The sequence below is a fragment of the Triticum urartu genome, chromosome 7A (assembly GCF_056163025.1).
Source record: "Triticum urartu cultivar PI428250 chromosome 7A, HENAU_Tu73, whole genome shotgun sequence".
NCBI lineage: Eukaryota > Viridiplantae > Streptophyta > Magnoliopsida > Poales > Poaceae > Triticum > Triticum urartu.
The window spans coordinates 9,110,665-9,182,753 of NC_141879.1; the positions used below are offsets into that span (position 1 = coordinate 9,110,665).

The 72,089-nt window shown below is 44.7% G+C and overlaps 1 protein-coding gene and 2 long non-coding RNA genes across 3 annotated transcripts; 2 read left to right on the forward strand and 1 right to left on the reverse strand.

The window, feature by feature from the left end:
* Positions 1 to 12,824: 12,824 nt before the first annotated feature.
* LOC147956832 (uncharacterized) lies at positions 12,825 to 13,348 on the reverse strand. The gene is made up of 3 exons (XR_015610621.1): positions 13,271 to 13,348; positions 12,978 to 13,160; positions 12,825 to 12,864 (listed from the first exon to the last, which is right to left on the reverse strand). It is a non-coding gene; the product is annotated as an uncharacterized LOC147956832 (long non-coding RNA).
* A 26,460-nt stretch (positions 13,349 to 39,808) lies between these two features.
* LOC147956833 (protein neprosin-like) lies at positions 39,809 to 41,100 on the forward strand. The gene is made up of 4 exons (XM_087531470.1): positions 39,809 to 39,938; positions 40,172 to 40,227; positions 40,328 to 40,459; positions 40,735 to 41,100. Exons 1-4 carry the CDS (start codon positions 39,824 to 39,826, stop codon positions 41,098 to 41,100), a joined length of 669 nt encoding a protein of 222 aa, XP_087387596.1. The 5' UTR covers positions 39,809 to 39,823.
* Positions 41,101 to 54,187: 13,087 nt separating this feature from the next.
* LOC147956834 (uncharacterized) lies at positions 54,188 to 56,678 on the forward strand. The gene is made up of 4 exons (XR_015612139.1): positions 54,188 to 54,461; positions 55,266 to 55,491; positions 55,576 to 55,675; positions 55,851 to 56,678. It is a non-coding gene; the product is annotated as an uncharacterized LOC147956834 (long non-coding RNA).
* The last annotated feature ends 15,411 nt before the right edge of the window (positions 56,679 to 72,089 follow it).

Genomic DNA, 72,089 nt, shown 5'->3' on the forward strand with positions numbered 1-72,089 from the left:
AGCCTGCGTGGGATTCCTGGCATGTCTGAGGGGTGCCAGGCAAATATGTCCCAATTCTCGCGCAGGAACTCTCGTAGTGCGGCGTCCACGGCGGGGTTTAACTGTGCCCCGATGGAGGCTGTTTTTGTAGGGTCCGTTGGGTGGACTTGGAATTTGACTATTTCATCCGCTGGTTTAAAAGAGGTGGACTTGGATCTCTTGTCAAGTATCACGTCGTCCCTATCCACTTTGGAGCGTAGTGCAGTTAATTCCTCGGCCGGAAGGGCTTTGGATAATGCCTCGAGCGCCAGTGCGGCTGTTTTGTTTTTGGCGCGGAGTGTTGTGTCCGGATCACTAGCGAGAGTGATGATTCCATTGGGCCTGGGCATTTTGAGCTTCATGTACCCATAATGGGGTATGGCTTGGAAGATCGTGAACGCCTCCCGTCCTAAAAGGGCGTGGTATCCACTACTGAACGGGGCCACTTGGAATGTAATTTCTTCGGACCTATAGTTCTCCGGCGTGCCGAATACCACATCTAGTGTGATTTTCCCAGCACAGCGTGCTTCCCGACTGGGGATGATTCCTATGAAGGTTGTGCTGCTTTGCTCAATGCGGTTCCAGTCTATTTCCATTTTCTGAAGAATTCCCTCATAGATGAGGTTTAATCCACTTCCGCCATCCATGAGTACTTTGGTGAGTCGAAAGCCGTCCACAATTGGACTGAGGACCGGTGCAGCTGGTGGTTGGGCTGTTCGGAATTTAGGTTCGTCACTGGCATTGAAGGTAATAGCCGTGTCACTCCATGGATTCATTGCTGCCACATGGCAGATTTCGGTGAGGCTGCGGAGTGTTCGCTTGCGCATATTATTTGATGTGAAGGTTTCAAAGACTGTTAACACCGTATTGTTATCCACGGGATGGTGCTCTGTGGCATTTGGGATGAGAAGATCCTCACCACTTTTCGTCACCTGCCGGAGTATCCAACATGCTCTAAGGCTGTGTGTTGGTATGGTATCCGCTGTACTATGGATCTTGCAGGGTCTGTTAAGCCATCCCTCTAATACAGTTCCATGCCCTGTAGAGGGTTTTTGTTTCTTTGTAACTAACTCGGGTGTCTTATGATATTGCACCCTTTTACTTCGGACTGGGTGTATATTCCGAGCCGGATTATCCCAAAATTTCGTTTCGGTTTTCCACGCGCTTTCCATCACACATTACTTTCATACTATGGACGCCAAATCAGCGAAGCGTGATATGTCATGGCGACTTAAGGCGTTAAGGATTCCCTTGGCTGTGCAACTATCGCAGAAAAGTGAGACTGTGTCTTCCTCATGGCAGTCCTTAACCTTGTTCATCACAAGGAGGAATCTGGCCCAATAATGATATACTGTTTCATGGGGCTCTTGCCTGATGTGGGAAAGATCGTTTATGTCTGGGTGGGTGGGTGGATTATAGTCTGAACCCCTACCCAATCTGAGGCCCAGGGGCCGAGGAGTTTCCAATCTTGGAAGTTCGGATTCCGGAGTGTTGTCCGATAAGTCTGGCCCGCTGCCTGATTCTAGGATCAGGGCTTGGGTGATGTCCTCCCGTAAACGGGCATCCGTCTCGGAGAGCTCGGGAATCCGGACATAGTTAGTCCTCAAGATAGAGGAAGAATCGCCGCATTGTTCCTCCACCACCGCAATATGATGGGTGAACGGTGGAGAGTTAATCTCCCTTTGATCGGGTTTAAGCCCAATCCGATCATAGTCTGTAGCGACTCCCAAGGCGGCAATATGATCCAAGAGCTCGTTTAGGGAAGAGAGCTCCATTGGATCCATCTGCTCAGAGAATTCCGAGCCGACGTGGAGGCTGTTTTTGATGACCCGAGAAGTCATCATCGGTGCAACAGCCGAACTGGCGGTCATGATGAAACTGCCAAGCCGGAGAGTTTGGCCGACAGCCAGGGCTCCTCCGGCAGTAATGTTGTTTTTAACAATGAGACGAGGCATCCTTCCTTACGGCGACAACACAGTGGAACTCTCAATGAAAGAACCAATGTCGGTGTCAAAACCGGCGGATCTCGAGTAGGGGGTCCTGAACTGTGCGTCTAAGGCGGATGGTAATAGGAGGCAGGGGACACGATGTTTTACTCAGGTTCGGGCCCTCTTGATGGAGGTCAAACCCTACGTCTTGCTTGATTATTCTTGATAATATGAGTAGTACAAGAGTTGATCTACCACGAGATCGAAGAGGCTAAACCCTAGAAGCTAGCCTATGGTATGATTATATGTTGTCCTACGGGCTAAAACCCTCCGGTTTATAGACACCGGAGGGGGCTAGGGTTACACAAGGTCGGTTACAAAGGAGGAGATATACATATCCGTATTGCCTAGCTTGCCTTCCACGCCAAGTAGAGTCCCATCCAGACACGGGACAAAGTCTTCAATCTTGTTTCTTCATAGTCCAACAGTCCGGCCAAAGGATATAATCCGGCTGTCCGGATACCCCCTAATCCAGGACTCCCTCACCATCCACTTGCCTCCTGCTCCGGACATGCTTGGAGTGGTTTGAGGAGAAAATGCGAACTTGGGTGCTGGAGCTCGAGTGCGCAAGAATGGATGAGCAAGGAGGAAGAAGGCGTGGGTCAAAAAGAGGAATCCTCGTCCCTTTATAAGGGCGGAAGAAACTATGCGCCTTCCCACCTGCCTGGTAAACTCGCTTATACCCCAAGCACCGTAATTGATGGCGCAGTTGGGTTACCCACACCCGTATTGATGAGAATCCCGTGATAAGGGGACACGATCTCTGCTTTGACAAGACGTGCCAAGGAAACCGCCTCGCAATATGTGCAGTAGCTGGTTGAGAAAAACGGTTCGAATAATGACCGGGCCGTGGTGTGATGTCACGCTGCAGAATGTGTCAGTAGATTAGATTTTTGGAAATATTATTATCTCTATGGTAGTATGTGGAATTTGTTTTGCAGAGCCGGACACTATCCTTGTATTCAAAATCTTCTATGGTATATTCGGAGGAGGAACCCGCCTTGCAATGTCGAAGACAATCTGCACGCCAGACTCATCGTCATTAAAGCCTGGTTCAGGGGATACTGAGGGAGTCCTGGATTAGGGGGTCCTCGGACAGCCGGACTATATCCTTTAGCCGGACTGTTGGACTATGAAGATACAAGATTAAAGACTCCGTCCTGTGTCCAGATGGGACTCTCCTTGGCGTGGAAGGCAAGCTTGGCAATACGGATATGCAGATCTCCTCCCTTGTAACCGACTCTGTGTATCCCTAGCCCCCTCCGGTGTCTATATAAACCAGAGGGTTTAGTCCGTAGGACAACAACAATCATACCATAGGCTAGCTTCTAGGGTTTAGCCTCTACGATCTCATGGTAGATCAACTCTTGTAATACTCATATCATCAAGATCAATCAAGCAGGAAGTAGGGTATTACCTCAATCGAGAGGGCCCGAACCTGGGTAAACATCGTGTCCCCCGCCTCTTGTTACCATCCGCCTTAGTCGCACAGTTCGGGACCCCCTACCTGAGATCCGCCAGCTTTGACACCGACACCAGGTTACCCAGAGTCCAATTGTCGCCAAAAGCAGCGAGACCTGGGGCGCTCTTCTTCTAGTGGGACTCATGCAGCTTCGTCGACTCCGGCACTCATTGACCAGGACATTGTGCGGCTCAAGCACATATTGGCTTCCTCCGGCTCTTCATCGACGGGTTCAACTGCCATTGTGACTGCTTCCACCTCTCTATCACCGCTGGCACCTACACAGTCAGGCACATCTTCGTGGGTTCTGGATTTTGGAGCTTCTCTTCATATGTCTTCTGATTCTTCCACATTGTCTTCTCTTCGAGCTCTTGATTCTCCTATTAATGTTCTCACTACCGATGGAACACCCCTTCCTATTGCTAGTCATGGAACTCTTTCTACTACCTCTTTTTTTGTTCCTAGTGTTTCTCATATTCCCTGTCTTATCATGAATCTCTTTTCCGCTGCCCAACTTACTGATTCTGGTTGTCGTGTCATTCTTGATGCTGACTCTTGCTTTGTTCATGGTCGTCGCACCAAGGCTCTGCTTGGTGTTGTCCCTTGGTGTCGTGAGTCCGAGGGCCTTTGGGAGGTAAACTAGCTTCATGTTCCGTCTGCTGCCACCACTTCTGCCAGTTCTCATGCTCTTGATGCCTCCTCTTTTGGGTCCTTCCAGCAGTGGCATCATCGACTTGGTCACATCTGTGGCTCCCGCTTGTCATCGTTAGTGCGTCAGGGCGTCTTAGGGTCTGCCTCTGGAGATGTTTCTTTACACTGTAATGGTTGTAGACTTGACAAACAGACCCAGTTATCTTATCCTACCAGTGTGTCGGTATCTCAACGTCCTTTTGACTTAGTTCATTCTAATGTTTGGGGTCGTGCTCCCTTTTATTCGAAAGGTGGTCATCGCTAGCTACTATGTTCTGTTTATTGATGATTTCTCTCGCTACACTTGGCTATACTTTATGAAATCTCGTACCGAGGTTCCCTCTATATGCAAGCGATTTGCTGCCATGGTTCACACTCAGTTTCCACGCCTATTCATACTTCTTGTGTTGACTCCACTGGAGAGTATATCTCCCAGATGTTGTGCGGTTTTCTTGTGGAACAGGGTACTCTTGCCCAGTTCTCATGTCCTGGTGCCCATGCTCAAAATGGCATTGCGGAACGTAAGCATCGTCATCAGCTTGAAATGGCTCTTGCGGTGATGATCGCCGCCTATCTTCCACCCCACTTTTTGGCTGAGGCCGTTTCCGCAACCACCAATCTTATCAACCTTCAGCCATCGGCTGCCTTGCAGGGTGGTATTCCTATGGAGTGTCTCGCTTGTTGCTACCTCTTGAGCACTGCGTTGGATTTCCTTGAAGAGGAAAGGGTGATGCAACACAGTAGCGTAAGTATTTCCCTCAATTTTTGAGAACCAAGGTATCAATCCAGTAGGAGGCTACGTGCGAGTCCCTCGTACCTGCACAAAACAAATAGTCCTCGCAACCAACGCGATAAGGGGTTGTCAATCCCTTCACGGTCACTTACAAGAGTGAGATCTGATAGATATGATAGGATAGTATTTTTGGTATTTTTGTGATAAAGATGCAAAGTAAAATAAAAAAGCAAAGTAAAAAAGCAAAGGTAATAGAAAAGTGTTGGAAGATTAATATGATGAAGATAGACCCGGGGGCCATAGATTTCACTAGTGGCTTCTCTTAAGAGCATAAGTATTTTACGGTGGGTGAACGAATTACTGTTGAGGAATTGATAGAATTGAGCATAGTTATGAGAATATCTAGGTATGATCGTGTATATAGGCATCACGTCCGAGACAAGTAGACCGACTCCTGCCCGCATCTACTACTATTACTCCATTCATCGACCGCTATCCAGCATGCATCTAGAGTAGTAAGTTCATGAAAACAGAGTAACGCTTTAAGCAAGATGACATGATGTAGAGGGATAAATTCATGCAATATGATAAAAACCCCATCTTGTTATCCTCGATGGAAACAATACAATATGTGCCTTGCTGCCCCTACTGTCATTGGGAAAGGACATCGCAAGATTGAACCCAAAGCTAAGCACTTCTCCCATTGCAAGAAAAACCAATCTAGTAGGCCAAACCAAACTGATAATTCGAAGAGACTTGCAAAGATAACCAATCATACATAAAATAATTCAGAGAAGATTCAAATATTGTTCATAGATAATCTTGATCATAAACCCACAATTCATCGGTCTCAACAAACACACCGCAAAAAGAAGATTACATCAAATAGATCTCCACGAGAGAGGGGGAGAACTTTGTATTGAGATCCAAAAAGAGAGATGAAGCCATCTAGCTACTAACTATGGACCCGAAAGTCTGAGGTAAACTACTCACACTTCCTCGGAGAGGCTATGATGTTGATGTAGAAGCCCTCCGTGGTGGATGCCCTCTCCGGTGGAGCTCCGGAACAGGCCCCAAGATGGGATCTCGCGGGTACAGAAGGTTGCGGCGGTGGAATTAGGTTTTTGGCTCCTGTTCTGATCGTTTGGGGGTACGTAGGTATATATAGGAGGAAGAAGTACGTCGGTGGAGCAACAGGGGGCCGACGAGGGTGGAGGGCGCGCCCTGGGGGGGTGGGCGCGCCCCCTACCTCGTGGCTTCCCTGTTGGTTGCTTGACGTAGGGTCCAAGTCTCCTGGATCTTGTTCGTTCCAAAAATCATGTTCCCGAAGGTTTCATTCCGTTTGGACTCCGTTTGATATTCCTTTTCTGCGAAATTCTGAAATAGGCAAAAAACTGCAATTCTGGGCTGGGCCTCCGGTTAATAGTTTAGTCCCAAAAATAGTATAAAAGTGGATAATAAAGCCCAATATTGTCCAAAACGGTATATAATATAGCATGGAGCAATCAAAAATTATAGATACATTGGAGACGTATCAGGCATCCCCATGCTTAATTCCTGCTCGTCCTCGAGTAGGTAAATGATAAAAACAGAATTTTTGATGCGCAGTGCTACTTGGCATAATTTCAATGTAATTCTTCTTAATTGTGGTATGAATATTCAGATCCGAAACATTGAAGATAAAAGTTCATATTGACATAAAAATAATAATACTTCAAGCATACTAACTAAGCAATTATGTCCTCTCAAAATAACATGGCCAAAGAAAGTTCATCCCTACAAAATCATATAGTTTAGTCATGATCCATTTTCGCCACACAAGAATGCTCTCATCATGCACAACCCCGATGACAAGCCAAGCAATTGTTTCATACTTTAGTAATTTCAAACCTATAAACTTTCACGCAATTATGAGCGCGAGCCATGGACATAACACTATGGGTGGAATAGAATATGATGATGGGGGTTATGTGGAGAACACAAAAAAGGAGAATGTCTCACATCAACGAGGCTAATCAATGGGCTATGGAGATGCCCATCGATACATGTTAATGCAAGGAATAGGGATTGCCATGCAACGGATACACTAGAGCTATAAATGTATGAAAGCTCAACGAAAGAAACTAAGTGGGTGTGCATCCAACTTGCTTGCTCATGAAGACCTAGGGCACTTGAGGAGGCCCATTGTTGGAATACACAAGCCAAGTTCTATAATGAAAAATTCCCACTATTATATGAAAGTGACAAAAGAAGAGACTCTCTATCATGAAGATTATGGTGCTACTTTGAAGCACAAGTGTGGCAAAGGATAGTAGCATTGTCCCTTCTCTCTTTTTCTCTCATTTTTTTGGGCCTTCTCTTTTTTATGGCCTTTCTCTCTTTTTTTTATCCTCACTTGGGACAATGCTCTAGAAAATGATGATCATCACACTTCTATTTATTTACAACTCAATGATTACAACTCGATACTAGAACAAAGTATGACTCTATATGAATGCCTCCGGCAGTGTACCGGGATATGCAATGAACCAAGAGTGACATGTATGAAAGAATTATGAACGGTGGCTTTGCCACAAATACTATGTCAACTACATGATCATGCTAAGCAATATGACAATGATGGATGTGTCATGATAAACTGAATGGTGGAAAGTTGCATGGGAATATATCTCGGAATGACTATGGAAATGCCATAATAGGTAGGTATGGTGGCTGTTTTGAGGAAGATATAAGGAGGTTTATGTGTGAAAGAGTGTATCATATCACGGGGTTTGGATGCACCGGCGAAGTTTGCACCGACTCTCAATGTGAGAAAGAGCAATGCATGGTACCGAAGAGGCTAGCAATGATGGAAGGGTGAGAGTGCGTATAATCCATGGACTCAACATTAGTCATAAAGAACTCACATACTTATTGCAAAAATCTACAAGTCATCAAAAACCAAGCACTACGCGCATGCTCCTAGGGGGATAGATTGGTAGGAAAAGACCATCGCTCGTCCCCGACCGCCACTCATAAGGAGGACAATCAAAGAACACCTCATGTTTCAAATTTGTTACATAACGATTACCATACGTGCATGCTACGAGACTTGCAAACTTCAACACAAGCATTTCTCAAATTCACAACTACTCAACTAGCACGACTTTAATATTATTACCTCCATATCTCAAAACAATCATCAAGCACCAAACTTCTCTTAGTATTCAACACACTCATAAGAAAGTTTTTACTATTTTTAAATACCTAGCATATTAGGATTATTTAAGCAAGTTACCATGCTATTTAAGACTCTCAAAATAATCTAACTGAAGCATGAGAGATCAATAGTTTCTATAAAAAAAAATCCACCACCGTGCTCTAAAAGATATGAGTGAAGTACTAGAGCAAAACTATATAACTCAAAGGGTATAAGTGAAGCACAAAGAGTATTCTAATAATTTCCAAATCATGTATGGCTCTCTCAAAAGGTGTGTACAGCAAGGATGATTGTGGTAAACTAAAAAACAAAGACTCAAATCATACAAGACGCTCCAAGCAAAACACATATCATGTGGTGAATAAAAATATAGCTCTAAGTAAAGTTACCGATGGAAGTAGACGAAAGAGGGGATGCCTTCCGGGGCATCCCCAAGCTTTGGCTTTTTGGTGTCCTTAGATTATCTTGGGGGTGACATGGGCATCCCCAAGCTTAGGCTCTTGCCACTCCTTGTTCCAGGATCCATTAAAATCTTTCACCCAAAACTTGAAAACTTCACAACACAAAACTCAACAGAAATCTCGTGAGCTCCGTTAGCGAAAGAAAACAAAAGACCACTTCAAGGTACTGTAATGAACTCATTATTTATTTAAATTGGTGTTAAACCTACTGTATTCCAACTTCTCTATGGTTTATAAACTATTTTACTAGCCATAGATTCATCAAAATAAGCAAACAACACATGAAAAACAGAATCTGTCAAAAACAAAACAGTCTGTAGTAATCTGTAACTAACGCAAACTTCTGGAACTCCAAAAAATCAGCCAAAATAGGAAGACCTAAGAAATTTGTTTATTTATCAGAAGCAATTGGAATAACTATTTTATCACGTTCTGGTGATTTTTAACAATTGTTTTAGTGAACAGAAAGTTTCTGGAAATTACAGCAAGATCAAATAACTATCGTCCAAGAAGATCCTATAGGTTTAACTTGGCACAAACACTAACTAAAACATAAAAACACATCTAACCAGAGACTAGATCAAAGATTTATTCCTAAAAAGAAGCAAAAAGCAAAAAAACTAAAAATAAAATTGGGTTGCCTCCCAACAAGCGCTACCGTTTAACGCCCCTAGCTAGGCATAAAAGTAAGGATATATCTAGGTATTGCCATCTTTGGTAGGAAATCCATAAGTGGCTCTCATGATAGATTCATATGGTAATTTTATTTTCTTCCTAGGGAAGTGTTCCATGCCCTTCTTTAATGGAAATTGAAATCTAATATTCCCTTCCTTCATATCAATAATCGCACCAATCGTTCTAAGAAAAGGTCTACCAAGAATAATAGGACATGAAGGATTGCAATCTATATCAAGAACGATAAAATCTACGGGCACATAATTCCTATTTGTAACAATAAGAACATCATTAATTCTTCCCATAGGTTTCTTAATAGTGGAATCCGCAAGGTGCAAGTTTAGAGAGCAATCATCAAAATCATGGAAATCTAGCAAATCGCACAAAGTTTTGGGAATAGTGGAAACACTAGCACCCAAATCACATAAAGCATAGAATTCATGATCCTTAATGTTAATTTTAATAGTTGGTTCCCACTCATCATAAAGTTTTCTAGGGATAGAAACTTCCAACTCAAGCTTTTCTGCATAAGATTGCATCAAGGCATCAACGATATGTTTAGTAAACGCTTTATTTTGACTATAAGCGTGAGGAGAATTTAGCACGGATTGCAACAAGGAAATACAATCAATCAAAGAAAAAAATTCATAATTAAATTCCTTGACATCCAAAATAGTGGGTTTAGCAACATCTAGGGTTTTGCTTTCTTCAATCCCACCTTTATCAATTTTAGCATCAAGATCTAAAAACTCCGAATTTTTGGAACGCCTTCTAGGTAAAGGTGGATCATATTCAGTCCCATCATTATAAAGATTCATATTGCAAAACAAAGATTTAATAGGGGACACATCAATAACTTTTAGATCTTCATCTTTATTTTCATAGAAATGTGGTTTAGCGGCCATCTTATTAACTAAGGTAGCCTACTTATCCGATATTTCAGCTATCAAATTTTCAAGACGAGCAATTTGGGATCTCAAAGCATCAAATTCTTAGACATATCATCAAGCTCTTTATTCATATAACTCATAAAGCTTTTTTGTTCCTTAAGCTCGTTTCTGAAGAAATTATTATGCTCAAATTGAAGAACCATAAAACTCCTGATGTTGCTTTCAATCTCTTCTAACCTTTTAAGGTGAAGATCACCAAATCTAGGTAGAGCCATCATGACAAACAAGCAATCCAACACACGAGCAAACAAAAAGCAAGCGAAAAAGAGGCAAACAAAAAAGAGAGGGCGAATAAAACGGCAAGGGTGAAGTGGGGGAGAGGAAAACGAGAGGCAAATGGCAAATAATGTAATGCGGGAGATAAGGGAGATAACGCGATAAGGGGTTGTCAATCCCTTCAGGTCACTTACGAGAGTGAGATCTGATAGATATGATAGGATAATATTTTTGGTATTTTTGTGATAAAGATGCAAAGTAAAATAAAAAGCAAAGTAGAAAAGCAAAGGTAATAGCAAAGTGTTGGAAGATTCATATGATGAAGATAGACCCGGGGACCATAGATTTCACTAGTGGCTTCTCTCAAGAGCATAAGTATTTTACGATGGGTGAACGGATTACTGTTGAGCAATTGACAGAATTGAGCATAGTTATGAGAATATCTAGGTATGATCATGTATATAGGCATCACGTCCGAGACAATTAGACCAACTCCTGCCTGCATCTACTACTATTACTCCACTCATCGACCGCTATCCAGCATGCATCTAGAGTAGTAAGTTCATGAAAACAGAGTAATGCTTTAAGCAAGATGACATGATGTAGAGGGATAAATTCATGCAATATGATAAAAAACCCATCTTATTATCCTCGATGGCAACAATACAATACGTGCCTTGCTGCCCCTACTATCACTGGGAAAGGACACCGCAAGATTGAACCCAAAGCTAAGCACTTCTCCCATTGCAAGAAAAACCAATCTAGTAGGCCAAACCAAACTGATAATTTGAAGAGACTTGCAAAGATAACCAATCATACATAAAAGAATTCAGAGAAGATTCAAATATTGTTCATAGATAATCTTGATCATAAACCCACAATTCATCGGTCTCAACAAACACACCACAAAAAGAAGATTACATCAAATAGATCTCCACGAGAGAGGGGGGAGGACGTTGTATTGAGATCTAAAAAGAGAGATGAAGCCATCTAGCTACTAACTATGGACCCGAAGGTCTAAGGTAAACTACTCACACTTCATCGGAGAGGCTATGATATTGATGTAGAAGCCCTCCATGGTGGATGCCCCCTCCGGCGGAGCTCTGGAACAGGCCCCAAGATGGGATCTCGTGGGTACAGAAGGTTGCGGTGGTGGAATTAGGTTTTTGGCTCCTATTCTGATCGTTTGGGGGTACGTAGGTATATATAGGAGGAAGAAGCACTAGTGCAGAACCGGGCAATAGCACCGGTTCGTAAGGCCCTTTAGTGCCGGTTTTGGAACCGGCACTAACATTTCGGTACTAAAGCCCCCCCCCCTTTAGTACCGGTTCAGCACGAACCGGTGCTAAAGGGCAACCACGTGGCACAAGCCAGCTCCGGGGGCCGGTAGCCCTTTAGTACCGGTTGGTAACACCAACCGGTACTAAAATGTTTGGGGGATTTTTGGTTTTATGATTTCTTTTTCATTTAATTTTGTGTTTCCATTTTAATTCTTTTTCGTTTGCTGGTATTTTACGGTACTACACATTGTACACGTTATGCATATATATATATATATAGAATTTCTAGTAGAACCAATCATATATATATCATCAATGTCTCACAAACCACCATATTAATTTACACATACACACATGTATAGCTATATACAATTTCTCCTACATATGCATGTTGCCTTCGGAGCTAGTGGCATTAGCCTAATTGGTGCCTTCGGAGCACGATGACAATTGGAAGTGGTTCATGACCTGTTCGATGGGGGCGGTAGCGGGTAATAGTATTCTCCCTTCGGATTTATGACCTGGTCGAGCAAAAATCCCGCTATTTCCTCTTGAAGTGCTTCTACGCGCTCCGTTTCTAGGAGCTTGTCCCGCACCTCTTTGAACTGTTAAGAAGGAGATCAATATGCATGTGTATTAGTTGTGTGATTAGATATCGATAATGGTGTAAAAATTGTGAATAGTGTTCTGACAAGCGTACCCATTCCTGTCTTTGAGATCTGCTCCTTTCGGACGCCATCATGCGAATGTTCTCGCAAACGCAGAATGCACACAGATCAGTCCCCTGCGCCTGCTTCAGGGCCTTTATTACGAGAATGGAATTTAATTTGATCAGATAATAATTAATCAAGCATGATAATTAAAGAGATGGCAGCTAGCTAGCTAGCTAGTACTACTTAATTACTTACCTTGGATCGAAACCATTTCAGCTGTGGTTTCCATTCGCCTTCCGTGACGCTGATGAACCTTGCCCAAGCCCTGCCCGCCGACAAAGAAAATGAATAAAGGGGTTATTAAATAGTTCACGTCATGAAATGACGAACTAAATAGGCCGAGATATATAGTTAATAATGATTGAAATTACCTGTTGACTATCCCATACAAGATGTTGTAGTCACTATTTGCTTTGAGTAGCGAGTCCAGTATTTCAACTGTTCCGGCGTCAACTTTAATGATACACAAGATCCAGTGAAATCTGCATGCACACACGTTTGCATGTCTTAATTAAGCGGGCATATGTAAGCAAAAACATGTAGCTAGCTAGTAGGCAAAAACAGAGAATTTGTAGTACAAGAAAGTGTGACTCACTGGAAGTTGTAAGGAAGTAGTATATCTTCATTGTATTTGAGGCGCTTCAAGAACTCTAGCATGCTGTCCTCTACCTGCTTTTCATAATACTTGTTCATTTTCCATGTGTATTCATTAACGGTGTTTGGGTCAATGAACCCAATGCCATAGCGTCCACCTTTTCTCATTTCATACATCTTCATCCTACATAATACCACAGAAAAGAATATAGTGAGGATAATTATAGGTAATGATTGATCAAAAGGATCACTACAGCTAGCTTGAGACTTAAATTATAGAAAGAAATCACTTACAGACAATAGCAACTGACGATAGATTTGTCGAGTGCGTCTTGATTGTATAACTGAAACAGTTCAGAATACTCAACGGCCAAAGCTTTCTCATGGTAGTAATGATCCTTCTTGACATACACCATGAGGGACTCTCGATCGGTTCTCTTGATAATGTCCATGTACCATTGATGCAATTCATACATTCTCGTTGGGAGCTTCTTGACATCTTCTGGCTCGACCAAAGGTTGGCCCCGGATATATTTCCGTTTTATTTCCTCCTCTGTAATCACAGGCATGTCCTCAATCTCGAGGAGTTGTCCAACAGTGATCTTGAGTTCTTCAGCCTGCATTATATGCTCCTGGGTTATTACCACATCGCCCACCTCGGGAACGTAAACTGTTTGGCCACAATAATATTGGGCGCGCGTACTGTCACGTGTTGTTGGCGGCACAACAAGCGGGGGGGTCGATTGCGCCGCCTGTTCTCCCAGCTGGGCAACGGTTTTCCCGCATTTTCCGACAGCTGCTTGTTGTTTGCTCGAGCTCGAGCTCGCCTCCTTCTGTAGACGTTGTCGATGTAACTTCCTGATGTGGCGCTCATAGTCTGTGTCAACAGGCTTAGGAGCTGGTGGTTGAGCCATACGAATGAAGTGGTCAACTACTTCCACAGGCACTTTCTCCCTTGGCGGCGGTGGCGGTTTCGGTCCAAAATGGGCGTCGACTTCTGCCCGCACTATGGCATTGGTTTGCTCCTCGGTCCTGTCGTAAGCCCTCACAGGAAGAGGAGTAGTGAGGTTTGGACCATATTTATATCGCTTGCCTCCGCCTGTACTTCCTGTACTATGACCTCAACTGGTACCGCTACGCACCATAGCTGCAGGGTGTCTCTTCTGCGATTGCTGAGGCGGCGGAGACGGCTGACGGGGCTGAGTTGGACGAGGAGTGGCCTGAAGCTGTGCCGGACTTGGAGGAGGAGTGGCCTGAGGTTGTGCCGGACTTGGAGGAGGAGTGGACGTCTGACGCTGTGTCGGACTTGGAGGAGGAGTGGCTTGACACTTTGCCGGACTTGGAGGAGGAGGAGTGGCCTCACGCATTGGTGGACTTGGAGGAGCGGGAGTCTGCTGACTCGGTGGCGGACTTCGACGAGGAGTCGGGTGACGCGGTGTCGGTGGCCTTCGAAAAATGATGCAATCCTTTCTCCATAGAATGATACGATGTTTGGCATCTCCGACTGTGTGCTCCTCATCACCTCCAGGAATGTCAAGCTCTAGCCCCGAATATTGGTCCACCACCTCATCAACCAAGACACGAGCATAGCCCGCTGGAATCGGGTTGCAATGGAAGGTTGCCTCGGGGGAATTTGAAAAAGCAACGGCGTCCGCCACCTTCATGGATATGTTCTTCATTTTGAAGTGTAGCTCACAGTTAGTGTTCTCCGTGATGTCATCCACGGGGTATCTATCCAGCACTACTGCGTCGCCCGGGGCGGAACCCATGCTGCTTCTCGGCATGGATGGGGCGGTGGTATCCAATGCTGGATCATCCGCTAGCTGCTGCAGCTGCTGAGACCCCCTTTGCTGGCTAAGTGAGTCGATCTGCTCCTGCTGCCGCTGGAATTTAGCTGCCAATTCCGCTTGACTTGCTTCTAGGCCTTGAAGGCGTTCATAGTCGAGATTCCTTTGCTCCTCCTCCATCTTCCTCTTCTTCTCCTCCGCAATCTTCTTTCTCGCACGGGTTCTGTAGTCAGCGTTCCAGTCCGAAAACCCCTCATACCACGGAATAGCGCCCTTGCCTCGTGTTCTTCCCGGGTGTTCAGGATTTCCCAGGGCACGCGTAAGCTCGTCGTTCTCTCTGTTGGGCTGGAACACCCCCGATCGAGCCTCTTCTATTGCAACAAGTAGCGCATCGTCGGCTCCGTTCAGACATGCCTTCGTCGAAACATTGCCTGTCTTCGGGTCCAACTCCCCCCCATGCGCATAGAACCAAGTCCTGCACCTGGGGGGCCAGCTCTTAGTAACCAGAGTGACACCTGCATCCTCCATCTCTTTCTCAGACTTATCCCACTTAGGCATTGCCACCGCGTAGCCACCTGGCCCCAGCTTATGGAACTTATCCTTTTTTTCGGCATTCTTCTTGTTTATTCTCGACCATTCCTTAGCTAATTCTGAATCCTTGAATTTCACGAAATCGTCCCTATGAGCACTTTGATTCTCTAGTATCCCCTCGAATACTGGAGTCTTCCTACCTCCCTTGACGTACTTCTCCCACGTCATTCTCTTGTGGTTCTTGAATGCAACCGCCATCTTCCTAAAAGCAGCGTCCTTGACTTTCCGCACGTCTGCTTCTGTGAAATTATCTGGTAGGGTGAAATGTTCCATAAGAGTATCCCAGAGCAGATTTTTTTTGATTCTCGTCGACAAAAGTAACATCTGGACGTGGATTTGCTGGCTTTCTCCATTCTTGAAGGGAGATCGGGAGTTGGTCCTTCACAAGAACTCTGCACTGACGAACGAACTTGTCCGCAATCTTCTTAGGCGCTAATGGTTCGCCATTAGGTTTGAATGCCTCGATATTGTACTTTACGCCCTCCTTCAACTTTTTGTTCGGGCCTCGTTTCGTCCTTTTGCCTGAAGATTTGCTCGATCCGGATGGCTGAAAGAAGAAAGATCGATTCGTTAATATATCTTCAACTCATTTAAAACATGCGATGATCACCAGATTCCTGCTTATATAAATATATATACCTCGCCGGTGTTTTTTGTTTCAGGATCAACATGTTCTTCGTCGTAGTTCATGACTTCATCTTCTCGGTCGTCGCGATCGAATATCATATCACCCTCTCCGGTGTTGTTTAGAAATTCAGAGCCGTCAAAATCTTCTTCATTCTGATCATCATCTGGCCCGCGTATGATATCGAACATGGTCTATTCTCTCTCTCTCTGTCGGTATTGTCCGCCATAGCTTTTATTTAACTATGCCAAAAGAAATATAAAACAATTTAGTATAATCTCGAATAATAGATATAATCTCGAATACATCATCTCGAATAATAGATATAATATTGAATACATCACTAGCTAGCTAGCTAGCAAGCTAATAAAGATCGAATACTACAGAGTAATCTAGGCCACTCGCGGTTCCTGAGGTGCGGGCGGTGGACACCCAAAGAGAAGGAACCATCACTGGATCATAGCTCGGGTGATCTCCCCAAAGAACCTGCCAGGTATTGGAGAACCTGACGTCCATAGCAGCCATGTAGCGATGGACGTGCTCGTCCTCCGCCCTGACACGGCGACGTACCACCTCCGGCGGGGCCGGCTCCCTCCGCACCGAAAGTGGCCCACGCGAATGCCACCAAAGGAGATGAGGGTTGACGACGGGACCCGGGGCCGGGTTCCTCACCAAGCGTCGCGCCCCTGAAGGTAGCACCTCCCAGTGCCAGCCCGGCGGAGCCCAGTCCCGGACATGGGTCCTCTGAAGCAGGACGTCGTCACGGACGTGTCGACGGCGAGGATGCGGGCCGGGCATCGTCGACAACAAAATACTATATGCCGCAAAAGTAAAGTAACATTTTTTTAAATGATGGATTGTGATGATTTCATATATGCAAATTCTAAATTTTATAACTAAAAATATAAGAAACTAAAAAAACATCGATCATCGTCTAACAATTTGAAATTAATCTAATTCATCTAGCTAGCTAAAACTAACATTTCCAAAATTTCTAACATTTCTATATAACTAACATTTCTATAACATTTGACATTATATATATTATAACTAACATTTCTACATACTATTTGACATTAATCTAATCTAATTAATTAATTCATCTAAAACTTTGTATGAAAAACAGAAAAATAGAAAAAACTAAAAGCTAAAAACAGAAAAATTGTGTGTGTGTGTGCGTCTAGTGTGTGTGTGTGTAGTGTGTGTGTGTGTGCATGTAGTGTGTGTGTGCGCGCGCGCGTGTGTGTGCGCTACGGTCGGCGCCGGCGCCGGCGCCGGTGTGCGCTACGATCGATTGGAGGGAGGAGAGGGGCCGGAGGAGGGGCTCACAGCGCGCGCGGGCAAGGTCGAGGCGACGGCGACGGCGAGGGCGAGGTCGATCCAAAGGCGACGGCGACGGTGAAGCGAGGGGATCGGCGACCGGGACGGCGACGGGGGTGCCGCGGAGTCGACGGGGACGACGCGACGAGGACGGGGGCGTCGCGGAGTCAACGGGGACGGCGCGACGGGGGCGGCGACCGCGCGGGACGGGGCGGCGGCAGAGAGAAGTGGGAGATGAGAAACTGAAAATTTTCGAAGTATTTCTTATATAGGGGACACCTTTAGTACCGGTTGGAGCCACCAACCGGTACTAAAGGCCTATTTTGGCCAGGCCAAGCGGGGGGAAGCACCCCCCTTTAGTACCGGTTCCTGGCTCCAACCGGTACTAAAGGCCCCCCCTTTAGTACCGGTTGGTGCCACGAGCCGGTACTAAAGGGGGTGCGCTGCCAGGCGAGGGGCGCAGAAGTTTAGTCCCACCTCGCTAGCCGAAGGGCGCTCACACCTGCTTATAAGCCCCGCCGCCGCTGCTGTCTCGAGCTCCTCTCTAAAGCAAGCCTTCTAGGCCTACCTCTGCTACTCTGCCCTGTGGGGCCTATTGGGCTTGCGGGCCTGCATCCTGGCCCAACAACAGGTTGGGTTTCTAGTCGTATGCAGGCCGCTGTGGCCCGGTAGGTGGGCTTTTTTCATTTAGTTTTTTCTTTTCGGCTTTATTTATTTTGTTTTATTTATTTTTAGTTGTTTTTTGCTGTATTTAGAGTTTCTTTTTGAATATTTTTGATAGTTTTTAGAAACTTTCAGTTAGTGCCGGTAGTTTTTAAATTTGAATAGTTTAAATTTTGAATTATTTGAAATTTGTGTGAATCACTAGTTTGTGAATAACTTAACTTTAAAAATACATTTTCCAGTGATTCTTTTTTCTTATGTTTAATATTAGTGTGTTTTATCATTATATTCAATTTGGTAATGCTTAAGTTATTTAAAAATGAAATGCCTTTGTAACGGATGAGTTTTCGTCCGAAACCCTGATACTTCGAAACAGATTGTCCATTTTGTACACGAAGTGCATCCAGTTTTTGCGGTAACCCTCTCTACTTTTTTGCACATGCTATGTGGGTGAAATTATGATACCATGCCAACTTTCATCCTTTTCTGAGTTCATTTGAAATGCTTTTCAATTTCAGGGTCATTTAGCTGAAAAAATCAATAAATGCATGAAAGAATTTGCTTGCACATAAAATTTCTTCGCGTTTCAAATGCCAAAACACATAACTAGCTACCCTAACTATTACAGAGATTCCCTCCTGGGTGTGAAACACAGAAGAAAGTGATGATAGTTAAGCCGATCACATCCCAGATCTTTGGGTGTGAAACTTTTTCTTCGCGTGTGTCCCTTTGCGTCGTAGCCATGGAAAATCTTCATCATTTAACGGGATGCTCGGGTCAATATTCACTGGAGCAATTTCATCAAACTTTTCATAATCTTCTGACTTGTCTGTCTTGTCATCCACTCCCACGATGTTTCTCTTCCCAGAAATAACTATGTGCCGCTTTGACTCATCGTACGATGCATTCGCTTCCTTATCTTTTCTTTTTCTTGGCTTGGTAGACATGTCCTTCACATAGAAAACCTGTGCCACATCATTGGCTAGGACGAATGGTTCGTCTGCATACGCAAGATTGTTGAGATCCACTGTTGTCATTCCGTACTGCGGGTCTTCCGTTACCCCGCCTCGTGTCATATTGACCCATTTGCACCGAAACAAAGGGACCTTCAAACCACGTCGATAGTCAAGTTCCCATATGTCCTGTATATAACCATAATATGTTTCCTTTCCCGTCTTGGTTTCTGCATCAAAGAGGACACCACTGTTTTGGTTGGTGCTCTTCTTATCTTGGGCGATCGTGTAAAATGTATTACCATTTATCTCGTACCCTTTGAAAGTCATTATATTCGAAGATGGTAACTGGGACAGCAAGTACAGGTCATCTTCAATAGAGGTGTCATGCATGGTACGTGCTTGCAACCAGCTGGCGAAACTCCTGGTTTGTTCATGTGTAATCCAGTCATCAGACCGCTCCGGGTGTTTGGAGCGTAGCAAATTCTTGTGTTCATCCATATACGGAGCCACCAAGGCGGAATTCTGTAGAACTGTGTAGTGTGCTTCAGTGAGAGAATGTCCATCCATACATATTATTTGTTCCCCTCCTAGCGTGCCTTTTCCATCCAGTCTGCCCTTATGCCGCGATTCAGGAACACCAATCGGCTTAAGGTCAAGAATAAAGTCAATACAAAACTCAATGACCTCCTCATTTTGACGGCCCTTGGAGATGCTTCCTTCTGGCCTAGCACGGTTATGAACATATTTCTTTAAGACCCCCATGAACCTCTCAAAGGGGAACATATTGTGTAGAAATACAGGACCCAAAACGTTAATCTCTTCGCATAGGTGAACTAGGACGTGCGTCATGATGTTGAAGAAGGATGGTGGGAACACCAACTCGAAACTGACAAGACATTGCACCAAATCATTCTGTAACCTTGGTATGATTTCTGGATCGATTACCTTCTGAGAGATTGCATTGAGAAATGCACATAGCTTCACAATGGCTAATCGAACGTTTTCCGGTAGAAGCCCCCTCAATGCAACCGGAAGCAGTTGCGTCATAATCACGTGGCAGTCATGAGACTTTAGGTTCTGGAACTTTTTCTCTGCCATGTTTATTATTCCCTTTATATTCGACGAGAAGCCAGACGGTACCTTAATACTGAGCAGGAATTCAAATAAGATTTCCTTCTCTTCTTTGGTAAGAGCGTAGCTTGCATGACCCTGATGTATGCCGTGTTTTCCGTGCATACGTTGCTGGTCCTCCCGTGCCTCAGGTGTATCTTTTGTCTTCCCATACACGCCCAAGAAGCCAAGCAGGGTCACACAAAGATTCTTCATCACGTGCATCACGTCGATTGCGGAGCGGACCTCGAGGTCTTTCCAATAGGGCAGGTCCCAAAATATAGATTTCTTCTTTCACATGGGTGCGCGTCCGTCAGCGTCATTCGGAACAGGTTGTCCACCAGGACCCTTTCCAAAGACCACCTTCAAATCCTTGACCATATCATGTACATCAGCACCAGTACGGTGGCGAGGCTTCGTCCGGTGATCCGCCTCACCTTTGAAATGCTTGCCTTTCTTTCTTACGGGATGCCTGCTCGGAAGAAATCGACGATGTCCCAGGTACACATTCTTATTAGCCAAATATATACTGTCAGTACCGTCCAAACAGTGCGTGCATGCGCGGTATCCCTTGTTTGTCTGTCCTGAAAGGTTACTGAGAGCAGGCCAATCATTGATGGTCACGAACAGCAACGCCTTTAGGTCAAATTCTTCCCCCATGTGCTCATCCCACGCATGTACACCTGTTCCATTCCACAGTTGTAAGAGTTCTTCAACTAATGGCCTTAGGTACACATCAATGTCGTTGCCGGGTTGCTTAGGGCCTTGGATGAGCACTGGCATCATAATGAACTTCCGCTTCATGCACAACCAAGGAGGAAGGTTATACAAACATAGAGTCACAGGCCAGGTGCTATGGTTGCTGCTCTGCTCCCCAAAAGGATTAATGCCATCTGCGCTTAGACCAAACCATACGCTCCTTGCGTCATCTGCAAACTCCTTCCCGTACTTTCTTTCGATTTTTCTCCACTGTGACCCGTCAGCAGGTACTCTCAACTTTCCGTCTTTCTTACGGTCTTCGCTGTGCCATCGCATCACCTTGGCATGCTCTTTGTTTTGGAACAAACGTTTCAACCGTGGTATTATAGGAGCATACCACATCACCTTGGCAGGAATCTTCTTCCTGGGGCGCCGACCCTCGACATCACCAGGGTCATCGCGGCAGATCTTATAGCGCAATGCACCACATACCGGGCAAGCGTTCAAATCCTCGTACTCACCGTGGTAGAGGATGCAATCATTAGGGCATGCATGTATCTTCTGCACCTCTAACCCTAGAGGGCAGACAACCTTCTTTGCTTCGTACGTACTCTCGGGCAATTCGTTGTCCTTTGGAAGCATATCCTTTATCATTACCAGCAACTTTCCAAATCCCTTGTCAGATACACCATTCTCTGCCTTCCATTGCAGCAATTCCAGTGTGGTGCCCAGCTTTTTCTTGTCACCTACGCAATTCGGGTACAACAATTTTTTGTGATCCTCTAACATGCGCTGCAACTTCTTCTTCTCCAAATCACTTGCGCAGTTTCTCTTTGCATCGGCAATGGCCCGACCTAGATCATCAACGGGCTCATCTGATGCCTCTTCTTCAGCTTCTTCCCGCATTGCCGGCTCAGCTTCTTCCCGCATTACCGGCTCAGCTTCTTCCCCCATTGTTGTATCATTGTATTCAGGGAACCCATGGCCAGGATAGCTGTCGTCGTCCTCTTCTTCTTCATTGTCTTCCATCATAACCCCTCTTTCTCCGTGCTTGGTCCAAACATTATAATGGGGCATGAAACCGGTCTTAAACAGGTGGACGTGAATGGTTCTTGATGTAGAGTAATTGTGACCATTCTTATAGCGAGCACATGGACAAGGCATAAAACCATCCGCCCGCTTGTTTGCCTCAGCCGCAAGCAGAAAAGTACACACGCCCTCAACGAACTGGGGAGAGCATCGGTCATCGTACATCCATTGCCGGCTCATCTTCATTACACAACACCGAATAGACCAAATTAATACAAGTTCATACATAAAGTTCATACAACACTTAAATGCAACAAACAAATAACTCTCTAGCTAAAGCATTTAAATGCAACAACAAATACGATCAAGATCGTAACTAAGGTAACAATGGATCCAACAGCATAATGATACCAAGCCTCACTATCGATGGCATATTTTCTAATCTTTCTAATCTTCAAGCGCATTTTCTCCATCTTGATCTTGTGATCATCGACGACATCGGCAACATGCAACTCCAATTCCATCTTCTCCCCCTCAATTCTTTTCAATTTTTCTTTCAAGTACTCTTTTTCTCTTTCAACTAAATTTAACCTCTCGGCAATAGGGTCAGTTGGAATTTCCGGTTCAGATACCTCCTAGAAAAAATTTCCATGTCAACTTGATGGGCATAATTTGTCATAAACACGAAATGCAACTAGTTTTAAAAGAGAATATACATACCACATCCGAATCATAACAAGGACTAGGGTCGACGGGGACGGATATCAAAACCATGGCACTATATGTATAACAAACAACGTACAGGTAAGATAATTATACGAGTAACTATATATCCAAATCACACAAACATCAATTTTTATATAAAGTTTCATGAACAAGAGGCTCACCACAAGGTGGTGCCGGCGACGGGACGGTGCGGGCGATCGACGGTGGCTACGATGGAGATTTAGAAGGCACTAAGTAAACCACACCTACATATGCAAACTAAGTGTTATTTTTGACCTCAAATTGCATATAAATCAAATACTGGCACATATATATATATATCCTCCCAAATTACTAAACTCACAAATTAATCACTATATAAACCAATGCAAGAGCTAATCTAGCAATGAGAGATGAAAGGACAAAGTTGCTAACCTTTGTGATCATTTGAATGGATGAGGTCCTTCAAATCTTGACAAATTTTGGGCAAATTTTGTGATGAACTCGAGAGGAAGAAGGGAAGAACAGAGGAGAGGGCCGGAGAGGGGAAAGGGGGAAGAACAGAGTGCTGGTGGACGAAGGGTTTATATAGGACGACCTTTAGTACCGGTTCGTGGCACGAACCGGTACTAAAGGTGCTGGAGGGGCCCCACTCTGACAACATCCTGCCACCACTCTCATTAGTACCGGTTCGTAGCACGAACTGGTACTAATGAAAGCGGCCCGGCTATCCGTTGGAACCGGCACTAATGTATACATTAGTGCCGGCTCAAATACAAACCGGCACTAATGTGCTTCACGTTTGACCATTTTTCTACTAGTGAAGTACGTCGGTGGAGCAACAGGGGGCCCACGAGGGTGGAGGGCCCGCCCTGGGGATGAGCCTCCGGTTAATACGTTAGTCTGGGGGCGCGCGCCCCTACCTCGTGGCTTCCCTGTTGGTTGCTTGACGTAGGGTCCATGTCTCCTGGATCTTGTTCGTTCCAAAAATCACGGTCCCGAAGGTTTCATTCCATTTGGACTCCGTTTGATATTCCTTTTCTGCGAAACTCTGAAATAGGCAAAAAACAGCAATTCTGGGCTGGGCCTCCGGTTAATACGTTAGTCTCAAAAACAATATAAAAGTGGATAATAAAGCCCAATATTGTCCAAAACAGTAGATAATATAGCATGGAGCAATCAAAAATTATATATACGTTGGAGACGTATCACTTGTCGTTCTCCTGACTACTCAGATCTTGGTATGTTTGGATGTGTGTGCTATGTTCTTCTTGCCCCGCGAGAACGCACCAAATTGACTGCTCAGTTGATTGAGTGTGTTTTTCTTGGCTACAGCGATGAGCACAAGAGCTATAGATGTTGGGATCCTGTTGGTCATCAGCTGCACATTTCGCGTGGTGTGACTTTCAATGAGTCTCGTTCTTACTACCCGTGTCCTCCATCCTCAAGTTTTTTTATGGATGATATTTCTTTCCTTCTCCTTCCGATACACCCTCATATATGCCTCATGTCTCCCTCGTCCTCGGGCACATCTCACTCTTCCTCATACACCACCGACACCACCTTCCCTTCCATCCTCCTCCCCACCCTCATCATCCACCTCTCCACAGGGGTTGGCCCACTTCAAGTCATGGGTATTCAGTTGAATACCCATTATTTTTGCCAAGAAACTATGTATATATAGTGTATACCATGTGTATGTACGGATGAAAACGAAATAAATACAGGAAAGGTGGCTGGCTAAGGACTTCAGCCCAACAAATAGAGACTAACCGACATGGCCCAGCCCAAATCACTGCAGAGCCTGCACGCACGAGCCGCACATCCATCGATCCCGTTTTGCTCAAAAACAAAAATCCATCGAACCCATGGTGCTTCACTGAAAAAACATATCGCACAAGAACCTGCCGACCTCCCATCCCCAATTCTTTTCGCACTCGTAGGACATGGCGGCAGTGCCAATCGAGCGCGCACCCGATGGAACCGGCAGCGGGCGGCGCGACGTTGGCATCCTTTGGCTCTCGCAGTTATGCTCCATATTCAATCCATCTCTACAGTCGGCAGCAACAGGCATCGCCGCATCGGAGGCTTGCTGCCTTCTTCAGATCCACAAGTTCAATGGTACAAGGTCTAATTTATAATTCGATGCATTCAGGTATATAAAATATGCTCGCTTTCTCGTCCAAATCTTAGCAGGTGTCGACGCTTCATCTTTTTCTTGTGTTGCCCAGCAGGCTTGGCTAGTTGGCTTTCTATTTTAGTATAAATTTAAATTAGGAACTTGTATGTAGTGAATTATGAATTGTTTAGACATGAGAATTTGCATAATAATCTTTAAAGAAAACAAAATTTGAAATTTTCCACACGAATTATGGCGATATGATCGGTTATACGTGGAAAAGACAAAGTTTTACACTAAAAAATAGCATTTGAAATTTTGAATACACAAACTCAAATCCTGGGCCCCTGCCTCTCCAGCATCCTCTCCGGTATGTCGGCCTCTCTCTCCTTTTCCTCTCCACTACACTCACCGCCCTCATGTTGAGGATGATTGTACTAATGTGCCTTCCACTTCCGGAGCGCCTCCTTTCACGTCTCCATCGGTTCATAACCTCTGTGCTCGGCCTCGCCCCCCCACCTGATCGCTATTCTCCTGAGAAGTACGGTCTCTCTACTGTTACTAAGCCCACTTCCTATCAGGCTGTCATGACTCTGCCTGAATGGCAGCTTGAGATGGCCTAGGAGATTGCTGCCCTTGAGTGCACTGGCACGTGGGATCTGGTTTCCCTTCCTTCCGGTGTTTGTCCCATCACGTGCAAGTGGGTCTATAAGATTAAGACTTGCTCTCATGGTTCTCTTGAGTGTGACAAAAGCTCGTCTTGTAGCTCATGGCTTTCAGCAGGAGCAGAACGTATTATGATGAGACGTTAGATCCTATGGCCCGCATGACCACTGTCCGCACTCTCTTTGTTGTGGCTTCTGTTCGTCATTGATCTGTGTCTTAGCTTGACATTCAGAACGCCTTTCTCAATGGTGAGTTGCGTGAGGAGGTTTATATGCAACCACCACCCGGGTACTCTATTCCTGACGGTATGGTCTGCCAACTTCGACGCTCCCTCTATGGTCCTAAATAGGCCCCTCACGCCTGGTTCGAGTGGTTCGCCTCTTCGTGACTGCCGCTGGCTTCTCGCCCAGTGATCATGATCCCGCTTTGTTTGTTCACACATCTCCTCGTGGTCGGTGAGGGAGTCCTGGATTAGGGGGTGTTCGGACAGCCGGACTATATCCTTCGGCCGGACTCCTGGACTATGAAGATACAAGATTGAAGACTCCGTCCCGTGTCCGGAAGGGACTTCCCTTGGCGTGGAAGGCAAGCTTGGCGATACGGATATGAAGATCTCCTACCATTGTAACCGACTTTGTGTAACCCTAACCCTATCCGGTGTCTATATAAACCGGAGGGTTTTAGTCCGTAGGACAACATAGACATCAACAATCATACCATAGGCTAGCTTCTAGGGTTTAGCCTCCTCGATCTCGTGGTAGATCTACTCTTGTACTACCCATATCATCAATATTAATCAAGCAGGACGTAGGGTTTTACCTCCATCGAGAGGGCCCGAACCTGGGTAAAACTTCATGTCCCTCGCCTCCTGTTACCATCCAGCCTAGACGCATAGTTCGGGACCCCCTACCCGAGATCCGCCGGTTTTGACACCGACATTGGTGCTTTCATTGAGAGTTCCTCTGTGTCGTCGCCATCAGGAAGGATGCCTCGCCCCGTCTTTAAAGACGGCACCGTTGCTAAGGGAGATTTGGCTGTCGGCCAAACCCTCCGGCTAGGTGGTTTTCTTATGACCGCCTGTTCGGCTTCTGTGCCGACGATGACCTCTCGAGCCATCGAAAACAATCTTCATGTCAGCTCGGAACTCGCCGAGCAGTTAGAACCAATGGAGATCTCCTCCATAAACGAGCTCTTGGATCGCTTCGCCGCCCTGGGAGTCGCCACGGATTACGACCAGATTGGGTCTAAACCCGATCTGAGAGAGATTAACTCTCCCCAAGTCACCCATCACGTTGTCGTGGTAGAGGGACAGTGCGGCGACCTTTCATCTATCTTAAAGACTCGCTACGTCCGGATTCCCGATCCCTCCAAGCCGGATACCCGCGTAGGGGAGGATATCACTCAAGATCTGAATTTAGAGTCAGGCGACGGGCTGGATTCATTGGACAACATCCAGGAATCCAAATTTTCGAGTTCGGAAATTCCTCGGCCTCTGAGCCTTAGATGGTGCTCGGACAGTGCGGCCTTGCCAGTGATGAACCTAAATTCCGAACAGCCCGAGCACCAGCCGCACTGGTCCTCAGTCCAATAGTGGACGGCTTTCGTCTTACCAAGGTACTCATGAACGGCGGCAGCGGATTGAACCTCATTTATGAGGAAACCCTTCAAAAATGGAAATAGACTGGAACCGCATTGAGCGAAGCAGCACAACCTTTAGAGGAATAATCCCCAGTCGGGAAGCGCGCTATACAGGAAAAATCACACTAGATGTGGTGTTCGGCACGCCGGACAATTACAGGTCCGAAGAGATCACACTCCATGTGGCTCCGTTCAGCAGCGGTTATCACGCTCTGCTAGGGCGGGAAGCGTTTACAATCTTCCAAGCAATACCCCATTACGAGTACATGAAGCTCAAGATGCCCGGGCCTAATGGGATCATCACTCTCGTTAGTGATCCGGACATAGCACTCTGCGCCGAAAACAAGACAGCCGCACTGGCCCTCGAGGTACTATCCGAAGCCCTAGCGGCTGAGGAACTGACTGCGCTGCGCTCTACGGTGAATAGGGACGATGTGGTACTCGACAAAAGATCCAAGTCCACCTCCTTTAAACCGGCGGACGAAATAGTCAAATTCCAAGTCCATCCAACGGACCCCAATAAAACAGCTTCCATTGGGGCACAGTTAAACCCTGATGTAGACGCCGCACTGCGAGAGTTACTACGAGAGAACTGGGACATTTTCGCCTGGCACCCTTCAGACATGCCAGGAATCCCACGCAGGCTGGCCGAGCACAGCTTAAATATCCAAACAGGATTCAAACCTGTCAAACAGGCTCTTCGGCGTTTTTCTGAACCTAAGAGACATGCCATGGGAGAGGAGCTGGCAAAGCTATTGGAGGCCGGATTCATCAGAGATATAAAACATTCGGACTAGCTAGCAGACCTGGTGATGGTACCAAAGAAGGACAAATCCTGGTGCCTGTGTGTTGATTTTAAAGACCTTAACAAGGCTTGCCCAAAGGATCCCTTCCCCCTCCCCCGCATCGATCAAATTATCGACGCTACCGCAGGACACGATTCGTTGTGTTTCCTCGACGCATATTCCGGCTACCATCAAATCAAGATGGCAGAACCAGACCAAGCCGCAACGGCATTTATCACACCATACGGCCCATTCTGCTTCAACACGATGCCCTTCGGGCTCAAAAATGCCGACGCAACATATCAGCGCATGATTCAGACATGTCTGCCAAGCCAGATCGGCAAAACAGTGGAGGCATATGTAGATGATGTGGTCGTCAAAACAAGACATGTCGAATCTCTAGTAGACGACTTGAGGCTCACATTTGATAACCTCCGAACATACGACATCAAGCTCAACCTGGAAAAATGCATTTTCGGCGTTCCAGCTGGAAAGCTCTTGGGCTTCATAGTATCCGGTAGAGGAATTGGAGCAAATCCAGCCAAGATCTGAGCTCTGTCGCAACTGGATATCCCAAAGGACCTCAAACAAATACAAAAGTTAACCGGATGCGTGGCGGCTCTAAGCCGCTTTATCTCCCGCTTGGGAGAAAAGGCCCTACCCCTTTACCGCCTCCTTCGGCGCACCGAACTCTTCAAATGGACGGATGCAGCCACGGCCGGACTCAACGAAATAAAAGCCATATTGGCAACAAACCCAGTCCTGGCCGCACCAAACATTGGCGAACTAATGCTATTATACATTGCAGCAACACATCAGGTTGTAAGCGCAGTACTCGTCGTCAAACGAGAAGCGGACGGACACAAATTCCCCCTTCAAAAGCCGGTCTATTATGTGTCCACTGTCCTCACTCCCTGCAAATCACAGTACCCGCATTATCAAAAGATCGCGTACGCGGTATTCATGGCATTCCGGAAGCTACGACACTACTTTCAAGAGTGTTCAATAATAGTAGCCTCGGAAGTACCACTTAACGATATTATAAACAACCGTGACGCAACGGGCCGGATTGCAAAACGGGCCATTAAGCTCCTCCCGTTCGACATAACTTATAAGCCACGGCGAGCCATCAAGCCGCAAGTCTTGGCCGACTTCGTTGCAGAATGGACGGAGGACGAACTCCCTAAAGAGTACGGCACATATTCAAATTGGATCATGCATTTCGACGGCTCCAAGATGTTGGCCGGACTGGGGGCTGGTGTCGTTTTGACATCCCCCACAGGAGACACAGTTCAATACGTACTCCAGATTATGTACACGGACTCCAATAATGCAGCCGAATATGAGGCCCTTTTACATGGTCTCCGAATGGCAGTATCCATGGGCACTCAACGCCTAGAGGTGCGCGAGGACTCGAACCTCACAATATCCCAAATAAATGGAGACTTCGATGCCAAGGATCCAAAATGGCAGCTTACCGCAACGCCGTCCTAAAAATGCTAGCTCGGTTCGAGGGGCTCGAATTTCACCATATAGCCCGGGAAAATAATCAGGCGGCAGATGTCCTGGCGCGCATCAGCGCAAAACGCGATGTAGTCCCCCCCAACATCTTCTTGGAAAGGCTGTTCAAGCCATCCGTAGTATGGGAAGGGGAGCCGAACAACAACTGCCCAGACCCACCGCACTGCCCGACACCGAACATTCTGACACAATCGGAGGCTCTGCCAATGAAATAACACCTTCAGCCCACGTAATAATGGTCGTCATCGCCCCGTGGACAGAACCATTCCTCGCCTACCTTACTAGGCAGGAACTCCCCGAGGACCAAAATGAGGCACGCTACATAGTGCGGCGATCCAAAGCCACAGAGTCCACGAGGGAGAGCTTTATAAGAAAAGCACTACCGGAGTCCTTCAAAGGTGCATCTCCGAAGGAGGAGGGGCGGAACCTCCTGGCTGAAATTCATGCCGGACTGGGTGGTCATCACGCTGCAGCTCGGTCCCTTGTAAGCAAGGCCTTCCGTACAGGCTTTTATTGGCCGACGGTCCGGGCAGACGCTCAGGACTTAGTCCAACGATGCACCGGTTGCCAGCTCTTTGCAAACCAAAGCCATATGCCACCCACCGCCCTCCAAACTATCCCCATTACTTGGCCCTTCGCGGTCTGGGGGCTTGACATGGTTGGACCCCTTAAAGGCGGAACCCACAAGCAAAAATACTTACTGGTCATGGTCGATAAGTTCACCAAATGGATAGAAGCCAAGCCTGTTAAGATGGCCGAATCCGGACCGGTGATAGACTTTATATCCGGGGTTGTACACCGTTACGGCGTCCCCCACAGCATCATCACTGATAACGGCACGAACTTCACGGCCGACGAGGTAAAACTCTAGTGTAAAAACATGGGCATCAAGCTCGATTATGCTTCCGTCTATCACCCACAAACTAACGGCCAGGTCGAACATGCAAATGGTCTTATCATGAGCGGCATCAAACCCAGATTAGTGCGGTCCCTCAAGGAATCTAACACGCACTGGGTAGAGGAGCTTGACTCCGTACTCTGGGGGCTGCGGACCACACCGAATCGCACCACCGGATACACACCATTCTTTATGGTGTACGGCGCAGAGGCAGTTTTGTCTTGCAATATAATTCATGACTCACCTTGAGTGCGCATGTACGAAGAAAGAGAAGCCGAGATCGATCGGCAGGACAGCTTGGACGCATTGGAGGAGGAGGGTGACGTGGCAAAAGCCCGTTCCGCATTCTATCAACAGCAGGCTCGAAGATACCAAAGCAGAGAAGTATGGGCCAAAAATTACAACGTTGGAGAATTAGTTATACGACTACCGGACAAGAAAAAGAACAAACTCAAGCCCAAGTGGGAAGATCCCTTCATAATTGACCAAGTCCTTACTGGTGGAGCGTACCGCCTGCGGGATGCATCGGATAACCGAATCGAGCCAAACCCATGGAACGCAGCCCGTCTCCGAAGATTCTATGCCTAGCGCCAGACTCCGTGTTCGTCTCCTTCCTCTATCCATTTTTTATATATTTTCTGTCTTACATTTTTCTTCTTCTTCTCTCTCTCTCTTATACCCTCTAAAGGCTCATAAAGTGACGCGCTATCCGCGCTCATTAAACCTGGGGGCTTCTTTAAACAGAAGCTTATTCATACGGTCTTCACGCCCAACACATGTGTCACACTTCCGCATGTACCTTTTATTCACCATTATATGCATCGATATGACTTAAGTTTTGGCCAAGCTGGGTTGCCTGGCTCCTGTTCTTACCCCCTACGTTCCCGATTGTTCGGCTAGGTGGTAAAGGGAGCACCTCTGTGATTGTTACTGCCGGGTCAGCCGGACGTGTACCTCAGACTGGGTGAAGCCGAAAGCTAGCGTTCTTAAGGGAATATTCGGTCGGTGAACTAAAGATGATCTTTTTTATTTTTATCTGTATGCCCCCAGATGTTTTTCCTGCGTTTCTTTTCGCAGCATGGACATGCACCTTAGGGCATGCCTCCCAGGGAAAGGAACCCCTAACGGAACTATTCTCCCTGGAAGATGTTTCTTACTAACCATGTAATATAACATAACTAGTCGAGCACTTGTCTGTTCAAGCCCTAATGACCCCTACGCCTGGTCTCCATGCATTCCCCGATTCCTATATAACCGCATGGGAATTCGGACACACTCCAGACCGTCAGGTCCCGAGGCTAAAGCGAAAAGGTCCGCCATGACAAATGATCTACAATCCAGCTAGAAGGCATTATAAATGTCAATTAAATTACATAGTCATTTTGACTGGTTGTATTCCTCTTCAATACCATCTAACAGGTTGTCCAATTTACAGTCCTGCTGGGAATACTTTGCGGCCAACTCTACTTGGTCGTATACTAAGCTTACAGGGATCTCCTTCCCATCGGGCCCTACAGGTCCGACCTCGGCCATGTGGTTGGGGTCAGCCTTTGCGTACCGCGTCTTCACCATGGCCCAGGCCTCCCGAGCGCCTTGACGGCAGGCTGATATCTTCCACAATCGGAAGCGCCGCCGTGCTCCCTTTAGCTTCTCCGCAAGCTCTCCAAGACCTTCGGGCATGGAGACGGATGGCCACAGGGCCTGGGCGACGCCTTGCATCGCCTGCCGAACTCGATCGAGCAGTTGCGAGAGCTCGGGAAGAAGGTCACCCGTAGAACCGGGCATCTCCTCTGCAGGACGGCCTGTTAGCACACCTACAGACATTGCTCTGTTAGTCGACTTCCCTGTCAAACTTTCTCTCAAAGGTTCGTTCAAGCACTTACTAAATATGTCGCGCCGAAGTCGCTGATTCTCCTTCATGGAGTCTGACAGCTGGGCACGAACATCTTTCAGCTCGACGCCCAGCTTGGTGTTGGCATCTTGGAGCTCGTTCTTCTCCCGCCTCACCTTTTTCAGCACCTTCTCACCAGCCTTTAGCTGGCGTAGGAGGTGTTGCCTTTCCGGATTCAATCCAGCGCCATCTGCAATTTCATTTGTCAGATTCGCACCAAAGCCGTGCTTCGCAAAATACTTATCTTTCGAAGTGTATATTACCAGCGGGGGTCTCCTTGGGCTCCCCTGCCACGGCTAGTGCGGCCTCAAGTTGGGCTTTGCACTCTTGCAGCTCCTTGGACAGTAGGGAATTCTTTTCCGTAAGAACCTGCATCACAAATGATCCTTAACCCAGTTATTCTAACTGTTTCAAGTCTCGGGGGCTACTGGTATATACATATAATTACCAGAATTTTCTTACCCGTATGTCTTTTACATACTGCTCTGTGGCTCTGGCTAGACCATTTTGAGCGGCACGGAGATATGCATCTCCCGAGTTGAAGGCATCTAACGCCCCTTGGGAGAAACAAGCGTCGCGAAGAATTGACCGGCGACGCCTGTGGTTCATGGCATTCTCCACCTCAGAGTTGGTGGCAGACAACCCGTCCACATCCTCCATCGGAGGAGCATCTGGCGCACGCCTTGCGTTCGCCTCCGCCTCCTGACCAAGCTTTGGAGCCTGGCTGGTGGAGGCGCGATTGGCAGCCTCTCCGGATGTAGTCCGGCAAGGTCTCTTTGTCCTGAAAAGAGCGCGAGTGTCAATATACCTCGAAGGTATAACACCTGGGATAAGGGGGCGCGCCATACCTTTGCGTTGACGCCTCGGTTCGGACTGCATTTCTTTTCTGCCCGCGGGGCCCTACGGCCCCTCGTTGGCTTGTCGCCGCAGGTTCGGCCTTCCGCCTTAAATACCCCCCCTGCAAAGTTCGGTTGCAACCATGAAACTGAACACGAGTGGGCGGACACCTATTCGGGGTACTGGGACTTCGATCTCAGGTACCTGGGGAGTCAGGATTAGCCCGGGGTAATCGGTCGTAATGGCCACCAAGGCGTTGTCCTTGCTCAATTGATGGAACACTCCATCAATCAGCTCCACAGATATATTCGGATCCTCTTGGGAGGCTGGGTCGAGGGACCGTCCTGGGTCCTCGGGTTGTGGAGGAGGGCTGCTTATTTCCTTAACAGCCCGGCGCAGTTCCTGCATTGAAGTCGTCAGACTGAATATTTAACAATGGGAATACAAAACGGATGGGCAAGTAAATACGGCCGCTTACCCAGCTTGGGGGATTGTGCATGGAGAATCCGCCCTGAGGGTTGACGCGGAGAAATTCCTCCTCTTGTCCCTTATACAGAGTGGACAAGATCTTTAGTAGAGCGGCAGCCGAATCCGGCCCCTTACGGCCGTAGCGGGTGCCGTCGTCCTCCCCGTTGAAGTCCCACATGGGGTGGCTTCTGTACTGAAGCGGCTGCACCCCCCGCATAATGCATTCGGCCATAACCCCGATCATGGTTAGTCCGGAATGGGCTAACAATCTTATTCGGCCCATCAGGTAAATGATGTCCCTGTCGCCTCCCCTCTGAGGGCTCCGTGGGCGCCAGCTTAGGCGCTTCTTTAAGGGAGCACTGTTGAATTCAGGGAGGCCGATCCAGACAGGATCCGGCAGCGGGACGTCTTCTATATAAAACCACTCCGAGGGCTAGTCTTCAGGCGCCTTCTTTGGGGTTCCGGACAGATATCCGGTCCCGGCGATGCGCCACACTTCGGCTTCGCCCACTTGATACATTGACCCCTTCTTGGAACGGGGCACAAGGCAAAATAGCTCCTTCCACAGTCCAAAATGAGCTTCAACACCCAAGAACAGCTCACAGAGGGCTACAAAGCCCGCGATATGCAATACTGAGGCGGGCGTGAGATGATGTAGCTAGAGGCCGTAGAACTCCAGCAACCCCCGGAGAAATGGATGGATTGGAAATCCGAGCCCCTTATTAAGTAAGGGACGAGGCACACCCGCTCTCCTTTGGAGGGATTAGGGGCATTCTCTGCTTGCTCTCCGTCGTTGTAGACGGCAAGACCGGCTCGAACCGGGACCATATAGGCCGGGGGAGAAATCCCTTGGTCTGGAGTGTCACTAGCTCGCTATGTGGGATGGAACATCTCTCCCAGTATCCAGGCTTAGGGCTGGAAGGGCGAGGGGAGGAGTTGCGATGGCTGGCCATGGTGGAATGTACCTTTGTCGGATGCGTTCTGATGAACACTGGCGGAGGGGAGAAGGTGTGGATTGGATCTAAATCCTCGTCCCCTTAAATAGGGCAGCTCATTTACGCGGCTAGGGGTGTGAATGTAAAAACACTCAGACTTTTCATATTCGTTTGACACGTGGGAAGCGGCCATTATTGGGCGTAGAAGCCAAGGAGCGCAAACATCTACAAGAAACCGGACTTTATTCAAACAGGTACACGGAATTTGGAGGAGAACCCGCCTTGCAATGCCGAAGACAATCTACGCGCCGGACTCATCATCATTGAAGCCTGGTTCGGGGGCTACTGAGGGAGTCCTGGATTAGGGGGTGTCCGGACAGCCGGACTATATCCTTTGGTCGGACTCCTGGACTGTGAAGATACAAGATTGAAGACTCCGTCCCGTGTCCGGAAGGGACTGTCCTTGGCGTGGAAGGCAAGCTTGGCGATACGGATATGAAGATCTCCTACCATTGTAACCGACTTTGTGTAACCCTAACCCTATCCGTGTCTATATAAACCGGAGGGTTTTAGTCCGTAGGACAACATACACATCAACAATCATACCATAGGCTAGCTTCTAGGGTTTAGCCTCCTCGATCTCGTGGTAGATCTACTCTTGTACTACCCATATCATCAATATTAATCAAGCAGGACGTAGGGTTTTACCTCCATCGAGAGGGCCCGAACCTGGGTAAAACTTCATGTCCCTCGCCTCCTGTTACCATCCAGCCTAGACGCACAGTTCGGGACCCCCTACCCGAGATCCGCCGGTTTTGACACCGACAGTCGGACTCTTCTCCTTCTATATGTAGATGACATGATCATCATCGGGGACGACTCTAACTACATTGCCTTTGTTAAGGCCCGCCTTCGCAACCAGTGATGTCTGATCTTGGTCCACTTTGCTATTTTCTTGGGATTGAGGTTTCTTCGACCTTTGATGGCTTCTTCATCTCCCAGAAAAAATATATTCAGGATCTTCTTTCTCGTGCCGCTCTTGGTGATGAGCGCACTATTGTGACTCCTATGTAGCGCAACGTTCAGCTTCGTGCTTCTGACGGTGATCCTCTTCCTGATCCCACTCGCTATCGCCACCTCGTTGGGAGCCTTGTCTATCTAGATGTCACTCGTCCTGACATATCCTATCATGTCCACATTCTCAGTCAGTTCGTTTCAGCCCCCAACTCTTTCCACTATAGCCACCTCCTCCGTGTTCTACGATATCTTTGTGGCACGATCTCTCACCGCCTTTCTTTCCCCGCTCCAGCTCTCTCCTCCAGGCCTACTCTGATGCTACGTGGGCTAGTGATCGTTCTGATTGACGCTCACTGTCTGCTTACTGTGTCTTTCTTGGCGGCTCTCTCATTGCTTGGAAGACAAAGAAACAGACTGTAGTTTCTAGCTCGAGTACAAAGGCTGAGTTGCGAGCGATGGCTATGTTGACGGCTGAGATGATCTGGTTACGATGGTTACTTGAGGACTTTGGTGTGTCCGCTACTACACCGACTCCCTTATTGTCAGACAGTACATGTGCTATCAGTATTGCGCGTGACCCGGTGAAACATGAGCTCAAAAAGCACATCGGTGTGGATGCCTCCTTTGTGTGTGATGTTGTGCAGGATCAGATTCTCGCTCTTCACTATGTGCCCTCTAAGTTACAGTTGGCGGACTTCTTTACGAAGTCACAGACTCGAGCGCAGCATGGGTTCTTTCTCTCCAAACTCGGTGTTGTTGATCCACCATGAGTTTGAGGGTGGGTGTTAGATGTGTATAGTCCCTTTTTTTGTATATCCCCATTGTATAAGGGGCTTCCTGCACTTAACCACACATGTACATGTATTGGCCTTTGCCCCCCTGTGAAAGTTAGTTGCTCATTATCCAGCAGCCACAAGGTTTAGAGCAAGGATCCATAGATGAGGAGGAGATGGTGTGCGCCGCTCCAACTTCCTGATAACCCATTCACCCACGGCCTTCCACCTAGCACACCCACTTCAGGAGAAAGGTGAAGTGCTCCGGTTGTCCTGCTTTCTTTCTTTGCCAATGGTTTAAAGTTTTGTTCTTTCTCCTTGGTGATGTACATAATTGTAGTTGTAGTTCTTTTGTTAGGGAACAACGTGCTGAGATAACTTAATTATCATGGAGCATTATAAGTACTCACCGACAATTTCCAAACTGACTGATAATTGTCTCGAATTATCCACAATGATTGATTTCTGTAAATTCTATAATGGCTGGTAGGGCTAATATCTCTCCTAAGAAATTTAATTTTGGGCGCATTGAGATAATTGTCAAGAATAAAATGACAGTTAACGCCCTGATATCTTATATTACAAAGCAGAAGCATGTTTCGATGTAAAGGGAATAAACACAATTGACTTCTTTTTGCACCAAATTGTCTTATGCATGGTGGTATGAATTGGGCTAATCATTGGTTCATCACGAGTCATTGCTTGGATGGGTCCGTAAAAGGTTTAGAGTTGTGGAATATCACTAAAAAGGAAATTTTGGCTTATGCTTGTGGTGATTGCAGTCTAATAGGAATTCAGTGTTTGTTCATTGATTCCAATTTTTCTTCTTCTGAATTTGTATATTTGTAGGTTGCATCAATTTTGTTCCAATTATGATATGAATAGGTGGGCATATTTTTAACACAGTAACATGATCTCCAGATTGCCTTTATTTAACACTTGGTTCCTCCGATGGTTCAGGGATTGCTGGGAGGTAACTACCTTTTAGAACATGTGTTGAGTTGTTTGATACATAGTAAGCAAATATGTTTCATTCTCAATGTTGTTGTGTCTTCAAACATGTCCTAGGATGTACCGATGTGAGACCTACTTTTTTTACTTTCATTCTATGAAAGAAAAGGTTAATTCCATGTTGATCCCACTCAAATGTTACTACTTACAAGCAATGTGTTATGATTTCTGTGACTGTTGCTTTCTATTTCACCACGTTGTTTTCATCTGTGAGATTGATTTTTTTCCTATGCGGGCCCTTGGCGTTTACTTACTATACTTTTATTTGGCGTATGAGGTCTGAGCTACTCTTTGTGCACACGCCCTATAAATTTATGGCATTAGTTTGTTGGCCATGCTTGTCAGATCAAGAATGGTGAGAACACAAATGCTTAAAGGTTCATATTTGCATGGTATGTTATTCTCCCTCTCTCTCTCTCTATCTATCTATCTATCTATCTCTCATTGGATCATGTGGTATTGATCCGTAATGGAAGTTAGTAGTAGCTGCTAGCTACCCCTATGACTTGAACAGCTTTATGTTTTAGATAAATACACAAACAAGTGCTATGTTGTTTGTTTTGCAACAAGGCCTCTTCAAAACAAAGTAGACACCAAACACCTTATAGTATATGATACTACTACTGTCTTAATTTCCAGATAGCCTACAGATAATTCCATCAAGCCCTAACAATAAACATCATAGAAAGATGGACGCAGCAACGCACTCCATCGATGATTTAGTATACTATTAGTACTATGCCATTTTCCCTTCATGGGGATTCGACATATATCAAACATTATATCAGGTGTATCACCTCAATGACATGTGTGAACCACCGATCTTCCGGTAATGCCCTACATTTATTTGCAACGTTTAGTATTTTACTTGATCCTATCATGTGCATATTTGTAGCACTATCTTCTCAATTATTCTCCAACACGTCTACTAGTACTAAAGAAAGATTTTGCATATTTGATTTCAATGTGTGCATTTATGTTGAAATATCTTGTCATTTAATATCCATTGTGTGTACTGGTATTAAAGAAAGATTTAACATATCTACTTTTTTCATAAAGGACAAGACTGGGCATCCCCTTCTATTATATGCAGTCTATTTAAAGCGGATTCCCAGTGTATAATGTGTCCTTCATCCCCAATCCAAAATGTCAAGACTTGGTCTAGTGTTGCAAGCAAGTTCCCTATGTTTCCTTTTTTTCACACATCAAATTGAAAGCGGCCAATTCTCTTCTCCTACTCAGAGGGTAATGTTGCAATGCTATACATATATCTAGATTCTTGCGAGAATTATGTATAAGGGGAGACATATATTTTATTTGGTTTGATAGAACCTATTATCTAGAGAGTGATTGGCCATTGATTAAACTAGAAGAAGGGTTGGGGTTAAAGCTAGGACTACGCATGCCAGATTTGTGAATCTATACAGTTTTTATATCCTTATAGAGGTGATAATAAAGATTTATGAACCGTAGTTGAGGTTGTAGTTCCAACTAATATTGGGGCTAACTCTTAGATGTCACCGCAAGATTGGCCTCCCAGTTCCAATGAGCTATAAGGTCAAGAATACAAACACTAGCATTGTTTTGATCTCTACTTGTTGATTTGTGTTCTTCATGGTCCATGTTTATTTGGTTTCATAACTCATGACAATGATTTTTCCATTGGAACTATCAATTAAAAAACATCTTCCTCAAACAGTAAATAAACATTGACTAGAAAATTTATGCATTCTAATAGTCATTGTTTGCCAATACACTATGCAAAGGTAACCAATAAATACGTTGCATACTTGTGTTGTAGAAATTCGCATATTGGATAATGTTAGGGGGTTATTTCTTAGCTTGAAAACTAACATCAGCTTAAATTTCATGACTCTATGTTGGAACACTTTATTATTTTGCTATTTACGTTATATTCTCGTTTGTTCTCCTAGGGAAACAATAATGCACTAGGACAATATGAGCTATATGGCTTAGCCAAAAGAAAGATGATAGGCTTGAAGTCAAACACCAATGGAACAAGAATTCCTATAGATAGTTCCAATTCAAGGGACATAACACATGTGAGTAATTATTCTTGATCTTCGTTGGTTAGTTGCACGTAAACTATATTTTCCATGTATTGTGAAAATTAATGAGATAACATAAATTGTCATTTTCAAACAAAACATAGATATTTGTATAAACTATAGTGAATGTTTGAACATAGTTTTTCTTCCTATTTATGTATGATACTTCAAATGGTAAATATTCATGCATTAGTATTGGACATTCCTTGGTTTCATGTTTCTCCATGTTATCTTACCTACCCTAAAGTTTTAGTTCCAATTGTTGTTGGAGTTTCCTTACAAACATACTCCTCATTAAATTAGGATAATTACATGGGAATTTTCATTCATGTCAATAAAGCAGTGCACCTAATGTGGATTTGAAGACTTGCAGTAATCTGGTCATCACACTTAAATGTGAAGCAATTCTTCACTATTTCTGAAGTATGGCAAATAGACATAGTGGTTCAGCCTTATATGAGATACATATTCTATTCGACTCAACTAAAAATAATTTAATTAAAGGCCAAGCAATGGTTAATCCTAACAGAGATATAGCAAACTCATGTCTTGGTAGCAAATTTAAGTGTATAATTGTTGAATAGTTGCACGTCTCGTATTCATACACTATTATGATGTTACAATGCACATTTTTTACTCCATTCATGGGTTTTATGATTAATTTGTATGTCTTCACTATGCAGTATGTAGCACACATGAGTCCATTTGACAAATATTATGGCTTACATGCCACCATGGATGTTTATGATCACAAACTAAAACCTGGACAATTGAGTTCAACCGTACTTTGGGTTAGCCACTATGGAGATGGTGCAGATTCAAGCCTGAATTCGGTCGATGTAGGATGGCATGTAAGTAATATTTATTTTTCAGTCTCCTTGTAATATAGGCCAGGCTTTAGTGAGATGTTTGGCGAACAAACTTTTCCATAGTTCTCAAAATTCCCCATAAGCTTTTTTTCCATATGTTGGAGCATTTTAACACAAATTCTTTACTCTAACCCCCAATCCAATATAAGAATATGCTCATAAATTCTATTTTTTAAGGAGAAGTTTTTTCCTCTAATTTCAGCATTTTTTTGTATATCTTTCCAGAACTCTATGGCGAGTCAGATCCTCACTTCTTTACCTATTGGATGGTATGTGATAATGATGCTTTTAGTAATATCTTACAAGTAGTCATGCTCATATGAGAAATGTATATTTAGTCACACATGAATATATATATATATGCAACAGAGGGATGGATATCATAAAACCGGGTGCTTTAACATGAAGTGTCATGGTTTCATACGAGCTGATGGTGCTACAATAGCACCAGGTGCCAAAATACATCCTGGTTCTAACTCTATCACAGTCAGAGTGTTTAAGGTGAGAGTTGCATGCTTCTTAATTTGCCATTAAAAATATATAAGTGTCATTCTTGTCTCACACAATATTTTTTAATGATTTAAACTTATAATCATGTCAACAATCTTACAACCCTTTTTTTAATCGCGCCAAAAAGTGTTATTTAGTCTTCCTATATAGTCAAAGTGTAATACCGAAAGAAGAGAGGGCTCTGATGTAAAAAAGAGCACAGTGCTTTTTTTCTACAACAAATTTCTTAAATACTTTCAGTTGCACTAAATTTAACTCTATGGCAGGGAAACAAATCTGGAAACTGGTGGGTCTATTGTGGATTCAATAGTATCCCAACAGCGGTGGGATACTATCCTAGATCAATGTTCTCCTATATGGGAGATCATGCAAATCATGTGGAGTTTGGTGGCTTCGTGACCACAAAAAGGGCACTGCAAACACCTCCTATGGGAAGTGGTGCCAACCCAAAGAGTGCTGGCACGGGCCGCCCGGCATCTTTAAGCGACCTTCGATTCATTGATCGGGATGAGAGGAGTAGGCCTATCATGACAGACTTGTCGGTTGGTGTGAGCAATGAGAAATGTTACTCTATTACTCCCATCGATCATGCGAAGTGCTTTTATGGTGGACCAGGCGGTTGCGTGGGATAATAGTCTCTTGAATTGGCCAGGTGCAATAATGTTCATTTGCACGTGGTCTACAGTATTTCTGTTTCTGATCTAATAAGGCCGTATGAATGGAAATAAATTGTGAAGAGGGTACTACTTGTTTGAATAATTCATGTATGCATGGCACATTATTATGTGTGATCAAGAAGCCCCCCTCATTATCCACTACTAACACGAAGTATTGAAATTGTTTGGGACACATGATCAAAGCCCAAACACACAACAATTTACATATGTGAGGTAGTTCGGCAATGTTTCCTTACATCACCATGCATGTGTTTGCCCCTTTAAATATAGAAATTTCAGCACATATGTGCATGGAAGTAAAGGAAACATGTTATGTTCCTGCATAATCGACCCTTTAGTACCGTCCATACCTACACGTATGACCAAAGATTGATTCCTTAACCTCACAATAGTCCGGTTCCTTTCTATAGTAGGAACTCTGCATTGCCATTTCTGCATGGACTCTTAAAACGATCTCCAATGTGTTAGTTGGATCATCCAAGAATTTTTTATGTTGTCTTCTTGATTTATAAATAATCTAAAGTAAATAAACATGAAGAAAGAGAGCTAATGGGCATGGACCATGACAAGGGGTCGACTATTGGGCCCATGTAGCCCCCATGCGACCTGGACTTGGGTTGCGCCTCCTGGCCGTGTGGGGGGGCATAGGGTTCCATTGGTATCCATTTTGGCGCTACTTGTCTTATACTGGAGTGAAAACCCCTAACCTAACTACTCTGGAGTTTTCCGCCACTGAGGCAGACAATGGAGCACATTTTCTCTCCTGGTGGGCTGATTCTACCTAGATCCAACCTTTCCGGGCAGGGGAATTCAAATCCATCATCATCACCAACACTCAATGCATCATGTAGATCATCTTCATCCACACCATCTTCAATAGCACTCCACCATCTCCATCTCCATCCCCTTTTCAATCTATGAACATTTGTTGTAGATCATTTCATGTGATCAGTTATTAGTGGTTTTTTTTTGCTTGTTAGTCGATGCTCTTCCAAGTTCTTACTGTAGATAAGTATATCATAAAAAAGGCTAATGCGAATATCATGTGAACTGCATCCTGAAGGAAATATGCCCTAGAGGCAATAATAAAGTTATTATTTATTTCCTTATTACATGATAAATGTTTATTATTCATGCTAGAATTGTATTAACCGGAAACTGAAGGAAATATGCCCTAGAGGCAATAATAAAGTTATTATTTATTTCCTTATAATCATGATAAATGTTTATTATTCATGCTAGAATTGTATTAACCGGAAACATAGTACATGTGTGAATACATAAATAAACAAAGTGTCACTAGTATGCCTCTACTTGACTAGCTCGTTAATCAAAGATGGTTATGTTTCCTAACCATGAACAATGAGTTGTTATTTGATTAACGAGGTCACATCATTAGTTGAATGATCTGATTGACATGACCCATTCCATTAGCTTAGCACCCGATCGTTTAGTATGTTGCTATTGCTTTCTTCATGACTTATACATGTTCCTATAACTATGAGATTATGCAACTCCCGTTTGCCGGAGGAACACTTTGGGTGCTACCAAACGTCACAACGTAACTGGGTGATTATAAAGGAGCATTACAGGTGTCTCCAAAGGTAGATGTTGGGTTGGCATATTTCGAGATTAGGATTTGTCACTCCGATTGTCGGAGAGGTATCTCTGGGCCCTCTCGGTAATACACATCACATAAGCCTTGCAAGCATTGCAACTAATGAGTTAGTTGCGGGATGATGTATTACAGAACGAGTAAAGAGACTTGCCGGTAACGAGATTGAACTAGGTATTGGATACCGACGATCGAATCTCGGGCAAGTAACATACCGATGACAAAGGGAACAACGTATGTTGTTATGCGGTCTGACCGATAAAGATCTTCATAGAATATGTAGGAGCCAATATGGGCATCCAGGTCCCGCTATTGGTTATTGACCGGAGACGTGTCTCGGTCATGTCTACATTGTTCTCGAACCCGTAGGGTCCGCACGCTTAAGGTTACGATGATAGTTATATTATGAGTTTATGCATTTTGATGTACCGAAGGTTGTTCGGAGTCCTAGATGAGATCACGGACATGACGAGGAGTCTCGAAATGGTCGAGACGTAAAGATTGATATATTGGAAGCCTATGTTTGGATATCGGAAGTGTTCCGGGTGAAATCGGGATTTTACCGGAGTACCGGGAAGGTTACCGGAACCCCCCGGGAGCTAAATGGGCCATGATGGGCCTTAGTGGAAAAGAGAAGAGGCAGCCCTACATGGGCTGCGCGCCTCCCTCTTCCCCTAGTCCTATTAGGACTAGGAGAGGTGGCCGGCCCCCTCTTTCTCTTTTCCCCCTCCGCGAATCCTATTCCAACTAGGATTGGGGGGGAATCCTACTCCTAGAGGGAGTAGGACTCTCCTGGCGCGCCTCCTGTGGCCGGCCAGCCTCCCCCCTCTAATCCTTTATATACTGAGGCAGAGGCACCCCAGAAACACACAAGTTGATCCACGTGATCTATTCCTTAGCCGTGTGCGGTGCCCCCAGCCACCATAGTCCTCGATAATACTGTAGCGGAGTTTAGGAGAAGCCCTGCTGCTGTAGTGCATCAAGATCGTCACCACACCGTTGTGCTGACGGAACTCTTCCCCGACACTTTGCTGGATCGGAGTCCGGGGATCATCATCGAGCTGAACGTGTGCTCGAACTCAGAGGTGCCGTAGTTTCGGTGCTTGATCGGTTGGATCGTGAAGACGTACGACTACTTCCTCTACGTTGCGTCAACGCTTCCGCAGTCGGTCTGCGTGGGTACGTAGACAACACTCTCCCATCTCGTTGCTATGCATCACATGATCTTGTGTGTGCGTAGGAAATTTTTTGAAATTACTACGAAACCCTTCAGTGGCATCAGAGCCTGGTTATTTATGTTGATGTTATATGCACGAGTAGAACACAAGTGAGTTGTTGGCGATATAAGTCATACTGCCTACCAGCATGTCATACTTTGGTTCGGCGGCATTGTTGGACGAGACGACCCGGACCAACATTACGCATACGCTTACGCGAGACCGGTTCCCCCGACGTGCTTTGCACATAGGTGGCTTGCGGGCGACTGTCTCTCCAACTTTAGTTGAACCAAGTATGTCTACGCCCGGTCCTTGCGAAGGTTAAAACGGAGTCTATTTGACAAACTATCGTTGTGGTTTTGATGCGTAGGTGAGATTGGTTCTTGCTTAAGCCCGTAGCAGCCACGTAAAACTTGCAACAACAAAGTAGAAGACGTCTAACATGTTTTTGCAGGGCATGTTGTGATGTGATATGGTCAAGACATGATGCTGAATTTTATTGTATGAGATGATCATGTTTTGTAACCGAGTTATCGGCAACTGGCAGGAGCCTTATGGTTGTCGTTTTATTGTATGCAATGAAATCGCGATGTAATGCTTTACTTTATTACTAAGCGGTAGTGATAGTCGTGGAAGCACAAGCTTGGCGAGACGACAACGATGCTACGATGGAGATCAAGGTGTCACGCCGGTGACGATGGTGATCACGACGGTGCTTCGGAGATGGAGATCACAAGCACGAGATGATGATGGCCATATCATATCACTTATATTGATTGCATGTGATGTTTATCCTTTTATGCATCTTATCTTGCTTTGATTGACGGTAGCATTATAAGATGATCTCTCACTAAATTATCAAGAAGTGTTCTCCCTGAGTATGCACCGTTGCCAAAGTTCGTCGTGCCCAGACACCACGTGATGATCGGGTGTGATAAGCTCTACGTCCATCTACAACGGGTGCAAGCCAGTTTTGCACACGCAGAATACTCAGGTTAAACTTGACGAGCCTAGCATATGCAGATATGGCCTCGGAACACGGAGACCGAAAGGTCGAGCGTGAATCATATAGTAGATATGATCAACATAAACGATGTTCACCATTGAAAACTACTCCATCTCACGTGATGATCGGTTATGGTTTAGTTGATTTGGATCACGTAATCACTTAGAGGATTAGAAGCATGTCTATCTAAGTGGGAGTTCTTTAATTAATTTGATTAACTGAACTTAAATTTATCATGAAACTTAGTACCTGATTAGTATCTTGCTTGTTTATGTTTGATTGTAGATAGATGGCTCATGTTGTTGTTCCGTTGAATTTTAATGCGTTCCTTGAGAAAGCAAAGTTGAAAGATGATGGTAGCAATTACACGGACTGGGTCCGTAACTTGAGGATTATCCTCATTGCTGCACAGAAGAATTACGTCCTGGAAGCACCGCTGGGTGCCAGGCCTGCTGCAGGAGCAACGCCGGATGTTATGAACGTCTGGCAGAGCAAAGCTGATGACTACTCGATAGTTCAGTGTGCCATGCTTTACGGCTTAGAATCGGGACTTCAACGACGTTTTGAACGTCATGGAGCATATGAGATGTTCCAGGAGTTGAAGTTAATATTTCAAGAAAATGCCTGGATTGGGAGATATGAAGTCTCCAATAAGTTCTATAGCTGCAAGATGGAGGAGAACAGTTCTGTCAGTGAGCATATACTCAAAATTTCTGGGTATAATAATCACTTGATTCAATTGGGAGTTAATCTTCCAGATGATAGCGTCATTGACAGAATTCTTCAATCACTGCCACCAAGCTACAAGAGCTTCGTGATGAACTATAATATGCAAGGGATGAACAAGACTATTCCCGAGCTCTTCGCGATGCTGAAAGCTGCGGAGGTAGAAATCAAGAAGGAGCATCAAGTGTTGATGGTTAACAAGACCACTAGTTTCAAGAAAAAGGGCAAAGGGAAGAAGAAGGGGAACTTCAAAAAGAACGGCAAGTAAGTTGCTACTCAAGAGAAGAAACCCAAGCCTGGACCTAAGCCTGAAACTGAGTGCTTCTATTGCAAGCAGACTGGTCACTGGAAGCGGAACTGCCCCAAGTATTTGGCGGATAAGAAGGATGGCAAGGTGAACAAAGGTATATGTGATATACATGTTATTGATGTGTACCTTACTAATGCTCGCAGTAGCACCTGGGTATTTGATACTGGCTCTGTTGCTAATATTTGCAACTCGAAACAGGGACTACGGATCAAGCGAAGATTGGTTAAGGACGAGGTGACGATGCGCGTGGGAAACGGTTCCAAAGTCGATGTGATCGCAGTCGGCACGCTACCTCTACATCTACCTTCGGGATTAGTATTAGACCTAAATAATTGTTATTTGGTGCCAGCGTTAAGCATGAACATTATATCTGGATCTTGTTTGATGCGAGACGGTTATTCATTTAAATCAGAGAATAATGGTTGTTCTATTTATATGAGTAATATCTTTTATGGTCATGCACCCTTGAAGAGTGGTCTATTCTTGTTGAATCTCGATAGTAGTAACACACATATTCATAATGTTGAAGCCAAAAGATGCAGAGTTGATAATGAGAGTGCAACTTATTTGTGGCACTGCCGTTTAGGTCATATCGGTGTAAAGCGCATGAAGAAACTCCATTCTGATGGACTTTTGGAACCACTTGATTATGAATCACTTGGTACTTGCGAACCGTGCCTCATGGGCAAGATGACTAAAACACCGTTCTACGGAACTATGGAGAGAGCAACAGATTTGTTGGAGATCATACATACAGATGTATGTGGTCCGATGAATATTGAGGCTCGTGGCGGATATCGTTATTTTCTCACCTTCACAGATGATTTAAGCAGATATGGGTATATCTACTTAATGAAACATAAGTCTGAAACATTTGAAAAGTTCAAAGAATTTCAGAGTGAAGTTGAAAATCATCGTAACAAGAAAATAAAGTTTCTACGATCTGATCGTGGAGGAGAATATTTGAGTTACGAGTTTGGTGTACATTTGAAAAATTGTGGAATAGTTTCGCAACTCATGCCACCCGGAACACCACAGCGTAATGGTGTGTCCGAACGTCGTAATCGTACTTTACTGGATATGGTGCGATCTATGATGTCTCTTACTGATTTACCGCTATCGTTTTGGGGATGCGCTCTAGACACGGCCGCATTCACGTTAAATAGGGCACCATCAAAATCCGTTGAGACGACGCCTTATGAACTATGGTTTGGCAAGAAACCAAAGTTGTCGTTTCTAAAAGTTTGGGGCTGCGATGCTTATGTGAAAAAGCTTCAACCTGATAAGCTCGAACCCAAATCGGAGAAATGTGTCTTCATAGGATATCCAAAGGAAACTATTGGATACACCTTCTATCACAGATCCGAAGGCAAGACTTTTGTTGCTAAATTCGGAAACTTTCTGGAGAAGGAGTTTCTCTCGAAAGAAGTGAGTGGGAGGAAAGTAGAACTTGACGAGGTAACTGTACCTGCTCCCTTATTGGAAAGTAGTACATCACAGAAAACTGTTTCTGTGACACCTACACCAGTTAGTGAGGAAGTCAATGGTAATGATCATGAAACTTCAGAACAAGATACTACTGAACCTCGTAGATCAACCAGAGTAAGATCCGCGCCAGAGTGGTACGGTAATCCCGTTCTGGAAGTCATGCTACTAGATCATGATGAACCTACGAACTATGAAGAAGTGATGGTGAGCCCAGATTCCGCAAAGTGGCTTGAAGCCATGAAATCTGAGATGGGATCCATGTATGAGAACAAAGTATGGACTTTGGTTGACTTGCCCGATGATCGGCAAGCAATTGAGAATAAATGGATCTTCAAGAAGAAGACTGACGCCGACGGTAATATTACTGTCTACAAGGCTCGACTTGTCGCGAAAGGTTTTCGGCAAGTTCAAGGGGTTGACTACGATGAGACCTTCTCACCCGTAGCGATGCTTAAGTCTGTCCGAATCATGTTAGCAATTGCCGCATTTTATGATTATGAAATTTGGCAAATGGATGTCAAAACTGCATTCCTGAATGGATTTCTGGAAGAAGAGTTGTATATGATGCAACCAGAAGGTTTTGTCGATCCAAAGGGAGCTAACAAAGTGTGCAAGCTCCAGCGATCCATTTATGGACTGGTGCAAGCCTCTCGGAGTTGGAATAAACGTTTTGATAGTGTGATCAAAGCATTTGGTTTTATACAGACTTTTGGAGAAGCCTGTATTTACAAGAAAGTGAGTGGGAGCTCTGTAGCATTTCTGATATTATATGTGGATGACATATTGTTAATTGGAAATGATATAGAATTTCTAGATAGCATAAAGGGATACTTGAATAAGAGTTTTTCAATGAAAGACCTCGGTGAAGCTGCTTACATATTAGGCATTAAGATCTATAGAGATAGATCAAGACGCTTGATTGGACTTTCACAAACAACATACCTTGACAAAATTTTGAAGAAGTTCAAAATGGATCAAGCAAAGAAAGGATTCTTGCCTGTGTTACAAGGTGTGAAATTGAGTAAGACTCAATGCCCGACCACTACAGAAGATAGAGAGAATATGAAAGATGTTCCCTATGCATCAGCAATAGGATCTATCATGTATGCAATGCTGTGTACCAGACCTGATGTGTGCCTTGCTATAAGTCTAGCAGGGAGGTACCAAAGTAATCCAGGAGTGGATCACTGGACAACGGTCAAGAACATCCTGAAATACCTGAAAAGGACTAAGGATATGCTTCTCGTATATGGAGGTGACAAAGAGCTCGTCGTAAAAGGTTACGTTGATGCAAGCTTTGACACTGATCCGGACGATTCTAAATCGCAAACCGGATACGTGTTTACATTAAACGGTGGAGCTGTCAGTTGGTGCAGTTCTAAACAAAGCGTCGTAGCAGGATCTACATGTGAAGCGGAGTACATAGCTGCTTCGGAAGCAGCGAATGAAGGAGTCTGGATGAAGGAGTTCATATCCGATCTAGGTGTCATACCTAGTGCATCGGGTCCAATGAAAATCTTTTGTGACAATACTGGTGCAATTGCCTTGGCAAAGGAATCCAGATTTCACAAGAGAACCAAGCACATCAAGAGACACTTCAATTCCATCCGGGATCTAGTCCAGGTGGGAGACATAGAAATTTGCAAGATACATACGGATCTGAATGTTGCAGACCCATTGACTAAGCCTCTTCCACGAGCAAAACATGATCAGCACCAAGACTCCATGGGTGTAAGAATCATTACGGTGTAATCTAGATTATTGACTCTAGTGCAAGTGGGAGACTGAAGGAAATATGCCCTAGAGGCAATAATAAAGTTATTATTTATTTCCTTATAATCATGATAAATGTTTATTATTCATGCTAGAATTGTATTAACCGGAAACATAATACATGTGTGAATACATAAACAAACAAAGTGTCACTAGTATGCCTCTACTTGACTAGCTCGTTAATCAAAGATGGTTATGTTGCCTAACCATGAACAATGAGTTGTTATTTGATTAACGAGGTCACATCATTAGTTGAATGATCTGATTGACATGACCCATTCCATTAGCTTAGCACCCGATCGTTTAGTATGTTGCTATTGCTTTCTTCATGACTTATACATGTTCCTATAACTATGAGATTATGCAACTCCCGTTTGCCGGAGGAACACTTTGGGTGCTACCAAACGTCACAACGTAACTGGGTGATTATAAAGGAGCATTACAGGTGTCTCCAAAGGTAGATGTTGGGTTGGCGTATTTCGAGATTAGGATTTGTCACTCCGATTGTCGGAGAGGTATCTCTGGGCCCTCTCGGTAATACACATCACATAAGCCTTGCAAGCATTGCAACTAATGAGTTAGTTGCGGGATGATGTATTACAGAACGAGTAAAGAGACTTGCCGGTAACGAGATTGAACTAGGTATTGGATACCGACGATCAAATCTCGGGCAAGTAACATACCGATGACAAAGGGAACAACGTATGTTGTTATGCGGTCTGACCGATAAAGATCTTCGTAGAATATGTAGGAGCCAATATGGGCATCCAGGTCCCGCTATTGGTTATTGACCGGAGACGTGTCTCGGTCATGTCTACATTGTTCTCGAACCTGTAGGGTCCGCACGCTTAAGGTTACGATGATAGTTATATTATGAGTTTATGCATTTTGATGTACCGAAGGTTGTTCGGAGTCCCGGATGAGATCACGGACATGACGAGGAGTCTCGAAATGGTCGAGACGTAAAGATTGATATATTGGAAGCCTCTGTTTGGATATCGGAAGTGTTCCGGGTGAAATCGGGATTTTACCGGAGTACCGGGAAGGTTACCGGAACCCCCCGGGAGCTAAATGGGCCATGATGGGCCTTAGTGGAAAAGAGAAGAGGCAGCCCTATATGGGCTGCGCGCCTCCCTCTTCCCCTAGTCCTATTAGGACTAGGAGAGGTGGCCGGCCCCCTCTTTCTCTTTTCCCCCTCCGCGAATCCTATTCCAACTAGGATTGGGGGGGGGGAATCCTACTCCCAGAGGGAGTAGGACTCTCCTGGCGTGCCTCCTGTGGCCGGCCAGCCTGCCCCCCTCTAATCCTTTATATACTGAGGCAGAGGCACCCCAGAAACACACAAGTTGATCCACATGATCTATTCCTTAGCCGTGTGCGGTGCCCCCAGCCACCATAGTCCTCGATAATACTGTAGCGGAGTTTAGGCGAAGCCCTGCTGCTATAGTGCATCAAGATCGTCACCACGCCGTCGTGCTGACGGAACTCTTCCCCGACACTTTGCTGGATCGGAGTCCGGGGATCGTCATCGAGCTGAACGTGTGCTCGAACTCGGAGGTGCCGTAGTTTCGGTGCTTGATCGGTTGGATCGTGAAGACGTACGACTACCTCCTCTACGTTGCGTCAACGCTTCCGCAGTCGGTCTGCGTGGGTACGTAGACAACACTCTCCCATCTCGTTGCTATGCATCACATGATCTTGCGTGTGCGTAGGAATTTTTTTGAAATTACTACGAAGCCCTTCAGAAACTTGATACATGTGTGAATACATAGACAAACATAATGTCACTAGTATGCCTCTACTTGACTAGCTCGTTGAATCAAAGATGGTTAAGTTTCCTAGCCATAGACATGAGCTGTCATTTGATTAACGGGATCACATCATTAGAGAATGATGTGATTGACTTGACCCATTCCGTTAGCTTAGCATTTGATCGTTTAGTATGTTGCTATTGCTTTCTTCATGACTTATACATGTTCCTATGACTATGAGATTATGCAACTCCCGAATACCGGAGGAACACTTTGTGTGCTACCAAACGTCACAATGTAACTGGGTGATTATAAAGGTGCTCTACAGGTGTCTCCGATGGTACTTGTTGAGTTGCCATAGATCGAGATTAGGATTTGTCACTCCGATTGTCCGAGAGGTATCTCTGGGCCCTCTCGGTAATGCACATCACTATAAGCCTTGCAAGCAATGTGACTAATGAGTTAGTTGCGGGGTGATGCATTACGGAACGAGTAAAGAGACTTGCCGGTAACGAGATTGAGCTAGGTATTGAGATACCGACGATCAAATCTCGGGCAAAGTAACATACCGATGAGAAAGGGAACAACGTATGTTGTTATGCGATTTGACCGATAAAGATCTTCGTAGAATATGTGGGAGCCAATATGAGCATCCAGGTTCCACTATTGTTTATTGACCGGAGACGTGTCGCGGTCATGTCTACATAGTTCTCGAACCCGTAGGGTCCGCACGCTTAACGTTCTGTGACGATTTGTATTATGAGTTATGTGATTTGATGTACCGAAGGTAGTTCAGAGTCCCGGATGAGATCGGGGACATGACGAGGAGTCTCGAAATGGTTGAGACGTAAAGATCGATATATTGGACGACTATATTCGAACATCGGAAAGGTTCCGAGTGATTCGGGTATTTTTGGGAGTACCAGAGAGTTACGGGAATTCGTATTGGGCCTTAATGGGCCATAGGGGAAAGGAGAGAAAGGCCTCAAAGGGTGGCCGCACCCCTCCCCTTGGACTGGTCCGAATTGGACTAGGGAGGGGGGCGCCCCCTTCCTTCCTTCTCCTTCTCCCTTCCCTTTTTCCTATTCCATGTGGGAGGTGGAATCCTACTAGGACTAGGGAGTCCTAGTAGGACTCCACACTTGGGCGCGCCCTATGAGGGCCGGCCTCCTCCTCCCTTGCTCCTTTATATACGGGGGCAGGGGCACCTCCAGACACACAAGTTGATCTGTTGATCTCTCCCAGCCGTGTGCGGTGCCCTCCTCCACCATATTCCACCTCGATCATAACGTAGCGGTGCTTAGACGAAGCCCTGCGTCGGTAGCAACATCATCACCGTCATCACACCGTCGTGCTGACGGAACTCTCCCGTGAAGCTCTGCTGGATCGGAGTTCGCGGGACGTCATCGAGCTGAACGTGTGCTGAAATCGGAGGTGTCGTACGTTCGGTACTTGGATCGGTCGGATCGTGAAGACATACGACTACATCAACCGCGTTGTGCTAACGCTTCCGCTTTCGGTCTACGAGGGTATGTGGACACACTCTCCCCTCTCGTTGCTATGCATCACCATGATCCTGCGTGTGTGTAAGAAAATTTTGAAATTACTACGTTACCCAACACATCCAGTGCCCTGTTCATGGTTACTTAGAAGGTACCAAGATCTCCAATAAGACCAAATACCATAACTGTGAATTCAAAATGTCCATGGTGGGCATGGGTGGCAGTTTTATACCCCTCTGCTGGGGGTAATCTAATTTGGTGGTATCCAGCCTTAAGATCTAACTTGGAGAACCAACTACCTCCTGCTAATTCAATCAAAATTTCATCATTTTCTAGCAAAGGAAATTTACTTTTCGAGTAATACACCACCATTCTCCAGACGCCCTCTTTATTCTTCCTGACTAGCAAAACAAGTGAAGCGAAAGCACTATACTACATCCAAACATACCCAATCAATAGTTCTTTGATTTGTTTTTCAAATTCATCTTTGAGATGGTGAGCAGTTTTGTACGGTCAAATTGTGACAGGTCTAGTATGAGGTATGAGGGGGATGTGGTGGTAGTCCTGTAGTCTCCTTGATGGTAATTCAGTTGGACTACCAAACACTACTTGCTGGAACTGAACGGCAGATGCCACGGGAAAGTTAGATCTAAATCCCATCCGAGGGCGCTTGACCTTCTTGATCCGTGTTGCATCGGTTGTGGAATTCTTCAGCAATGTCATAGTCTCGTAAACACTGGCTCGGGAGAGAGGAGCACGGGTGCCGAAGAGAGTGTATCCCATGGATGCGGATGAGCAGACGGAGCCCCCAGGAGGCAGCCCAAGAAACAACGGATCGATCTGCCTATGATGTGGCGTATGATGCATTGAGGCTAGAAACGCATGGAAGATTTCTTTCTGTTTTCTAATCCGTCACCCTCTTCCGCACGCGAGCATCGATGCAGGCCTCAAAAGATTTGTCCACTTGGTGATTGCTTCTCGCTGCTGATTGACTACGTAAATGTATGTATCTAGAATACAACGGCGTGTGCGCATGATGACGGGTCCCTCCTTCTGGAAGTTAAGACAAAACAGTGCAAGTGAAAAAAGGTTTGACACCTCACCCCCGAGCGACAGGTCCTGCTTTTGGAAGCGAAACTTGAAAGAAAAAAAGGATTTTTTTTTGAAACTATGAAGATTTTTATAGCAAATTCGGAAACTATACATCCTAATACATCATAGTCCTTTTTGGCCAACGGTTGGCCGAATAGTTCTTTTTGGCCAACGGTTCGCCGAAAAGTCTTTTTTAGCCAACGGTTGGCCGAAAAGTCTCTCTTCAACCAACATGAGGCCGACAGGGTGATACTTTTGATTTTTCTGCATTAAGATGTATAGTTTCCGAATTTGCTATAAAAATCATCATAGTTTAAAAAAAAATCAGAAAAAAAAACCCGATCGTCTCCCGCCCGGTGGCCGTCCCCATCTGCCATCTCCCTCCGCCCCGCACAAGGAGTATTATATCATACACAGCGACAACCGACAAACAAGGAGTATTATATCTACCTACTAATAAACCAGCGATTGCTGCTGGTCGTACGTCGTGCACTTTTTGCATAAAAGACCCTACTGTTTTGCCTATTCAACCCGCAATCTCTGATGAATTCGGAAAAAAAATAAGGTTCGACATTTTTCAGATCGAGCGGCGGCGCTCCCGTCGGTGGAAGGGCTGCGGGAGGTGGGGAGCGGCGGAGATCGGCGAGGCGATCCAGCACAGCGGTGTGTAGTGGAGGCCCGAGGCGGTGGCGGTCCATGGCCATGGTGACTCGGTCTTCTCGGAGGAAGAGAAGAGGGAGGGAGACGAGGTGGGATGGAGAGAAGAGAAGGGAAAATAGGGACTGCGCGACTACCTACTGCTGGTCCGGCGGCGGCTCCGGTACTCCCTCCCTCAGGTCAGTTTTCTCTCACAATTACTTCCCACCAGATCGAGATTGACAGAGGCGATAGAGATTCGGCGTTGGACGTGTGTGGCGGCGTGGTAGGAGCACGGGGAGGGGCGCCGTGTTGGTGGAGGCGACCAACAAAATAGATAAGCACTGGGAGGCTGCCGATGCCATGGACGAGCGATGGGGAGAGCCGTCGTGGTGGACGAGAACGACCACCACGGATCCCTCGCCCCAAGTCATGATCCAGTTGCGGTCGTTCTTCAAAATCTATCTGCTCCATCACATCCGGAACCTCACATGTCACAGCCTCCCGTCTAGCACCGTGATGCCGTTTTGGTCGCCATCACTATGCCACGGTCCTTCATAGTGCGCTGTTTGCTTAGCACTAACAGGTAGAAGAATCATAAATCAAGTGCACCTACCATATTATTGGCTCTTCTCTAATCTGTAAAGTCATATTATTGATTCAGTGCTGGGTAGATTCTTTTTATTGGCCATGTTGTGATGAGAACATGGTGTGGCTGACTGCTTCATAATCCTGCTACTGATACATGTATGCTGCTGATTGGTCCTGATATACACTGCCTATTGCTGCTAATAGTAATATTGCTACTCAATTTGATAGGTAAAGTGGTAATAGACGGTGAGATTGTATAGTGCACATATGCCAATCAGCCAATTGTCCTTTCTGTGATGAATTAGAGAATATTGCTCATATGTTAATCAGCTCCTCCTCCCTAGCCTTGTTGTAGTCTGAACTTTAAAGTTTTCATCCACTCAATGTTGATTCAGTCTAAGATCTCTGGGAAGAAATTATTTCAACAATATTCACTCTATTGTGCTTATTGCGGTCATGTGGAATATATGGAAGCGAAGGAACTCCAAGCTCTTCTGGGATGTTTATGAGGAATTGCACATTACTGCTAGCAAGATTGTTGATGATCTTATATATTTTGGTCCAACGGGTATTCAAATGAAATTAATGAAGGGCTCTTATGGATTGGAGCACTATGTTGTATCAACTATTTGTGAGATTGTAATTTTCCCTTCATTTACTTTTCTATTAATCCCACCATATAGTTTGCCTTTGTATAGTTCTGAGTTTTATAAAGTGGTCCAGGCCGGCGTAAGCGCGCTGTAGTCCTCGGGAAAAAAGGCGGCGAGTGATGCGTCGCCCTCTCTATACTGAATATTATGTTCTTCTGTACTACTCGAAGAAGGTAAATAGTCTTTTATGTTATTCATTTTTCTTTTGAATGCAATCGATTAGTTAAAACATCAAACCTGTCATTCTTTCTAGATTTCTGATGTGTTATTTTTTCACCATAACACATTGGACTTTCTATAGATTTCATGCTTTATGCAAATTAGCTGACCTAGGAATTTTTTGTGAAGTGATGCGAGCATGAAGAAGGCCCTAGAAAAGGTGCATCTTGTTGATGAGGTAAAGGAGGAGGAGGAGGTTGTGGTGGTTGAGGATGGCACGCCGAAGGCTGATGCTGGCCGAAATGAACGAGATGTTGGCCAAGAAGAGGCATATTTAGCAGTGGTGGTTGATCCATTGTGCGCCAAAAAATTAGCAAATCCATCAGCAAACAGGATTATGCGGTTTGAGTCTACGGTACACTTATTTGCAACCTTCTGTTTTTCTGCTGCTGTTTGGGGATTTTTTCTGATGAAATTCAATTACCTACGACCAAGCTATGGCACTCATTCCCTGCTACAGTGATGGCTACATATTCTTGATAACATCGCTGTGCATCACCGTAAAGATTTCTCGGCCTTTTGCATGCTCATTTGGTGGCAGATTTGGAAGTAGAGAAACAGTAGGGTTTTCAATGGCAAGGCAAGCGACTGCATCGGAACCTGCAACCTCATAATCGACGAGCTGCACACTTGGCTGCGAACCGGAATTAACCGCTCAAGGGCTACCTCTGTATAAACTCAAGCCAAGCAAATTCCGTGCAACAATTGACATACTTTCCTTGCCGAGTGTGGTTTTTTTACCTCCTAATAGATTGGTTCTGCTCTCTCGAGAAATCTGTGAATGAGCTTCTGTAGTTGATAGTGCACACAAAGTGACTGGTTCCAATAACGAGCAAGAATGTCAGACCCATTTAAAGGTAATTGGATTTGTGAAGTAGTAATAACTGGATTTGCTAGGGTGGTACTATATAATTATTTGTAATGCAGGTTGTTGGTAATTTAGCAGATGTTGCGATAGTTGTGGTGATAATTGCCTTCCATTCGAGATTTTGATGAAAAATAAGAAACCATAACCATAACCACATATCTTGTAGGATTAAGAAAATATACATTATTATTTTTCCTAATTGCGTAAGTGTAAAGACAAGAAAGTATTGATAGTTGAACCAATGAGCACATCACCAGTTCAGAGTGTATTCATTTCTTTCTCTAATATATGGATGTTTAATGGCTGTTATAAATAATAGGAATGACATGTTCCAACATGCCGCAGTAGAGATTTGTCAGGACTTAAAATGAAAATGTGTCCGAATTCATATGTTTGTGTTATTTTGTGACAGAAGCATTGTAGAGGTTGCAATTGATCAAACTTTTTTGTGTTCTCTTTCCTATCCAACCACAGCCCTTTCACTCGAGAGCAGTACTCATCTAAAGGAGATGGCACCAGAAGACATGAGTGCTGTTTTGTGACTTCTACAATCTATGATTCAGATAACAACATGTAGCAACGCCATTTCTCAACTAATTTTGTAGGTATCTTGTGTTTACTACAGGATATTGAAGTTCTCTCCAGGAGTCATATTTTCATTTTGCCTTGCCTATTCCAGGAAGAGTGCCTATTGAGATTCAGCATGGTAGTTCAAATAGAGGGAATTGGGTAGTGAGCTAGGTGCGTCCGATATATTTTTTCTCCCACTGCAACGTGTTGGTTGAGAATTTTTGCATGCAATATCAATTTAGGTTGGTTTGCTTGCTGCTCCTACAATTGTTAGTCTAGCTTGGTTTGCTTGCTGCTTCTATTACTTCAGGTTTATTGATATTTCTATTTTTTCATGTTCTACTTCTAAATTTCAGAATCATACCCCATGTCATGAGGTCAAGTCGTGATACACTCAAATCATCCATCTTTTTTCTCATCGTCGTTGTCACAGTTTCTCAACTCGGCCAACTATGATTCATAGATTGCTGTAAAAAAAAACCAAGATTCATAGATTTTAGGTTTTTCTCCCGTTGCAACGCACGGGCATTTGTGCTAGTCATACACAAGCACTAGGCGGTAACTGTAACATATAAGGAGAACAAGATATGAGTGTGCGATTTTTCTCTAATGAAAAAGAAGAGGCTTGCTAAGTCTCAGTCGACTGAGATTTATTAAGTCGACTCTACAGCGGTCGGATTATAAGCGCTGAGATTCATGTCAAAAGTTGTTCTGTACGGTGCTTTTTCTGTACGCATTGTTTTTCTTGTACCGATCTGGGCCTTTGTGCCACTTGTTCGCTTTTCTGTTTTTTCTTGGGTTTCTTTTCGTGTTCGCCAGTGAATATTGGATAAACGGTTGGGAGCACGTCCTTGTTTTCCATTGATATTTTGTGTCCTCGTTTTACTTTTTAAAATCTTTTGCTTCTTTTTTTGCGAGAAAATCTTTTGCTTCTTTCTTTACTTTTCTTGATTGTTTTTTTTTTTGCAACATTTGATGAATATGTATTCCACTGTCGAGATTTTTAAAAATCTGCAATGTTTAAAAAAATACATAGACTTTCTTAAATGGACATATTTTTTGTGCAAATTTGATTTTTCAATGCGTGACGATCTTGTTTATTTCACATGTATGTATGTATATATGCAACCTTATTTCTCTTTTTGGATATTTTTTCTTCATTCACCTCTTTTTTTACTTTGTATTGTTCATATCATTTGAGATGGTATATTAAAAAATAACGGGTTTCAAGATTTATTGTGTTTTTCTGTATGTGTTCCTTGTGGCGTTTATTTTTCTTCCAGATTTTTCCCACCTTTTTCTTGTTTTCTTTTCAATTTTTATTAATCTATATCTATATCTATATCTATACCTACTAATAAAACAAGGTGCGTTTCTTCAATTTTTTCATCCGTTCACCAAGAAAAAGATTTTTATTCTACCCAAGGTTGTACAAATTTTTTGTGGGTCCATCTATTAGAAAAGAAAAACAGCTTTGTTCCGAAATTTGTACGTCAGCCGCGCACGCTTCGCCCAGGAAAGCAAGCCCGTTTGTTTCCTGCCCGTTCATCTGAAAAAACATTATTTACCGCACAGGGCGGCAAATAGTCAGAATTTCGCACATGGCGCCAAAATTGGGTCCGCCCGTTTTCCTTTTTTGTCTATTCTGTTTCTGATTTTATTTTCCTTTATTTTCCTTTTATCCTTCTTACTTATATTTTTCTGTCCAGGTTTAATTTTCTTTTTTCTTTTTCATTTTTTCATAGATTTTATTTTTCATTTTTTTCAGAATTCCATTTTTGTTTAAATTTTCATAAAATCAGCAGAATTCAAAATTTTGCCCCAATTTTGAAATATGATTGGATCTTTAAATTTTTTTATAATCGTTCCATTTTTTTCAAAACTAAAAAAATGTTCAAATTTTTAAAAAAGTGTTACATTTTCCAAAATTGTTTGAGATTTTCAAAATAAATTGTATTTTAGAAGATATAAATTCAAAAAAATTCATGTTTATTGAAGTCTCACAAATTTAAAGTATTGTTTGTGTTTGAAAAACACGTTTAAAATTGTTTTCAATGTTCAAAACATGTTTCCATTTTCACAAATTAAAAAATTGTTTTCTTAAAAAGAGGTTCATGTTTTCAAAACATGTTTTTGAATTTAAAAAAATCATTTCAAGTTTTTTTATTTTTTCCAAATTTAATGAAATTTTCAAAAACAATGCTTGCATTTTTTAGAAAAAGGATTTAAAAATTGTTCATATTTCCAAGAATAATCAGAATTTCATAATTATTACTTTATTTTTTGAAAATCTCAAAAAAGATAAAACGATGAAAAATTGTTTTGAATGTTACGCTACATTATGTTCTTAAACATTCGTTTTGGCCATTTTTTAGCAGGACCTGTTTGTTCGAATCGCTATCAGCATGTGTTTGAGATATTGAAGTCATGAGTCTAATCTTTCAACTCAGCGGTTGTTTTGGATTTTTATTCGTGTCTTACAAACACACGTCGTTTTGGTAACTGTCAGTGGCCTAACCCAGACGCGAACTGTTGTGCATTCCACTTGCCATTCAAAGATAGAAGAGAATATGTTGGTTGGCTATAATTAAAAGAAATTGTAGGCACATGCCAATAAAAGAGCATATGTTGGTTTGGCTCTGACTAAAAAATGTAGGCAAGTAAGCGCTAAAATAATTAAAGAAAATAAACCCTGGTAAAGCAGAGACTACCTGGTTATGAGCTAATTATGGCAATGAAATGGGATTCACTAAATTAGTAATCCATCTAGTTACGCCATCGTAGGAGAGTGTGGTCGAAACAACTATGCCCCGAAGGTCACCGTGCAGCCACAAATTGTGGAGGCAACCATAACCTAAACACGGAGACGAACCCGACGAGAAAAAAAGGCGCGAGTTGAGTGGTGCTCACCACACCGACCAACCCCACCACTATGAAGAACTCACAGGCCAAACATGACTCGTGGGAACACCGCAACTCCTCGCTCTGTCGCCCCACCACTGCGGAGACCATTTTGATGGACACATCAATTATCCCTCTCGATGCTTCTTGCAAAAAAAAATCTCCCGTTGCAACGCACGGGCATATGTGCTAGTCATTTCTAACGATAATATTGTTGCTACCCATTTTGCTTTCAATATTAAACAAACATTGTTATGTTTTAATTTGAAAATATTTCTATTTGGTTGCACAATCCCCCTATACTTTAACTATAGTCTTTTATGGATTGTAACTTAGTGGTGTTTTGTCGGAGTCAAAGGCAGTTGCATGTGTGCCACTAGGCACGCAACTACATGTGTTGCCCTGACTACAACTCTGAGGTGTTTTGTCGAGGAGAGCGGGTAGTTGCATGTCTACCACACTAGGCATGCAACTGCAAGTGTCGCCCCCCAACTACAATTGCAATTTTATTCTGTTCGGTCATGGAGGGGTTATTGCATGTCTGCCACTAGGCATGAAATTGTAAATGTTGTCACCGACTGCAACTTTGTGGCATTTTTGTTGGGGAAGAGGGCAGTTGCATGTGTGCCACTAGGCGCATGCCTGCAAGTATCGCCCCTAAATGCAACTCTGAGGTATTCTTTTGGAGAGAAGGGTAGGTGCATGTCTGCCACTAGGCATGCAACTGCAAGTGTCGCCTCCAACTGCAACTGCATGTCTTCAGTGCAATTGCAACTATGTGGTGTTTTGTCGAGAGGGGTTGTTGCATGCATGTTTGCCAGTAGGGATGCAATTGTAAGTGTTGCCACTGACTGCAACTTTGTGGTGCTTTTGTCGGGGAGGTGGGAAGTTAAATGTGCCACTAGGAACGTAACTCCAAGTGTTGTCCCTAGCTGCACCTCTGAGGTGTTTTGTCAGGAATGGCAGTTGAATGTATTCCACTGTACAGGAATTGTAAGTGTCTTTCCCAACTGCAAATGCATGTCTACAACACGACTGTAACTCTTTGGTGTTTTGTCGGGAAGGGGCGATTGCATGTCTGCCACTAGGCACGCAGCTGCAAATGTCGCCCATATTGCAACTGCATGTATTCCATGCGACTCTCAATGGTGATTATCAGGTGGAGGGGCAGTTGCATGTCTTCCACTAGGCACAAAACTGATATTTCAACACCAACTGCAACTACATGTCTTCAATACAATTACATGTATGTGTTGTTTTGTCGTGTGTGTGTGGGGGGGGGGGGGAGTGAGGGCGGGGGCTTGCATGTCCTTTTTCATCAATTTCTTGTTAACCCTTGACACGCAACTTCCCTCGACAGTGGCCAATTGCGTCCACCGTTTACATGCAACTACCCGGTTGCATACTAGTCGGCCGCCTATGGTTGCATGTCCGTGGGACACATCCACTTTTTTTTTCTATCACATGAAAGATCATTTTTTCTTGCGGATGACATGAAAGATCTTTTTTACAATATAAGTTGTTTTTGAAGAATGAGAATAAAACAAAGAGAGAGAGAGAGAGAGAGAGAGAGAGAGAGCAAGATGGTACAAAGAGTAGGAAGGAAATTTGTATTGTGCGTTATTTTTCTTCCATCTCTGATATATTTTACTTCTTCGGCATAAATATTGTTTTATCTATACCTACTAATAAAGCAAGGTGCGTTTCGCCAATATTTTCATCCGTTCACCGTCGAAAAAAAAATCTTTCTATCCGAGGCGGTACTAAATTTTTATGCGTTTGTCCGCTAGAAAAAGAATTTTCATACATGGGCCGCGCGCGGTGGCGCAGCAAAGCCAGCCCACTTATTTTTCTGCCCATGCAGCTGGGAAAACTCTATTTTCCGCACGGTGGGACAAATAATCAGAGTTTCGCACAGGACAACCAATAATAGGCTGGCCCATTTTTGTTTTTTTTCTGAGTTTTACTTCTATTTTTATTCTCCTTTCCCTATATCTTTTTTCCATTCAAAGTTTATTTTTCTGTTAGAATTTATTTCGTAAATTAAAATTCTAAAAAATGTTCAGAATAAAAACGAAAATTTTAGAAAATATTCCGAATTCCATAATTTTGTTTCTCATTTAAGAAATATTCGGAAATTGTAAAAATGTTGCCCCTTTTTAAAAAATATTGTTTTCTAAAATTGTTAGGGATGTCAAAAAATAAAATTGCATTTAAAAAAACTCCAAATTGAAAAAATTCATGTTTTAGTGAAATTTGAAATTAAAAATAATGTTCGTGTATAAAAGATACACATTTTCTGAAAATCTTATGAATTCTAAACACATGATCCTGTTTTAAAAAAACGGTTCACAAATTCATATAATGTTTATTTTTTCTGTGATTTACTTCTATTTTTAATCTCCTTTCCTTATATCTTGTTCCCCTTCCAAGTTTATTTTTCTTTTCGAATTTATTTCTTACATTAAAAATTCTCAAGAAAGCATGATTTGGAAAATGTTCAGAATTCCAATTTTTTTGCTATTTTTAAAAAATTCGAAAATTGCAAAAATTCGCCCATTTTGTTGTAAAAGATTATTATTTTTCAATATTGTTCGGAATTTCAAAAAAGAAAATGGCATTTCGAAAAATGCTCCAAATTTCAAAATAATTCCTGGTTTAGTGAAATATCAAAATTAAAAAAAATCGTGTAGAAAAGATACACATTTTCTAAAAATCTTATGAATTCTCAACACATGTTCCCATTTGAAAAAATGTCACAAATTCAAATAATGTTCATGTTTTTATTAAAAAAATTGGTGTTTTCATAAAATGTTTTTGAATTTTAAAAGATGTTTCCTTTCATATTATGTTCGCATTTTTTTGAAAGTGTAGTCAATTTTTAAAAAACTGTTTAGCATTTAAAAAGTTATTCATGTTTCTTTGAATATTCAGAAACTAATACCTTAAAATCCCCTCGATTCAAAGGATTGAAAGGAATAGTAGATTGAATAACTCATTCGCCTTCTCTGACGTACGATGACTAACGAAACTCTTAAATGCCCTCGATCTATGAATGGAAAAATAGCGGATTGATTCCTTCACACATGGCGAAACCGATAAGCTAAATGTTTCTTTTTCGTGTGCACACATATAATTCTCACTAACTTTAAATGCATAGTATTTTATCTCCCGTTGCAACGCACGGGCATATTTACTAATATAAATTCAAACCTGTTAAAAAATGATGAGAGAAAAAAAGGAATGCAAGAGGTACATAGAGAAGAGATGGAACAGATCACGTGACTTGCGATGTGAAAGAAGGAAAAATGGGCTGATTTGCTGGCCCATCTAACGATCGCAAGTCAAGAAACAACTAGCCACAAATCTTTCCCTAATCTTTCCCTAATAATAAAGCACAGATTGACTCTGTGGGTTCACCGTCACAATGCGCTTTCTTCCCGTGATTTTACGCTTTCACTTTTGAATTTTAAAACTTATTTGATGTGGTACTAAATTTCTAATGGTCCAAAAATCTATTTACGAACTTACACTTGGTCGCTGCATTGGGTCTCGGCGCGCCTAGGCCGCGGCCCATCAGACCCGTCCGATCTGAGGAGGCAAAAATAGGAGCTGGTGTGGTGGATCGAACTCCCCACCTGAGGTACTAACACAAAGCCCAAATCCATCTGAGTTACATCATTGTTGTTTATAGAAAAGACTATTTCTTAACTTATTAAATAGTCCCACCTCGCTTGCTTATACTGCATCAGAACAACTTATATACGCTTATAATTTGATGTCAATTAGCCTCCTGAAGAATCAACGGACAGAAAGAAAAGTCATAAAAGAGGGAATCAATTTCGATATGGTCCAGGAAGGAAAGTTATAAAGAGGGCATAAATTCTCATATATGAGGAAAAAAGAAGGAAGGATATGGAAATATAATATGGGCCAATGGGAGAGACATGGAAACAAAAATCTTAGAATGTTGTCACACAAGGAAGGAGATGGAAATTAACATCTGAAGGACCAGTGAGGCAAGAAACGGACAATGGGCTATACATGAATTGCGTTCCAGGTCGGCCAGCTGCGTGGCCGTGGCCATGGCGCCGCTGTAGCTCCGGCGACGCAAGGCAGGCAACAGGGGGCGGCGGCGGCTGCTACTGATGAGCTGCGCGAGATCGTACTGTCTGCGTCTAGGGACTATCAAACATGCACAACAGCCGTGCATAGTTGGTAGTAAACCTGCATGCAAATTCAAGAAAAAAATCCAATACTATTGACTCATATAAAACGTACAACGGCCGTGCATTAATTGATAGACCTGCCTAGAAAAGCAAAGGTAAGAAAAATTCTCTTTTCGCAAAAAAGGTAAGTAAAATTCTCATCGCGTAAAAAGGGTAGCTATTTTGATTTATATGTTTCTTATTATTATTTGCTCCCAGTCAACAATATATTTCCTTTGCCGAGGTGACCGATGGATCGGTGGTGCCCCAGTTGCATCAATGACATGTTTTACTATATACGTCAAATCAACGAGGAGGGCCTCACGATTTTAAGGTGCTCGACAAAGCATGTGCCGCCTAGCAGAAGTCGGCCATGCTAGACCTGCTGGCACGGTGGCACCCTTCACCATCGCACGAGGAAGAGGACCCATTGTTCAGTGTTTACTCTATAGCGACGCATGAGCGTTATGCCATAGTATGATCACAAGCACATCACTTTAGATTGATTATGTTAGTCGTGAACGGATGGACAATATAAGTATCATTGGCGATGGTGACATGGAGGAGAAATGGTAACATAATAGAATAAGTTGCTAAGCGCATATGAGGATTTGTTTCTCCCGTCAATATATTCTTCCACTCTATATGTTATCAGTGCCGTTGGTGTGAAATACAGAGGATGGAGGGAGGGATGGAGAGTTGAAAGAGTACGACGACGGTGCATCTTGCTTGAACTGGGTGAAGGAGGGGCCACGTATTGTTCGCTCCACACGTCGGCTATGGAGAGAGAGGGAGAGAGAAGCATGTGACCATGTCCTTAGTCATTCCATACCCACGTTCATGTGGCTACTCCCCTCTATCGTACCATCTCTCCCCCGGCTTTGCATGCTCCATACTGGTCCTTCTTGAGGCTGTGATGTTGGTGTCAAGGGAAGCATGGCTGCGTTGATGCAGTCGGATTGCTCCTACTGTTGACGACAATGTTAACAAAAAAGCATCAATCATTGTAAACTCTTTATTTTCTAATCGGCCATCTTATCTTTGAAGTGGGCAAGTATAAAATATGAATTCATATTAAGACAATGAAGAATTTAACGAACTGAGAGATATAGCTCAATATTTCACCATGACTGATAAACTCCTCAATATCACATGAATTTTGAAATTTACTTTATTCCCGTTGCAACGCACGGGCTCTTTTGCTAGTAATAATAAAGCGATTACTGCTTCTGGTCGTACGTCGTTGGCCTTTTCCGAAAAAGTCCCTCTTTTTCTTTGAAATCAATCCGCAGTCTCTGTTTAAGTGGTACTCTGGAAAAACATTTCATTTTTACAAAAAGAACCCTGTATTTTGGTGCATTCAACCCGTGGTCTTCTTTTAGGTGGCTCTGAGAGATAACTTTGCAAAAAAGACCCGTGCATAACGAGCGGCTGGGGGCGGCGGCTGCTCAATCCGGAATGACGCCGGCGGCTGGAGCTTGCATGACCGGATCCGTGCGCAGCAGGGGCTTGGGACACCGATTCGGAGGCGGGCGGCGAGGCTAGGAAGGCCGGAGCGTGGCTTCCCGGATGGATCCATGGCATCCGCGACTCCTGGACAGAAGAATGGAGGTGAGGGAGAGAAGGAAGAAAGGAGGGGAGGTGCGGCGTCCTAGGCAGGAGCTCGCCGGAGCCGGGCGACGGCGCACGGGCACAGGAGACGAAGGGATCCGAAGCCAGCCGGTCGGGCGACAACAACCAGGACACGGGTGGCGTACGAATGAGGACTTGACCACCAGGTAATCCATTCATCTCCCCTCTTTTCCTAATTCCCCACGATCTGGTTATCAATCACCATGTCCTTCAGCTGCAGAAATAACTCATTCTTGGCGCCATGGCGGCCGCGGCGGCGGCCAGCAGTGCCATCCCATGGCGTAGAGAGCAGAGGACGGAGGGGAAGCTGGCCAGGCCCAGCAGAGGTTGGCTCGCCCACATGTGCGGCGGCGCCATCCCGTGGTGGAGAAAGCATGGGACGAAGGGGAAGCATTATACTCTAATGACAGATTAGAACTCGATTGTGGCCACAACAAAATCACAGCCAGCTAAAGAATATGCAGGCATGGCGGGGCTGAATCAAACATCACAACCAGTTGAAGAAGAGGCGGACATGGCCGGGCTAAGCCGAACATCACAACCAGTCAAAGAAGAGGCGGGAATGGCCGGGCTAACCCGCTGTAACCGGGAGGTCGGGACAGAGGTAGAGGAGGATGAAGGGTGGGTGGAGCCGGATGCTGCAGATCGAGGACGCGCTGCACCGGGACTGTTGGTGGCGGCAGAGGGGGAGTAGGGGAAAGGCGCTGCGGGAAGTCACAGGAGGCAAGTGGAACAACCGCTCCAGATCTGCCACAAGGGGGCACTCTGCCATCGAGAGATGCGCCGCCGGAGCGCCGAGCTGACAGCTGCGAGGGGGGTCGCACGCAATGGGCCGGCCGGGAGACGAGGAGAGGCCCCACCGCCACTGCCACGGATCAGCCACCAGGCGGCGCCGAGGGGAGGTGCGTGGAGATGGGGTGCTTGGTGGCGGCGTGCTCGGGGAATCGGCCTGTGTCGCCGGGCGCTCGGCCCTGTTCTATATCGGCGAGGAAAGAGATGCAGATAGGGACGAGAGATAAATGGAGCGATAGTACAGAAGAGAGGAGCGCTGGAGCTTTTTTTTTTTGACAGCAAAGAGAGCGGTGGAGGTGGAGACAAATGGACAAGTTTGGAGGTGGAGTTCTGGATGTGGATGGTGTACGTGTCGGCTCAAAGCAACCAACCAACGCTGATATTAAATCTTACAAATTAAACAACCTTCAATAAAAATATGAAAATCCTACTTAATAAAAAACATTAGGATTCAAATCTTTTGATAATTTTATAAAAAATCTTTAAATGAATTACACTGTATGTTTCTTCTTAGAAGACTATTTCATGCATCACTATTCTTCCATCTGATAATAGTGCACAGCTTGAATATGTGCTAATAAAGGACATTGGGTGGCCCCTTCACATCAACATTGCATGATCCAAAAAAAAGATAATGCAACCCGTAACACAGGGGCAATTCTACTTGGGGGGGTTTTAACAGGCTCAAGCCCCCCTCCAGCATTGTAAAATTTGTTTTTACTACTAGTTTTAAGATGCAGTCCAGCTACTTGCAGGCCCAATCCAACACATATTTGCATGACCCAGGCAGCCCAGCCCGCTCTCCATTTTTTTTCTAGATTCGCCACTGCCGTAACACATGCGCAATCTTATGTCGACGTTTATCGGAGTTGGATATAAGTGGGGCGTAATGGCACGTGAAAGTGGGTTTTGATATCTTTTCGTCGATTGCAACACACATGCAAATGTATTAGGGTATGTTTGAGGAAGCCGGCTTGGCTGCACACAAAAGACTTAGGCAGCGGGGCTCACTCCATCTACCTGCTTTTCTTCTAATACAAAATACAACACTTTGGTGTGTTTGAGAAAAAGGGTATGTGCATGTTTATACCATCCTGGGTCCTTATGATATTTAAATAAACCATATGTGTCATTACTTATCATACACTCTCGGACAACACTGCAATGTATGAAGCAAAGACCCATGCACAATCGCAATGAAAAGTTGAGGATGTTTCAATTATGTACTCCATAAGCTTGTTATCATGCATGTTTTGATCTTCCAATGGAACATTAGTTAAATTACTTGGCCTGCATTTACAAATGAAAATTAGATAAAAATTTACTTGACCTGCAGTCCTGCACTGTCATCCTTTTTCGGGAATGGCAATAATATTATAAGGAATGTCGGCTCTGTAGGGAAGCAGGGCTGCATGTATGATCCTTTAACAAAAAGTGGATTAAGATCAATGAACTTTTTAGTTACGAAAAATCTTGATAATATCACTTGACTATATGATCCATGCACATATGATTGCTTTGAGCTAAGAATATGAAAATAATATATATTTTTTCCATAGCAACGTACGGGCATTGTCCTAGTAATTCTCAAAAAAAAGTAGCCACAAAGTTACGTACGTAAGATAATCATTCGCTGGCTAGATACAGATTACAAAGTCATAGGTCACAAAATTATACGCTGATGTCAGCCGACTGAGACTGAGTTCTAAACAGACCCAGAAAGAAAATGCAATAAAAAGAAAACAGTGTATCTCCTTTCAGGTGCTCACTTAGCACACAGCAGCGCGGGACTAAGCCAAATCATGCCGCCCTCGTCTCCTCCGACTCGGATTAGGGCGCCGCTGCTGACAGGCGACAACCGTCGCCCTCGTCTCCTCCGACTCTGGTCGTCCCCCACTCCCGGTGCCGGTCGTGGCCTCGTGGGTGAGTTCTTGGAGTTGAATCCTTGTTTTTCGGTTTCCATTTATACACTGAATCTCTGAACTTGCTGTCCATGTTATATTGCGTGCTTGCTTGTGCAGCTTTGTACTACAAAAATAGAGTGTGCGCTTGCTGTTAGCAATAAACCACGCATTGTATGGGCAATGTATGGGCGTTATCCGACTTGTGCCAGAGTAGCTACGCCCGCAAGATCCTCGAGCAGACGGGGATGACTTGCTACAAGTCGTGCTCAACCCCGATGGAAAAACTGTTGCGGCTGATGAAGAATGACGGGAGCGCGGCTGTGGACGCGACCTACTACCGGAGTGTGGTCGGCAGCTTGCGCTATCTGGCGAACACGCGAGATGACATCGCATACACGGTTGGGATCGCCGGCCGCTACATGGAGGCGCCGACGGTGCATCACATGGCCGCTGTGAAGCACCTGTTGCGGTACATCAGCGGCACAATTCAGCATGGCTGCAGGTACCAGCGAGGTGGAAAGGATGAACCGCAGCTCGTGGGCTACAGTGACAGCGATCATGGTGGTGACCTGGACGATCGCAAGAGCACCAGTGGGTTAGTATTCTTCCTTAGCGGAAATCTGATCACCTGGGCATCTCAGAAGCAGAAGATCATCGCCATGTCCTCCTGTGAGGCGGAGTACGTGGCGGCAGCCGCAGCTACTATGCAGGCAGAGTGGCTAAGCAGATTACATGGTGACATTCAGAGAACTGAGCCAAGAAGCGTCAGGCTGCTGGTAGACCACAAGTCGGCGATCGCTTTGAGCAAAAATACAATGCATCAATTCTCAAAACAAAAACAAAAAGGAAATCCAATGCATCATGATCGTAGCAAGCATATTGATCTGAGGTACCATTTCATCAGAGACTGTGTTAAGACTGGAAAGATTGGCATTGATCGTGTGGGCACTGAGTATCAGCTCGCTCATGTGCTCACCAAGTCCCTGGGCAGAGTTCAGTTCATGGACCTAAAGAGAAGGATCGGCATCGAGGAGGTGCAGCTCGGACGACGCAAGTAACGGGATGAATTGTTAGGATTTGCTTGAGTCGTGCAAGTCCAGGAGTAGGATTAGTTTCTTTTCTATTATTCCATATACGTGACAGCCTTGCATAGTGTCATAAGTTAGATGTATTTTTTCTTTGCGTAGAGGTATAAGGCCTGGTCGTGCGGTGAGCACGACGGGCCGGTACTGACGTGAGCGGCCTCGATCCGTCAGACTTGGAATGGCACGTTTGTAGCGACGGGAGCGAGTTGTGCGGGCACAATCGTTACACAGGGAATAAGAAGAGAGCACATGGCGTCCTCGTCAGATATGCTCGCCACGTCCCAGCCCTATACTTCTTCTTGCATTACTGTAGGCAATGGTAACTCGTTCACGGTCACGCACTCTGGCACTGCCTCCGTTCCCACCTCTGCTGCACCCTTCACACTTAGCGACGTCCTCGTCTCTCCCAACCTAATCAAAAACCTTGTTTCTGTCAAAAAGCTTGCCCGTGACAATCCACTCAATGTCGAATTTGATGATGTCGGTTTTTCTGTCAAGGACCGAAAGACGAAGCGGGTGATCCTCCGGTGTAACTCCGATGATGACCTCTACCCAGTCACGCAGCCCGCTCGCCGTCATGCTCTCTCCGTCACCGCTGTCTCGCATGTGCTTTGGCATCAGCGCCCGGGGCACCCCGGTCATGATGCCCTCACCACCATCCTGCGTGCCTGCTCTGTCCACCCTTCGTCGGCGTCGTCTGAACTTTGTCGTGCTTGTCAATTAGGAAAAAGTGTTAGGTTACCGTTTTCTCTTTTAGAACACGTGTCGTACTTTCCCTTTCAGTTTGTGCATTGTGATGTTTGGACTTTTCCTGTTATGAGTACTAGCACATATGCCCGTGCGTTGCAACGGGAGATATTTTTTTCTTGCAAGAAGCATCGAGAGGGATAATTGATGTGTCCATCCAAATGGTCTCCGCAGCGGTGGGGCGACAGAGCAAGGAGTTGCGGTGTTCCCACGGGTTATGTTTGGCCCGTGAGTTCTTCATAGTGGTGGCACTACTAGGGAAAACCTTATACACAAAATCTTAGCAGCAGCGCGGCATAAAAACAGGCGCTGCTGCTAAGTAGGAGCAGCGCGGCTACGGAAAGCTCGCTACTGGTGCAAACTTAGCAGTAGCGCGTGACGCTTAAACCGCGCTGCTACAAAAATCCACCGATAGTACACAACGACATAAGTTTACCAGTAGCGCGGTGCCAGGGAGCGCGTTGCTGCTAATGCCATAGTAGCAGCGCGCTTTTTTGTCACCTCGCTGCTGCTAATTTTGAAAATGTGCACATGTTTGACCCGTTTAGCAGTAGCGTGTGACAGGAAAGCGCGCTGTTGCTACGCTCTTAGCAGCAGCGCGTTTTCTCTCCCGCGCTACTGCTAAGACGCAGGACCCACCACCTTTTCCACCTCCCCCTCCCCATCTCCTCTCCTCCCTTTCCCCCACCCTCCCACATCCTCCCTCTCTCACTCTTCTTCTTCCTCAATACTTCTCCCCCCATTACTCTTCCTCTTCTACCTACCTTTCTCTCTCTTCATTACTCCTAGCTATAACTACACCACCTCCATTAATTCATCTCCTTTCTCTTTTTCCTCCCCCCTCCACTAGTTGAAGTTGTCTCCTCCCAAATTAGCTAGCTAGGTAGATGTAGCATTTAGTTAAGTGACCTATTTGCCCCCTAACTAGATCTTTCTTTGTCAAGAAGAGCTTTGTACACTTTTGACCTCCCTACATCATCATGTCCACCGTGTGCTCGATCTCGAAATAGAGGTGTGATTAATATTTCATGCTTTTGCAAAATGGAAATATGTTTATGCATGTGTGTGTGATATTTTTATGGAAATTGTGTGTGTGGCATGAGTTGACGCCAAATTGTGCATTTGAGTTGCCTATGTTTTGCCGAAATGTCGATTTATTTCCGTTTCGGCGAATTCCGGGCAAACTCTAGATCTATATATGTCCTACTTTTAAGGAAGGTCATGCCGAATTTTTGTATGACTTTGATGAATGCACGCATTTTTATAATCAATTTGTTTATTATTACCGTGCAGAGTTCACGATGGTCAGTGGAACGATGGTGGACAGGTGGTTGCGGTCGGCGGTGCAGGACATGAAGGAAAATAACCTGACAGAGGTTTTATGCCCGTGTCGAAAATGCAAAGGAATAGTTTGGCTTGACCCCCATGTCGATGGTCGTGTCGAAGCGCACCTGCTCATGACTGGTTCCATGGATGGCTATACTCGGTGGATAACTGAAGATGAGGATGACGATGTTGAGGATGCCGACGGGGCAGGCAATGATGACATGGGGCAAGACGAAGAGTTGATCGATAATGGCGGCGGGGAAGAGGCCGGACATGGCGGCGGAGAAGGGGCCGGACATGGCGGCAGAGAGAACGACATGGACTCCACGCAGCAG

Bases quoted from the DNA above. Each gene is read 5' to 3' on its own strand.
- LOC147956833 (XM_087531470.1), top strand. From the start codon at position 39,824: ATGGATGTTTATGATCACAAACTAAAACCTGGACAATTGAGTTCAACC. The intron at 39,939-40,171 runs ATGTAAGTAATA...GCATTTTTTTGT, and splicing joins TTCGGTCGATGTAGGATGGC to ATATCTTTCCAGAACTCTAT. The intron at 40,460-40,734 runs GTGAGAGTTGCA...ACTCTATGGCAG, and splicing joins TCACAGTCAGAGTGTTTAAG to GGAAACAAATCTGGAAACTG.